Raw genomic sequence first — 72089 nt, 5'->3', positions numbered from 1 at the left:
CTCTCTCCCCCTCCCTCTCCCTCCCCCTCCCTCCCTCACGCACATATAAATTAGGAACCAATTCACATGCAGGTGCAGCCTGTCCTCATAAACAAAAGACAGTTTGTCTATAATCCAGCCGGCAAACACCGTCCAATAATGAAAAACACTTCACACACACGACTCTCAACTGATGACGTCCGAACAAGAGACGGCGATTGTGTTCTTCCAAGCCAGGAACCACAAACATTCCTGGTAACTGCCGAATGATTAACCCTGCGAGTAGCGCGGAACCATTCAGCCAATCACAATCACGCCTATATAACTACCGTATTGGAGGTAAACAAAGTCATGTGTAATAACGCAAGCATCCTTAGACCTGTTCTTCAAACAGAACAACGGTTATGGAGATAACGGGTTTGGACGCCGTTGGTGTAAGCAGCCGGCTTGAGGGTGCTTCCCAGGCAGGGGATTGATTGATTGATAAAGATTAAGCCACTCAAGAGGTGGCACGGGCATGAATAGCCCGTAACAGGCAAGGGGAACCCTTGTAGTTGTTTTATATACAACTCGGAGTGTTTGGTCAGGCGCATTGAGCTTCTCTTTTGTCTTTGTACTCGTATTTGGAGGCTAAGTCTGTTGTTTTTCCTTGCGTGACGTTGGCCATTCGTATATTACTGTACGATATCGTATATGCGTTAAGTTGTCCATTCGTATATTTACGATATCGTATATATTCAGATGATGGAATGTTCTGGCGTTGAAGAGCTTGTACATTTTTCATTTAAAATCCTTTAAAATCCTTTAAAAAAGAAAGAACCTTTGTTTTAAAAGCTTAAGTCACCTCGGGAACGAGCCTTGATGCAAATCTTTGGACCTATTCTAGTTTAGTTTAGCGTATCTTTAAGTTGGGGTTCCATGCCGGAGCAGCGTACACAAGCGAGTCTTTCACAGGTGGTCCACAGCGCTCGGAAGGATCTTCTGTCCACGTTCTTGAAGGCTATCCGGATGTTGGCTGTATTTGGCATATGCTGGGGGCGTTTTTCTAGTGTTGTGCTTGTACGCATACGCACACGTGCGCATGTACTTACCTTATTGTGTTGCATAAGATCAAGCTTCAGCTCCTGGGTTAATTTTTTTTTGTTTGGTACGTCTAATGCAATAGCTAGCTGACGCCTTCAAATTTTCCTAGAAATGCTACTTTTCAGTCTTTTTACAATAGGTCTCCAGCGTGGACGTACGTGTGTGTGTGTATACACACGTGTGTGTGTGTGTGTGTACTTACCTAATTGTGCTTGCGGGGGTTGAGCTCTGGCTCTTTGGTCCCGCCTGTGTGTGTGTGTGTGTGTGTGTGTGTGTGTGTGTGTGTGTGTGTGTGTGTGTGTGTGTGTGTGTGTGTGTGTGTGTGTGTGTGTGTGTGTACCAGGTCCCCAGCGTGGACATGTCCACTAGTACAGAGGGAGTGCTGTAAACTCTTAGTGTACCATGATACACTTGAGCAGGGCGAGAGAGAGAGAGAGAGAGGAAGGAACGCGTCCGTGGATATCTGCCAAACCAGTTTGCGTTCCTACGACAACCCGCTGGGAACCTGGTTATAGTCGGGGAAACTAGCTTAACCCAATTTGAAACAACACTCGCTGAATGTCTCTTCGGCGGGTATCGAACCCAGCACCGTTGGATTGGCAGGCCAGAACGGTAACCATTCCCTATTGGTATTTGTCCATCACGTTGTGTTTTCTGTGCGTTTGAAAGAAGGGTTTCCATAGATGCATTAGAGTAGTTATCTTATTGAACTCTTAATATACGTGTTATCACTGGCCCTATATGGGTCTTATATGTTGGCTTATATCCCGCCTCGCTCTCTCGCTCTCTGGCTCTCTGGTGAGATTCATCTCTCTTAATGTCTACTCAAATATTTCAAGCCTCTCGGTTCTGGAACTAGCTCAATGGCATGTCTTCGTCCGTCTACATTTTTGCAACGATTGACATGGCTTTGTGGCCATTATGTAGTTTTATCCACACGAGTATGTGGTCCTTGATAAACAAATTAACCTTTTAAGTAGGAAGGAACTGATAATTAGGGAGAAGGGGTGTATATTCCAAGCTTCAGAGGAATGTGTGTCATTCCACAACTGGATAACTCTAGTTTAGGGAAACACGGTAAATACCTGTTTGGTTGTTGACCAACCAATTACCGGGTAACACAATACACGGGGGATAACTGGAGGGTTTTAAGGATAGGTTAGGCATGTGTGTGAATGACTTTAGGCGCATAGAAAATGGGAGCCGTCTCGTATATAGACCACTGGAGCTGGACGGTAGAGCAACGGTCTCGCTTCATGCAGGTCGACGTTCAATTCCTGACCGTCTACAAGTGGTTGGGGCACCATTCCTTTCCCCCCGTCCTATCCCAAATCCTTATCCTGACCCATTCCCAGTGCTATATAGTCGTAATGGCTTGGCGCTTTCTCCTGATAGTAGCATTCCATTCGTATAGACTAATTGACCTTCCGGAACTACATCTATTGTCCCTATAGTCCTGTATTTTTTATGATACTTTGAAATTAATGTTCTATCCCTTTTTTGTCACACTTTCAAATGTATCACATGTTTCCTATCGTAAGTTGCAAAGCTTAATCTTACTCGCTGTTGTACATGAAGCTGAAATCTGCGACTTGGAAAGAGAGAAAAAAAAGCACATTGAACGAGATGACTCTGAGAGATTTACGTAAATTGGAGACCAACTGTGAGACCAGGGGAAAGGGGGGGGGGCCGCCGGCTGGTAAATTTGGAGGAGCTTGGAAAAAGTGTGTTTGGTGGTGTTTGTGCGTGTTAGGGAGGTCTTATACATGGTGGCTGTAAACACGGTGGTGATCCCCCTCTGCTGGTGGTCTGTGTGAGAGGCAGGGAGAGAGAGAGAGAGAGAGGCAGGGAGAGAGAGAGAGAGGCAGGGAGAGAGGGAGAGAGAGAGAGAGAGAGGCAGGGAGAGAGAGAGAGAGGCAGGGAGGCAGGCAGGCAGGGAGAGAGAGAGGCAGGGAGAGAGGGAGGCAGGGAGAGAGGGAGGCAGGGAGGGAGAGAGAGAGAGAGGGAGGCAGGGAGGGAGAGAGAGGGAGGCAGGGAGGGAGAGAGGCAGGCAGGCAGGGAGGCAGGCAGGGAGGGAGGCAGGCAGGGAGGGAGGCAGGCAGGGAGGGAGGCAGGCAGGGAGGGAGAGAGGGAGGGAGAGAGTGAGTGAGTGAGTCTAACTTTCTACGAAGTGAACTGGATGTGGTACAGGGAGCCGCTTCTGTTATTCTCCTCCTCAGTTTGCGGTTGAGAGAGAGAGAGTGATCTAGCGGAGAGGGGAGGGGGAAGAAACTGGGGAGTAGAGAAGTCGTGGGATGAGGTGTGAGTGAGAGGGAAGGGTAGAAGTATGGGGGAGGAGGAGGATGGTAGGAGCAAGATGGAGGAGGAGAAGAAAATGATGGAGGAGGGAAGGAAGGCCTGGGGAGGGAGGAGTTGTCAATGATGAAGTGGGATACTCATCAATTATCTAAACCAAACACTCGCTGCTTCTCCTCTTCCCTCTTCCCTCCCTCTCCCTTGGTGAGAGAGACAGAGAGAGGGGGGGTGTAGAATCCCCCTTCCCCCCTGTTGAGTGTGCAGGAGGTGGGGGGGGAGGGAGAGGGGTGTGTCACCAGATGTAATGGCTTCACACCAGTGGGAAAAAAAGGTCTGCCTTACGTGGCTCTTGGCCAAGCTTTCGTCTTCTTCTCCTGACTTAGTCTCCCCCCCCCCACACTCTATACATGGTCTTCTTCCACCTCTTCCTTCTCCCTTTATTCTCTCTCTCCTCCTCCTCCTCCTTGCAGCATCTCCTGCCTGGGGTTATCACCACTCATCTTAACGTCATCTTCCGGAGATGGGCGTCAGGTGGCGCCCACCTGGGGGACACGCCCACAGCCAGTGCTGCCGGAAGGGCTCTCCGCCACTCACCCTTAAACATGTGTGGGGGCGTGGTGACTTGGGCGCGTAGGCGGGGTATACCTTGGGTTGGGTTCCAGTGTGGATGAGGTTGGATATGAGGAGGTTTGGGGGGGGGGAGGGCTGGTTTGATTTTGGAATGGTGTGGGAGAGATTGGGTATGGTCTCTTGATTGGGGTGGGGTGATGGGACGGGGGGGGGTGCAGGTGTGGATTGGTTGACCATGGGTGTGGTTAGAAGAGGTAGGTGTGTGTAGGGATGGTCATAACCATGGGTGTTGCAGAGTACGGAAATAGGTCAGGATGACTTGTGGAAAGGGCAAGAGGGGGGGGGTAAACATGTCCCCCTCCCCCCCCCCCCCACCCCCAGCCAGCTGGCATGGCTGTCAAACGACAGGAATAGCCGACAGGAGCCATCTTGTCATGGCACCCGTGATGCCACCATCCCGGTGACCTAGGTTGGTTAGGCTCTTTATTGGGAAGGTTGCTTATTGTGGAGGTGCTCTATCAGAGGGGGGTTTGTATTGGAGGTGACATATTGGAGGTGACATATTGGAGATATTGGCTTGTGAGGTGATGGCGTCGCCTCCCGGGCTTACAGCTGTCTGGAGCCTGTGAACGCCATACACGCTGTCATCCTTATTAACAAGTCTACCTCAGTCAACAGCAAATTGTATATATTGTGTACACACACACACACACACACACACGCACACGCACACACGCGCGAGGAGAGACTACGGGAACTAAACCTCTCGTCGCTTGAAAACAGAATAGTTAAGGGAGACATGATCACCACATAAGATTCTCAGAGGAATTGATAGGCTAGATAGACAGTTTATGTAACCCGAGGGGTATGCGCACAAGGGTACACAGGTGGAAATTGAGTGCCCAAATGAGCCATACACATTACAAAAATTAGTTTTTAATTCAGGCCACTCTCCAGCCTCAGATAAACAAGGATATCACACTTGATATCACACATCAATGAGAAACCCCATTGCCTGTACCAGATGACATGTTGGTTATGTGTAATACCAGCACTGGCTTCAGTAGGGACCTCCAGATATGATGTGGTTTCAGTGGCATCTAGTATCGTATAACTTACACGTCACCACATGATAAAAGATGCGCGGCTTGGGAGTAGACCCAGTATGAAGGTTCGAATCCTTTCAATTGCTCCAAATGATTTTTCCTCACTGATGTCTATCACGTATTAGTGGTTTTAGGTACATAACTTGGGTACATAATCTTGGGTACATAGCAGTGAGCTGCTACACCATTCTGTATAATGGATTACATAGTATAGATGAAGAGCTAGATGTAAGTTCATGGAATATCCTCGTCTCGCAGCGTGACAAGTCATGGATGGTATGGCGGGAAAAAACACACGAGTCTTAGTGTCTCCTGCGCTAGTAAACTTTGGCTTGAACACTTGAATATATGCAAGTTGCGAAGCTCAGTCGTGTCATTTGGTTTAAAACATGGATAAAAGGACATCCGCCAGTATGGCGATGGTGTCTCCCCCATAGCCCTTGTTCCCGTAGCTTGTTCCCATAGCCCTTGTTCCCGTAGCTGGCGTGTTGACTGTTGGCGGAATTTGACCCTGGGGCCGGGCTCAGGGGCAGTAGAAGCACTCTCGAAACCCTCTGCAGGTATGTTCCAGGAGTCATTACCTGCAGCCACCTGCTGTAATTAACGATATCCCGGCCTAATTCTGGCACTTGAGTCTAGTGGCTATCTTGTGCTGTCCGTACTTGTAATTGTCGGTTCTGATGCATATAATACCTCTTTCAACTAGTGTTTTCTGCCAATCTGAGTGTCAAGTGATTTGATCTTCCGTCAGCTCCAGTTGCCTGAAAGTGTGACTTTGACAAGAGATTGGAATACCTATGGTTGTAGCTCGATTGGAATACCTATGGTTGTAGCTCGATTGGAATACCTATAGGAGATTGGAGGCGCCGCGTGGTGACCTCTCCTGGCACACGAGAGGCGCCGCTGGTGACCCACAAGAGGAACGTGACACTATTCCCTCGTGTCAAGAGTGTTGTGGTGGAATAAATGCCATTCGATAACAAATTTGCCTTCCGGCAAAATAGATGCGCAACCCAACGAAATTGAATCGTAGCATCCGGCAGGCTAAGATATCCGGCAGGCTAAGATATCCGGCAGGCTAAGATATACGGCAGGCTAAGATATCCGGCAGGCTAACCAGGCCGTCATGCAGGCCTGGGCGGGGAGTGGGGGGGAGGAGGTGGCCTCCCTGTCTGTCTGTCTCCTTGTCCCCCCTCCTTCTCTCCCCCCCCCCCACCCCCCCTCCCCCTCCGCTAACAGCGACCGATGCATTAAAAGCCATTAGTGTAATTGTGTATTTTGGGCATCATCTGTGTGTGTGTGTACTCGACTAGTTGTGCTTGCGGGGGTTAAGCTTCGGCTCTTTGGTCCCGCCTCTCAACTGTCACACTACTGGTGTGCAGGCTTCTGAGCTTATTGGGCTCTGTGATATCCACACTTCACACTGTGTATGGGGTCAGCCTCCATCACATTGTTTCCTAATGGATTCCATTTATTAACTACTCTTGACACTGAAACTGTTCTTTCCTATGTCTCTGTGGTTCATTTGGGTACTCAGGCTTCCACCTGTGTCCCCTTGTGCGTGTATCATCCGTGTTAGTCAATCCTTGTATACCCTGTCAATTCCCCTGAGAGCTTTGTATGTGGTGATCATGTCCCCGGAGCTCTTAGTCTTCAGCGAAATGGGGTGCAATTCACGAAGCCTTTCCTCGTAACTCATGCCAAAGAGTTCTGGGACTAGTCTAGTGGCATACCTCTGAACTTCCTCAAGCTCCGTCATGTGCTTGACAAGGTACGGGCTCCATGCTGGGGCCGCATACTCCAGGATTGGTCTTACATATGTGGTATGCAAGATTTTAAATGATTCCTTACACTGGTTTCAAAAGGCAGTTCTCACGTTATACGCCGCTGATGATATTCTATTGATGTGGGCTTCAGGAGACAGGTTCGGCGTGATATCAACTCCTAGATCTTTCTCTTTGTCCGTTTCGTGGAGGACTTCCTGCCACATTCTTTATCCTGTTTCTGGCCTCCTGTTCCCTCCACCTAGTTTCATAGTGTGTGTGTAAGCATGGTAATATATTGTGTAAAACATATTTTTTTTTTTTTTTTGAGATATATACAAGAGTTGTTACATTCTTGTACAGCCACTAGTACGCGTAGCGTTTCGGGCAAGTCCTTAATCCTATGGTCCCTGGAATACGATCCCCTGCCGCGAAGAATCGTTTTTTCATCCAAGTACACATTTTACTGTTGCGTTAAACAGAGGCTACAGTTAAGGAATTGCGCCCAGTAAATCCTCCCCGGCCAGGATACGAACCCATGACATAGCGCTCGCGGAACGCCAGGCGAGTGTCTTACCACTACACCACGGAGACTGCTCAATTAGAATCTATTTGATGGTTGTATAATATACCACGGTAATGGAATTATCTACTCGTTAACACCATATCGATAAAAATATGAACTAAAAATGACTGTTATTACCAAGGAAACATCTCGGCGCATCTGCCTTAAAGGTCTATAGAGAGATAAAAGATATCTCGGTAGATATAGTAAATTAGTTAGTTTCACAGGATGACTGTCAAATGGCGGAGAACTGGGCAAACCGGAGCGCCTTTCCCTTTCTAGGATGATCAACGTGCACATCTAAGGTAAGACACTGTTGCAAGCCACTCGTGTAGCTCGTCATCCTAAGGTTTCTAAACGTCAAGAAAACGATTAGTTTATAATAGTCTCTCCTAACTTACCTGACTAAACCAGAGGACCCAAAACAGAAAACGGGACAGTAAATGACTTTCGCCAGCTGCTTTCATTTTGTAGTATGACGATTTTTGGCGTTATGTAACGCATACGAGGGAATAGCGTTCTTTGTAGGACTACAGGTTGATACGTGAAGGTACCAACCCGTTCTCGCACTTTCGTATAGTCAATATTGACTTATTAAATACGTGCATATGTGACATACTAATTTATTGTGAATATTTTAGTTTACCTTGAAAAGCTTTATAGAAAACACCGACCTTTGCCTAACCTTCTTAGTATGTTAAGATAAGCATCTTATTGCTTCGTAATTACAATTATTACTTAACTTAATTATAGGTATAGGTTAAGTAATAATTGTAATTACGAAGCAATAAGATGCTTATCTTAACATACTAAGAAGGTTAGGGAAGGTCGGTGTTTTCTATGAAGCTTTTCAAGGTAAACTAAAATATTCACAATCAATTAGTATGTCACATATGCACTTATTAAATAAGTCAATATTGACTGTAAGAAAGTGCGAGAACGGGTTGGAAGGTACACAACGTGTAGGCTCACGAGAAGAGTCAAACAGGTTGGGCTAGGAGAGATTGCTTCACAACTTTGTGACGAAGTTGATCACTCGAGCCTCTTAGGTCAGGTCAATTGATCAGGTGAACTAGTTGTTTTTCTTCAGTTGCTCGGAGCTTTTTGATAGACATGTTTTTGTTAACTTCAGGTGTCGCAGCGACAAGAATTACCAGTTGCTTAAGGGCGCTAACAGTGAATGTTTTAATGAAATTGAAATTGAAATAAGTTTGAGGTAAAATACACACAAAGGGATGAGGTAGCTCAAGCTATTCTCACCCCATTAATGTTTTAGTTGATGAACAAATCCACAAGGGGCCGTGACGAGGGTTCGAACCTACGTCAGAGAGGTATTTTACGGGGAATGAGGTTGAATATGTTTGTGAGGGGATGAGGTGGGTGGAGAAGTTGATTTGGGGTGTTTATGGGTTGTTACAGGAGGGAGGGGGGGGGGGATTGAGGTGGTGGGGTGTTAGCCGAGGTGTAAATGAGGGGGTGTAGTATTGTGTAAATCATTACCGCCCACCTGTCATGGGCGGTGGTGTGGGCGGGGCCAGGTGTGGCAAATGTCAACAAACCGTTGTCCACCACCTGGACACCTGACTAGTCCAGCGGTGGTTCTTGTCTCGAAGTCGAAGCCAGTTTGACCAGGATTACCATGATTGTACTCATTATGTTAGTATTATTGCGTTGATTTACTCACTCACTCACACTCACTCACACTCACTCACTCACTCACTCACACTCACTCACTCACTCACACTCACTCACTCACACTCACTCACTCTCACTCACTCACTCACACTCACTCACACTCACTCACTCACACTCACTCACACTCACTCACTCACACTCACTCACACTCACTCACACTCACTCACTCACACTCTCTCACTCACTCTCTCACTCTCTCACTCTCTCACTCTCTCACTCTCTCACTCTCTCACTCTCACTCTCTCTCTCTCTCACTCTCTCTCTCTCACTCTGGAAACTGAGTACCCACACGAGCCACAGAGCCGTTAGAAGGAACTTTTTCAGTGTCAGAGTAGTTAACAGGTGGAATGCATTAGGCAGTGATGTGGTGGAGGCTGACTCCATACACAGTTTCAAATGTAGATATGATAGAGCCCAGTAGGCTCAGGAACCTGTACACCAGTTGACTGACAGTTGAGAGGCGGGACCAAAGAGCCAAAGCTCAACCCCCGCAAGCACAAATAGGTTCACACACACACACACACACACACACACACACACACACACACACACACACACACACACACACACACACACACACACATACACACACACACACACCACACACACACACACACCACACACACACACACACCACACACACACCACACACACACACACCACACACACACACACACACACACACACCACACACACACCACACACACACACACACATACACACACATACACACATACACACACACACACCACACACACCACACACACCACACACACCACACACACCACACACACACACACACATACACACACACACACACACACACACACACACACACACACACACACCACACACACACACACACCACACACACACATACACACACACACACACCACACACACCACACACACCACACACACACCACACACACACACACACACACACACACACACACACACACACACACACACACACACACACACACACACACACACCACACACACACGCATACACACACACACACACACACACACACACACACACAGTGTAGGCTGCAGGAATAATAACCACAAGACAAGGAACAATGAACAACGGAACTCCGAGGTCGTCTCTTACGTATTAGAACTCCTTAAAAAATGTGTACACGTACATGTGCGTGCGTGTGTGCGTGCACGCGGGTGCACATTCGTCAGGTGTCCCCGCCATGTTTACCAACAGATAGTCAGGAAATAGAATTGATCGGTTGTCATTCTATAAAAACAAACTTGTCAACATTTAATCCGGTGTCTACTTCAAGTATGTTTAGTTCTGACTACAAAGAATCACAATCAGTCGCCACCACCTTCACTATCATTTTGTTCCTCTATTATCACCATCACCTCTATCACCACCATCATGACTAATTATGTCTGTCATTTAGCATTTATCCTACCTACAAAAAGAACCCCCATGGGCCCATAAGAGTCGGGTCCTGTTTCCACTCGTTACTGTTCAAACTATTAATAAATCTTTGCAAGTAGACACTGCTTCTCAAAGTCTATCGCGCACTCTTCGTCTGGCAAATCTATTTTTACCACTTTTGGTAAAGTGCTAAGAGTTGTATTTTGTATTTTAAACGTCGGGATCATGTCCACGTTGTTGCAACCAATCCTCTTAAAATTATAGTAAATATAACAACTATTTGAAAGAACCTACGAAAAATACTGTTATAGCCCACAGTAGTCACATGTTGTTAATTTAGTAAAGAGACCGGGGAAAAAAATCGTGTATTAGGCCTAAGATAGCGTTTATTAGGCCTAAGATAGCGTTTATTAGGCCTAAGATAGCGTGTATTAGGCTTAAGATAGCGTGTATTAGGCTTAAGACAGCGTGTATTAGGCTTAAGACAGCGTGTATTAGGCTTAAGACAGCGTGTATTAGGCTTCTATTCATTCTATTATTCTATTGTCGTTGTATCTGTCTATTGTTTATTTCCCGCTCCCTACTGTACCCATTTCCATTCATATGCCATTGATATTCTCTTATCCAGACAGACGGAACCGGGCGGTGCCCAGGGTCTCTCTTCTTCCCATCCTCCCATTCTCTCTGCCAGTGACCAAAGCAGCTTCGAGTAACCTTGAATCACCTTTATAAATAGGTGTCGATAACGGCTGAAAAAGTCTTGTAGTGCTCTATGAATTATCAAATATTGATTTCAAACTTCATAGGAGTCGTAGGTTGGCGCAATAGGAGCCAACCCTACTTGAGGGGGGCCAGGGAGTCAAGCCCAAACACCCTACGACACTCCCCATACAACGACCAATCACCCTGCAAAGTTGAGACCTTCCCCTAGCGTCTGACCTTCAACCTCGAACAGACGTAAGTTTATCTTTATAGATATAAAAATTATATACTATATATTTAAGCTGACGGCAGATATTATTGACCCCAAATTCGTACCGCCAGACAGTTACGGGTGACGGAGTTTCCGTAGCAAGGACATAACTTTGTTGTGTTTGCTAGGAGGGAATGGCCTTACGATCTGTGCCATTTATGGTCGCGGTATTTCTCCGGTGCTGTGGAGTAAGCACAGAGATGGTAAGAGGAGACCGCGCAGGAATATATCTTCGCCTTGATTACCTGCGCCAGTTTTCCTGAGGTGGTGACACTACAGGAAATGTCATCCTAAAATTAGTCTCCGTCGTCTCCTGTTGCTGTGGATTCCAACACGGCCAGTCATCCTCACCTTGTGTGTCTCAGCACGCTGCCTCGCCCACCCTCTCACGCTGCCTCGCCACACCCCCCCCTCACGCTGCCTCGCCACACACCCCCCCTCATGCTGCCTCGCCACACCCCCCCCTCACGCTGCCTCGCCACACCTTCCCCCCTCATGCTGCCTCGCCACACACCCCCCTCATGCTGCCTCGCCACACACCCCCCCCCTCACGCTGCCTCGCCACACACCCCCCCCCCCCCTCACGCTGCCTCGCCACACACCCCCCCTCACGCTGCCTCGCCCACCACCCCCCTCACGCTGCCTCGCCCCCCCCCCCCCCTCACGCTGCCTCCCTGATCATCTAAGCTTGATGCTTCTCTCTCTCTCTCGTTCCCTCTGCTTGCTGCCTCACATATATCTCTACTGACAATTCATCTTCGTATCCCGAGTGCTTGATTATTCCTCTGGTTTCTAGGTGTGCGTGTGCTTGCGTGCGTGCATGCTTGCGTGCGTGCATGCTTGCGTGCGCTTGCGTGACAATCATAATATATCAAACTTGATAAATATCTTGATAAACTATATAATCTTGCTCGTGAACCTTAAATGACATATTGAACAAGCAGGAGAAATACTTTTGAAATATATAATTGAAATAAAGGTCTTTTTTAAAGCCGATGCTGATTTTTTTTTTTTAATGAGTTAACGACCTGTTGCTTGTTAGTCGTCGTTAGTGCCTCGTTAGGTAGTTGGGCAATTAAATGCTCTCATTTGGGATTGTCGTGGAGAGAGAGGTTTAGCTCTGGGGATATTTAGGGGCCCCCAGGTGATTACAGGGTGTTTTTAAGGCTGTTTATAATTGTTAAGGGGGTTGGAAAAATTTCCCATCATTACCCCTCACCCCCAATCCACCACCCACCCAATCCACCCCTACCCCCCAATCCACCTCCACCACCCAATCCACCCCTACCCCCCAATCCACCACCCACCAACCCCCCAATCCACCCCCAGCCCCCAATCCACCCCCATCCGTTTTCTTCATCCACACACTAGAAGACCCACCCTCCCTCACCCCCCACAACCCCCTCACCTCACTATACCCCTCCCTCTCCACCCATCCCCCATCCCTCTCCCATCCTTACTCTCCATCTCCTCTGATAAATTGAGAGGGTAAACAGAGCCGCTGATAGATGCCCTTTGTTTATTATCCACGTGTTGGGGGGGGGGGGGAAGATGAGGATGGAGGAGGAGGGGGAAGAGGAGGAGACGGAAGAGGAAGTACAATAAAACGAAGGAGGATAGAGACAGCAGTGTACTGTGTTGTGTTTAAAGTGTACAAGTACATAGCGTACCTTAGCTACCCCCTTAGAGCGAGATGCTGCAAGTTAGAACGGATCAAGCAGACTGTGAAGGGTATTCTTGGATGTGTGTGGGTGACCTCTGGATGGGTGACCCTGGATGGGTGACCCGGGGTGGGTGTGTGGGTGGGTGGTGGATGATCTAGGCTCTCACACACACTCAAACACAAAAGCTATGCTTGTACTCTCCTAATTGTTGGGTTGAGCTTCGGTTCTTTGGCCCCGCCTCTTGTTGAAAGCTCTTGTGTATCAAAGACACACCGTGTCTTTGGGGGGCCGTGACGAGGATTCGAACCTGCGTCCGGTTCGAATCCTCGTCACGGCCCATATGGATTTGTTCATTTGATGCATCACGTTAGTGTGATCTGTGTGTGTGAACAATATAGATTTGTCAAAGCTCAGAATACGGGTAGACAGGATTGGCATGGCCGAAGGAGAACCCCAGAATTGGCTGGGATCGACAACACAAGTTTAAGATGCCGAGGATAAGCTGGCGAGTAGAAAGTTGTGGGAAAGTTTTGTGAAAGTTTGAAGAAAGTCGTCCTGGTGGTGACGGAGAGAGGGAGGAACGCCCGTGATGCTAGCATTACTCTCCCATGGGACGGGATGGGATAGGATGGGACGGGGTGGGATATGAGTAGAGAAAGGAACGAACACTCACACACATGTGTAGTAATACACCTTTCAAGTGTAGATATGATAGAGCCCAATAGGCTCAAGAATCTGTACACCTGTTGAGAGGCGGGACCAAAGAGCCAGAGCTCAACCCCCGCAAACACAACTAGGCGAGTACAACTAGGTGAGTACCTGGGAAGGAGGGACTTCCTGACTCGACACCAACATTGGAATTGAAATAAGTTTATTGAGGTAAAATACACACAAAGGGATGAGGTAGCTCAAGCTATTCTCACCCCGTTCAGTACATCGTGTTAATACATACATATAAACACATCACAAACAATAAACATATTACCAAACATTCTGAGAGATAAACATCTACATTTCCTCCAACATGGCTTCAGGGAGGGCAAATCTTGCTTCATCGGTCTCGTAGAATTTTACGACCAGGTGGCAAAGATTGAGCAAAAGAAGGGTGGGCAGACTGTGTTTTCCTAGACTGTCGGAAAGCCTTTTGACACAGCAACCCGTAAGAGGCTGGTATATGAGTTGGAGAAACGGGTATGAGTAACTGGTAGTATTCAAGTGGATAAGGGAGTACCTAAGCAATAGGAAGCAGAGAGTTGATGCGAGGGGTGAGGTCTCAGAATGGCGTGATGTCACTACAGGCGTCCCACAGGGCTCTGTACTCGGACCTATCCTGTTTCTGCTACACGTAAATGATCTCCCAGAGGGCATAGACTCGTTCCTATGTTTGCTGATGATGCTAAAATTAGGAGAAGTATTAAGACAGAGGAGGACAGATTGAGGCTTCAAGAAGACCTGGACAAGCTGCAGGAATGGTCGAATAAATGGTTGTTAGTTTAACCCAAGCAAATGTAAGGAAAATAGGTGTCGGGAGCAGGAGACCAAATACAAGGTACCATTTGGGAGATGAAATTCTTCAAGAGTCAGAGAGAAAGACTTTGGGGTTGATATCACGCCAGACTTGTCCCCTGAAGCCCATATCAAGAGGATATCATCAGCGGCATATGTCAGGTTGGACTAACATAAGAACGGCCTTTAGAAACTTGTGTAAAATTTAGGACCTTACATAACACCTATGTCAGACCAATCCTGTAGTATGCAGCTCCAGTATGGAGTCAAACTCAAAACTAAATTGGAGAAGGTTCAAAGGTTTGCCACCAGACTAGTACCCAAGCTGAGGGGTATGAGCTACGAGGAAAGACTACGAGAACTGAACCTCCTGTCGCTAGAAGAAAGAAGTTAAAGGAGACATGATCACCACATGAAAGACTCTCAAAGGAATTGAAAGAGTAGATAAATACAGTTTAACATGGGTGGTACACACACACACACACACACACACACACACACACACACACACACACACACACACACACACACACACACACACACACACACACACACACACACACACGGGGACACAGGTGGAGACTTAGTACCCAGAGGAGTCAGAGACGTTAGAAAGAATTTGTTCGGTGTCAGAGTAGTTAACAAATGGAATGCATTAGGCAGTAATGTGGTGGAGGCTGACTCCATACACAGTTTCAAATGTAGATATGATAGAGCCCAATAGGCTCAGGAACCTGTACCCCAGTTGATTGACAGTTGAGAGGCGGGACCAAAGAGCTAGAGCTCAATCTCAGCAAGTACAACTAGACGAGTACGCGCACACGCACGCGCGTCTGTCTATATATAGGTTTAAAAGCCACCACAAAGGCTGAAAGTATGCGAGTTTCCAGCTTAACTCTTGTTAGTCTTCAAATTGAGTAATTGAGTGGATTTTATATATATATATATATATATATATATATATATATATATATATATATATATATATATATATATATATATATATATATAAATAATAAACAATTGTTTACAAAAGATGATAATTTCATGTATAATACTCTTCCCTCTTTCATCATAGCCAGGATCCTGGTGACAGACAAGGGGAGATGAAATACGGAGAGGGGAGCTAAATTAACCTCCTCCCTCCTTGTCTCTCTCCATTACTCATTCTCACTGCACTCCCCTCATTCTCCTCTTATATTTCTCTATTTTTTTTTAGACCTTTCATTACCTCCTGTCTCTTATTCCCCACTTCTGCTTCACCTTTGTACTCAAGCTGTAGCGCATTTGCTCTTATTTCCCTTCTATTTCCGTCTTCTTTGATCTTTATCTTCCCTCTTCTGTCTAAAGTTGCCTATTCTCCCTCAACTGTCCATTTTATCATTTTATCTCTGCTCCGTTTCCCGCCTTCCCTGTCCGTGTCATGTGTGCGGGGTCGCCTCGCGCCGGACTGATGAGACCCATAAGAGTGTCGTTGGGCGGGAAGTGGGGTAGCGCCCCCTGCTGGTTTAATACCCACCATCACCACCAGGGCCACACTGATTACCCCACCCTCCGCCATGTTGGGTCGGTCTTGGGGGTGGGCGGGTACACACCTCACACACCTGCTACCACCGGTGTTACACGTGTGTGTGTTCTGAGGGCAAGACAGAGGGGACGGCTGATGTTTGATTAGTTCATTTATGTATATTCTGTTTTGTGTGTGTGTGTGTGTGTGTGTGTGTGTGTGTGTGTGTGTGTGTGTGTGTGTGTGTGTGTGTGTGTGTGTGTGTGTGTGTGTGTGTGTGTGTGTGTTTGCGTCTAGCTGTGCTTGCGGGGGTTGAGGTTCGGCTGTTTGGTCCCGGCTCTCAAATGTCAGTCAACTGGTGTACAGGTTCCTGAGCCTATTGGGCTCTATCATATCTACATTTGAAACTGTGTATGGAGTCAGCCTCCACCACATCACTGCCTAGTGCATTCCACCTGTTAACTACTCTGACAATGAAAGCATTATTTCTAACGTCCCAGTAGCACATTTGGTACAAGTTTATAGGTAGTAATCATGTCTCCCCTAACTCTTCTGTCTTCCAGTGTCGTGAGGTGAGGTTTAATTCCAGTAGTCTTTCCTCGTAACTCATGCCTCTTAGTTCTGGGACTAGCCTAGTGGCATACCTCTGAACATTTTCCATCTTCGTTTTGTGCTTGACAAGATAAAGACTCCATGCTAGAGCCGCATACTCCAGTATTGGTCTGACATATGTGGTATAAAAGGTTCTGAATGATTCCTTACACACGTTATAAAGGCAGTTCTTGTTTGCCTACCTTGCATATGCCGCTGATGATATCCTTTTGGTGTGGGCTTCAGGGGACAGGTCTGGCGTGATATCAACCTCCAGTACATTCTCTTGTACCGATTCTTTCTCTTCCTGATTCTTGAAGAATTTCACCTCCCAGCTGGTACCTAGTGTTTGGCCTCCTGCTCCCTACGCCTATCGTCATCAATTGACACTTGCTAGAGTTAAACTTTAGTAGCCGTTTGTTTGACCATTTCTTCAGTCTGTCCAGGTCATCCTGTAGCCTCTTGCTGTCTTCCTCTGTCTTAATCCTTCTCAAAACTTTAGCATCAGCAAACATTGAGAGGAATGAGTCTGTACTGCGTGTGTGTGTGTGTGTGTGTGTGTGTGTGTGTGTGTGTGTGTGAGACACACACACACACACACACACACACACACACACACACACACACACACACACACACACAGACGAGAGGAAAGTGCTATATATCTTGGAGGATGGAAGAAGTTGCCATATCGTCAATGGTGAAGGAAGTTGTCATGTGGCAACGCTTGTCGAGAGACATGTCGCTCAGAACTGCGGCTTCCGGCGGAGACGGAAAAGAAGCTTGGAAAAAACAAGAGAGCAGAAGCTTACTGTGTGCGCGCGAACTTGGCCTCCTGTCCTTAGGCTACTAGTAATGTTTACCTTCTGTCAGCTGATATCGCACGACAGTTCCTTTAGTTCTGTCAGCTGATATCGCACGACAGTTCCTTTAGTTCTGTCAGCTGATATCGCACGACAGTTCCTTTAGTTCTGTCAGCTGATATCGCACGACAGTTCCTTTAGTTCTGTCAGCTGATATCGCACGACAGTTCCTTTAGTTCTGTCAGCTGATATCGCACGACAGTTCCTTTAGTTCTGTCAGCTGATATCGCACGACAGTTCCTTTAGTTCTGTCAGCTGATATCGCACGACAGTTCCTTTAGTTCTGTCAGCTGATATCGCACGACAGTTCCTTTAGTTCTGTCAGCTGATATCGCACGACAGTTCCTTTAGTTCTGTCAGCTGATATCGCACGACAGTTCCTTTAGTTCTGTCAGCTGATATCGCACGACAGTTCCTTTAGTTCTGTCAGCTGATATCGCACGACAGTTCCTTTAGTTCTGTCAGCTGATATCGCACGACAGTTCCTTTAGTTCTCGACTCATCATCGGCGACTTCGGGTTCGATTCCCGGGCGGGACAGAAATGTTTGGGCATATCTCCCTTTTTCCTAATGGGGGGAATGTTCACCTAGCAGTATATAGGTACCGTGACGTTGGTCAGTTATTGTGGGGTTGGAGCCTATGGAGTGTCAGTAGTTCAACTTAGAGGAACGAATAACATCAAATTATTATTGTTTACATTGGATCAGCTGACTACCAGCAACAAGGCAGCGGCGACCCCGTATACAGTTCGATGAATTGGCGGGCTAGTGATGGAGAGAAGGGAGAGGCATATACTGCCCTTCAGTGAGAAGGAAAGGGGGAGGAGGTGGATTGAGAGGGAAGAAAGGGGGAAGAGGAAGGAAATCAGATGGTGGAGGGGGGGGAGGGGGACAGTTAGCCTAGGCACTAGTACACCAATTCCTTACCTGTCAGCCCCAGGCGCCTTGTGTACTCACCTAGTTGTACTCGCCTAGTTGTGTTTGCGGGGGTTGAGCTCTGGCTCTTTGGTCCCGCCTCTCAACCGTCAATCAACAGGTGTACAGATTCCTGAGAATTCCTGTGTGTGACGCAGTTCGTGCTATATTTTTTATATCCACTATAATCTGACTTTTGCCATAAAACAGTATTGCTTTTGTGCTTATTAGGGTCTCTCAGTGACGCCCCTTTTGTTTTTTTTAAATTGCTTTTCGATAATTCTCTATGTTGGCCCTGTATCTGGAGATGGGCCTAAGCGTTTCGGCTTGAAGCTCCCGGGATTGGATTTACATTAGTCCAAACAACGTTGTTGTTTTTGGGTTGTGTAGGCCCCCTGGTGGCAGGTTTTGGAACTGTTTTGTTAACACGTCCTCAAGGAGAAGGGCAGAGGAAGAGATCTTTTATTTAATAATCAGAAATGTTCCAAAGGTTTTATTTTAATATACCTGAGGATACAGGAAGACTCTTTACTTCTGTTAGGAAGGCTGAGAGGTATCCCTTCCCATCGATCATGGTAAACTGTACCCACTGGTTTTCCTGGAAACTAGTGGGTATATTAGGGTTTACTCGCTAATGGGTTAACACCCCAGTTACTGCTGGGTGAACAGAAAGAGGACAGATAAGGATTAACTGTTGCAGTCCTCCCTGGCTAGGACTCGAACCCAGACCAGATAGTTATAGTGAGACGAGGGGCTAATGTGTCTCCAGGGACTCTAAACTGTCTACGACGGTACTTTGGTGTCAGGAGATCCTCTAGTTATCATGAAAGTTTGACAGATATGTATATATACATTTTACAATATACAAGTGTTAGAAGCAGCGAACCTGTCAGCTTCAGGATAAATATTCTTTGGCAACAACTTTATCTCGGCAAAAATACCGCACGACAATGGTGGTTGTAAAATTAAAAAAAAACATAATGGTATAAAAACCTTGTTGCGAAAGAATCTCTGTGTGTGTCTGTCTGTCTAGTAACGAGAGAGAGAGAAAGAAGAGAAAGAAGAGAGAGAAGAGAGAGAAGAGAGAGAAGAGAGAGAAGAGAGAGAAGAGAGAGAGAGAGAGAGAGAGAGAGAGAGAGAGAGAGAGAGAGAGAGAGAGAGAGAGAATATTACAAAGATCAAGAAAATCCAGACAAATAAGACATATCTCTACAGCAGGAGAAGATGGTGAAAGGGACCCTTCGGTCCTTCTTAATAAGCACAGGAGATGTAATTAACACATGGGGGGGTAGGGGGGCTTGTGGGTAATGAAGAGAGGCTAGTGGTGGTAGGGGAGGATGGTTGAGGAAGGGACGGCTATCCTCACCAGTCCCACTTACTCCTTCCCTATTGATCCACTATGGGGACGTGAGGCCCACCCTTTTTTTTTCCATGTGTGTGGTCATAATCTTGAGATATATGGAGATATGGATATAATTATATATAATTATGTGTACTCGCCTAGTTGTGCTTGCGGGGGTTGAGCTCTGGCTCTTTGGTCCCGCCTCTCAACCGTGTGTGTGTGTGTGTGTGTGTGTGTGTGTGTGTGTGTGTGTGTGTGTGTGTGTGTGTGTGTGTACAGATCCTAATTGTGTATTTTGCCGTTCTTGGGAGGAGGGTTTGGGGGGAGGGGGAAGGGTTCGGCTATTCTTTTTTTTTCTAGGGTCAAATTGGCTTTTAGATGTAACTGCAGGTTTTGGCTTGTTTAATGTTGTTACAACTGTGAATGCTCTCTTGGCATGTAATGTAATTATATCCTTATAGTGAGTGTTGACTGTGAGTGTGGTGGGTGACTGTAGGTCATAGCTCCTGGTTTCCGCCTCTTCCGACCTAGTCTATTCTTATTATGTTCCCTACACGTTCATTCGTGTTCCTTAACACTCCCTCCCTCCCTCCGCGCCCCCCCCGGGCCCTCTCCTGCATGTGACATAGGCACTCACCACGCGGCACTCTTCCTGTGTGTAGTGCCAAGAAAATGCCAGTGCCAAGGACGATGTAAACACGTGGTGCCAAGAGAGTTGCTAGGTGAGGGGGGGGGGAGGGGTGAGGGAAGGGGGGAGAATTTCCTGTGCTGGCGACAATGCATTTTTTATCAGAGTAAAAATCTCGGTTTCATCTTGGATTAAATTGGTCACGCGTCTTTCCCTGAAATATATTGATGAGTTTCCTTCCTGAGTCACTGCTGGAGAGGTAATTGGCCTGTGAGTGCGTGCGGGCGCGTGTACGTGAGTGCGCGCGTGTACGTACGTGAGTGCGTGCGGGCGCGTGTACGTTTATACGTGTGTACTCGGCATCTGGTAAATACTGATATGTAGCCATTTACCTCCAGTCATTCACATACTTGAAGAAGAGCGGTGGTGCCAGGACCTGAGCCCCTGCGGGACACCACTCCTCCCCCCCCTCTCGCCTCCACTGTTTCCTGCCCATTAGGTACAATTGTATTAGTCAAGTACCCGTCTCAGTCGTCACTACTCGCTTCTGTATCCTTGTGTGATAATCTGGCACTGTATCAAAGGCTCTATGGTAGTCTAAGAAATGGCAGCGATTGTCTCTGGGCTGCCTTTTTTACCTCTTGTTTGGCTCTCGGTGTGTCCCGTCGACCCTCTTAGTTCCAGAATGTTGTGAAGGTATTAAATAATAGTGTTTATTATTTATTATTATTATTATTATTATTATTATTATTTTGGGGACAAATGGTGTCAGTTGTCGTGAACTAAGGAAACAGTAGAGCAACGTTAACAAGAAGCGTCGCCAGCTCTGTCGGTCGGGTTGAAAGGTGAGTCGTGACAGGAAATGAGCGTGCACTGTGTGCGTGTGTGTGTGTGTGTGTGTGTGTGTGTGTGTGTGTGCGTGTTGTGTTTGTGTGTTTGTGTTTGTGTGTGTGTGTGTGTGTTTGTGTGTGTGTTTGTGTTTGTGTTTGTGTTTGTGTGTGTTTGTGTTTGTGTTTGTGTGTGTGTTTGTGTGTGTGTGCGCGTGTGTGTGCGCGCGCGCGCACTGCGCTACGATGGGGAGTAAGAATAGGGTAATGGGAGGAGGGGGGGCGGGGATGACTGACATGTAGTGAACCAGCAGGTGAGTCACTTCCGGTGTCTCATACATACGGGTACTTAGGCTATCCCCCCCCCTCTCACTCACTCACTCACTCACTCGCTCGCTCGCTCGCACGCGAACAGCGGGTGGATACTTAGTGAGTGGCCCAGAGAGACGGAAGGATTGGGTTGTGTCGAATAGATGGAATGCGAAGTGGCGAAGGTAGATTCCTAACACTGCTTCAGATGTAACCAATAGCCTCCAGAACCTGTTGAGAAGCGGCACCCAAGTTTAAATTGTACCCCTCCCCCCCCCCCCCCCCGGCAAGCACAATAGAACACATGCACACACGCATGCGCGCGCGGTACGCGAACAAGGGGACACAGGTGGAAACTAAGTTCCCACACGAGCCACAGGGACGTTAGAAAGAGTTTTCAGTGTCAGAGTAGTTAACAGGTGAAATGCATTAGGCAGTGATGTGGTGGAGGCTGACTCCATACACAGTTTCAAATGTAGATATGATAGAGCCCAGTAGGCTCAGGAATCTGTACACCAGTTGATTGACGGTTGAGGCGGGACCAAAGAGCCAGAGCTCAACCCCCGCCAGCAAGCTACTTCAGAAAAAAAATTAAACTATAGAACTGCCTATATACAAGGCAGCAGCTATACTATGTATTAACGGTTAACTATCGTAACTATAACAACGCTGTTGATATCATCCACCACCTTTAGAGGTTATCTTGAGATGATTTCGGGGCTTTTTAGTGTCCCCGCGGCCCGGTCCTCGACCAGGCCTCCACCCCCAGGAAGCAGCCCGTGACAGCTGACTAACACCCAGGTACCTATTTTACTGCTAGGTAAAGAAAGAAAGAAGGCATAAGGTGAAAGAAACTCTGCCCATTGTTTCTCGCCGGCACCTGGGATCGAACCCAGGACCACTGGATCACAAGTCTAGCGTGCTGTCCGCTCGGCTCGACCTTGGGGTAGGGATGTGCAGCCGCCCTTACCAGTGTGTGGATCAATCAGCCTCTCATCGCCCGCGTTATAGGGACGAGGAAATTGGCTAGAAAACCCATCTTCAAATAATTTCTAACCACTCAAGGGAATGATAATCAGTTTTTTCCCGTTTTCCTTCCTTCAAATTCATCACCTTAAAGAAAATGGGACACGGAGTTGCATCCCCCACCTGATGGTAATAGTGATGAATCAATAATACAAATGATGAATAATTGACATTGATATGAATAATACAGAATATTCCCGGATGTGGTGGTGTTATAGATTCAGCTACTCGGAACAAGTTCAAAGTAGCACTGGCTAGGGTGAGCCCGTAAATATTCCCGGAAACGCATAGCGTATAAGTGACTTTATGTAATATACATTGTATACCTACGACTACACTGCATCACCTTTCATGTGTATTTTATGTAAAAGAAAATCATTGTAATTATTGCAATTTGATGCATTAATGTGTAATCTTGTGGCCAGTGAGGCGTCTCAGTCCATCACACACCATCCATCCATCAACCATCACACACTGCAGGATATCCAAGTACATCAACGTTATCATCACTACCAACCATCACCTTGCAACATCAGTTACAGGAAAACATCATCAATGGCAGCAAAAGTCATCATGATGACCAGAGAGACCACTGGAAGGCGGACATAACATCACGCGCTCTCAGGGGCGTTTTATATATCGGAAATGTAAAAGATTAAGGAAACTGTTTCACGATCGATACCGAGAGGGAGAGGGCGTGGTGGAGCTACAGGGAGGGAGGGAGGGAGAGTGTGGTGGAGCTACAGGGAGGGAGGGTGTGGTGGAGCTACAGGGAGGGAGGGAGGGCGTGGTGGAGCTACAGGGAGGGAGGGAGGGAGGGAGAGTGTGGTGGAGCTACAGGGAGGGAGGGAGGGTGTGGTGGAGCTACAGGGAGGGAGGGAGGGCGTGGTGGAGCTACAGGGAGGGAGGGAGGGAGAGTGTGGTGGAGCTACAGGGAGGGAGGGAGAGTGTGGTGGAGCTACAGGGAGGGAGGGAGAGTGTGGTGGAGCTACAGGGAGGGAGGGAGAGTGTGGTGGAGCTACAGGGAGGGAGGGAGTGTGTGGTGGAGCTACAGGGAGGGAGGGAGAGAGGTGGTGGAGCTACAGGGAGGGAGGGAGGGAGAGTGTGATGGAGCTACAGGGAGGGAGGGAGAGGGCGTGGTGGAGCTACAGAGGAGGGAGGAGAGGGAGGGTGTGATGGAGCTACAGGGAGGGAGGGAGAGTGTGATGGAGCTACAGGGAGGGAGGGAGAGTGTGGTGGAGCTACAGAGGACGGAGGAGAGGGAGGGTGTGATGGAGCTACAGAGGAGGGAGGGAGAGTGTGATGGAGCTACAGAGGAGGGAGGGAGAGTGTGGTGGAGCTACAGGGAGGGAGGGAGAGTGTGGTGGAGCTACAGGGAGGGAGGGAGAGTGTGGTGGAGCTACAGGGAGGGAGGGAGAGTGTGGTGGAGCTACAGGGAGGGAGGGAGAGGGCGTGGTGGAGCTACAGAGGAGGGAGGAGAGGGAGAGTGTGGTGGAGCTACAGGGAGGGAGGGAGGGAGAGTGTGGTGGAGCTACAGGGAGGGAGGGAGAGGGCGTGGTGGAGCTACAGAGGACGGAGGAGAGGGAGGGTGTGATGGAGCTACAGGGAGGGAGGGAGAGGGCGTGGTGGAGCTACAGAGGAGGGAGGAGAGGGAGGGTGTGATGGAGCTACAGGGAGGGAGGGAGAGTGTGGTGGAGCTACAGGGAGGGAGGGAGAGTGTGGTGGAGCTACAGGGAGGGAGGGAGGGAGAGTGTGGTGGAGCTACAGGGAGGGAGGGAGAGGGCGTGGTGGAGCTACAGAGGAGGGAGGAGAGGGAGGGTGTGATGGAGCTACAGGGAGGGAGGGAGAGTGTGGTGGAGCTACAGGGAGGGAGGGAGAGTGTGGTGGAGCTACAGGGAGGGAGGGAGGGTGTGATGGAGCTACAGGGAGGGAGGGAGAGGGCGTGGTGGAGCTACAGAGGAGGGAGGAGAGGGAGGGTGTGATGGAGCTACAGGGAGGGAGGGAGAGTGTGGTGGAGCTACAGGGAGGGAGGGAGAGTGTGGTGGAGCTACAGGGAGGGAGGGAGAGTGTGGTGGAGCTACAGGGAGGGAGGAGAGGGTGGGTGTGATGGAGCTACAGGGAGGGAGGGAGAGTGTGGTGGAGCTACAGGGAGGGAGGGAGGGAGAGTGTGATGGAGCTACAGGGAGGGAGGGAGAGGGCGTGGTGGAGCTACAGAGGAGGGAGGAGAGGGAGGGTGTGATGGAGCTACAGGGAGGGAGGGAGAGTGTGGTGGAGCTACAGGGAGGGAGGGAGAGTGTGGTGGAGCTACAGGGAGGGAGGGAGGGTGTGATGGAGCTACAGGGAGGGAGGGAGAGTGTGATGGAGCTACAGGGAGGGAGGGAGAGTGTGATGGAGACCAACTCGGAGGAACCATAACCCAGCTACCGGAAATTGCACAATTTTTGGTATATTCATTCCTAACCAAAATTATTAGAGGGTGAAAAAGTAAATCAGGAATGAGCAAGTTCAGTCTTTACTACGATCTCACTCTCAGACACTCTCACACTCACACACTCACTCACACCCCAAAGTGTGAGCATGTTGTTGGCAACGAGGCACAAAAGCTAATCTGCCGTGCACTCAAATTAAGTTGTCACATCTGCAGGGCGCCAACCACTTCATTACTGACAATTGGTCTTGTTGAGGAATAGGAATGATGAGTGCCGTTTATCTTATCAATAATATTCATGTTTATATTCATCTCGTGTATTCGTTCCGTCAGTGCTTCACATTTTAATTTATCGATGAAAATAAAATTATCAATGCTATTGTTCTCTCTTGTATTGGCTAGTTCTGCTTTGTTCAGATGGTTTCACTCTAGACGGGTTTGTTCAGGTCTGTGAATAAAGCTTCAATTTGTGCTCACATATTCAATCGTTCAAACCTGAACATTTCTTCTTTGTTTACTTTGTCTGTTACCCAGAGAATCTTGTACGTCGTGATCATTGTCACCTTCATATTCCTTTTCTTATCTCAAGTGTTGTGATTTACATGGCACTTGACACTTCGAGGCCGAGAGCTACGCTTGTGGTGGCCCGTCTTAACTAATAATCTTTCTCATGTGTGTGTTTACCTGAGTTTACCCGAGAGCCACTAACACTTGCGTCCTCGAGGAGGACGGGAAGATGGCGGCTTGTTGAAGGTCCCCCCCATTTGTCTTGATTTTTTTTCAGCTGTACTTTAAAACTCAACGGCGTTTTGGCATTAGCGGCTTCGGCGGGTAGGCGGTTCCATGGGTTTACAAACCTGTGGGTGAAATAGCATCTCCTGTTCTCAGTCCTACACTGTGGCTTGTTGAGCTTGAAACTGTTGTTCCTTGTTTGTGTTACATCTGATCTTTTGAAGAAATTGTCCGGATCAACATCCAGTTTGTTCATTATTTTAAACGTTTCAATAAGATACGCCCTGTCATGCCTGGTTGGTAGTGTTGTTAGCCCTGTGGCCCTCAACCGTTACTGATAAGAGAGTTGACGTAGCTCTAGAATGATTTTTGTTGCTCGGTGTTGCACGTTCTCCAGAGCAGTTATATCCTTCTGAAGATGAGGTCTCTGTGTTAGCCTACAGTAATCCAAATGGGGAGCACCAGAGATTTACACAATTGAATCATTATCTTCTGTTACTTGAAATAAAAGCTTCGCCTGATTATTCCAAGGGTTTGGATAGCTTTTGTACCTGCTGTTCCTACCCGCTGTGCAACTATTTTGAGTGGTGGGTATTTTGACTCCAAGGTCCTTTTCCTCATCAATTTGCTGTAATGTTATTGATTTGGTAGGGTGTGTGTTTGTTTGTTTGTTTGCGGGGTTTGAGGTCTGCTCATTCGGCCCGCCTCTAAACTGTCAATCAACTGTTACTAACTACTATTTTTTTTCTCTCCACACATACACACTTTTCCCCAGGAAGCGGCCCCTAACAGCTATCTAACTCCCAGGTACTTAATCTAGTTGTTATTGCTAGGTAACAGGGGCATCAGGGTGAAAGAAACTCTGCCCATCTGTTTCCCCCGGTGCCGGGATCGAACCCGGACCATAGGATTAAGAGTCCTAAGCGCTGTACACTCAGCCACAGGCCCCCCACAGGATGTTTGGGGGTGGGGGGGGGGTGGGGCTTGAAAGATATACGTTCGCAAAAATCCACGCAAACAAAAACTGGCGACCATATTATAAAAACAAAAAATAGATTAATTTTCTGTTGTAACCGTGATTTATATGCTGGTTAGCGAGGGAGAGTAATGAGACATAATATACGTCAGGATTTATGGTAAAGGCTCAACCCATCACACTTCCCCAACACAAGATTGTCACAGGATAAACAACCCAGCGGGTTTTCTTCCTATTGGGGAGTGTTGTACATGCTGCTATGGCGATATGTCCACTCGCATGATGAGTGGAGCTGCCCAATACTGTCACTATGGCGGTGTGTCCACTCGCAGGATGAGTGGAGCTGCCGAATAAACTCGCCCCTCGGGACAAGATTTTAAATTGATTTAAATTTCAAGCTTGGAAAAAGATCTTGCTGGAATCGGTATGTTGTATTTTGTCTCTTATTCTTTTAAAAGATATTCTGGTAAGTGTAATTTCTTAATATGGTCTTACGAGGCTTTGGTGTATGTGAGAGGTATTGGGACCTTTGACACGCCGCCGGCTAACTGTCTTCATCGAAGACACTAGAATGTTTACCCCTCAGGTAAATTCAGGTAAATATTAACTATCTTAACGTATTACCTCACTTGTCTGGTAATCAGTTTCGCGGGCATTTTTCGGGCGGAGTGTTGCCAACTCGCTAAAAATAACGACTTAGAGCAACGATTAATTTCCTTCAGTATTTAGTAAATCGAGAGCTGGAACAGCGAATACCTGCCGGTACAACAGTGAACGCGAGGCGCACGGTGTAGTTGAGAAATATTGAATTCAATTATCAGAAATCGGTAACTGTGAGGGTGGGGGGGTGGAGCCTGTAGATCCGCCGCAATATTACACTTGAATGGCCGCCATATTTTTCCCGCCCTTTCTACCTGACTACATGTAGAACAACTTTTGGGGTGGGGGCGCGGGAAACTTTTGCGAACAATTTCAGCTTTGGTTAAGGCCTACTTTAGCACGAAATTGTTTTAATATTTGAGCGGAAATTGTACAAGTTTCTCAATTTACCTCAAATATAATTTCAAGTTTGGAACAAGAGGTGCATATTCGCCATGTCCGTTCCAATATTCTGCCACTTTTGACGTCGGGATTTGGCGCCGAAATTTTATGACGTTGATGTATTAGAGCTCCGTAAATGTATTAGGCGTCTCCTAGGGCAAGCCTCTCCTAGGGCAAGCCTCTCCTTGGGCAAGCCTCTCCTTGGGCAAGCCTCTCCTAGGGCAAGCCTCTCCTAGGGCAAGCCTCTTCCGTCTCAAACTAGCTGCGTAGAAGACCAATTTGTTTAGCATAATTGCATTCATGTTAAATTTGGGAATAATTGACTTTCAAAGGCAGCGTTGAATTGTGAAGGAAAAAATATATTAAAGTGAGAGCTTTAATGAAGGAATGGTAAATGATATATAAAGTTAGTTTTACGTGTTTTTTCTGCTTGTAATATGAAGTCGAGGGGAGCGAAATATCTTGGAAGTGTTTTATAGGAAGACATTAAATGATATAAAGCTTTTATTGGATGTTATAGACTAGTAACATTGGCCTGCTCCCCTCCCCTTGCTCGCGCTCTCTCCCGCGCTCTCTTGCTCCCTTTCTCGTGCTCTCTTGCTCCCTTTCTCGCTCCCTCTCTCCTATTTATTCACTCTGCCTTTTTTGACGTCGGGATTAATGAAGTCAAATCGACGTCGAATAAACACACAGATTAGCACTTAAGGGGCCTGGTGGCTGAGTGGACACTAGTCACTAGGTCTACTCTGCATTCGTAGACCTAGTGACCGGGGATCGATCCCCGGCGATGGCGGCAACAAATGGGAGAGTTTCTTTCACCCTGATGCCCCTGTTCAACTAGCAGTTAATAGACACCTGGAAGTTAGACATCTGCTACGGCCTGCTTCTTGTGTGTGTGTGTGGGGGGGGGGGGGGGGAGAGAGAAAAAAACAGTTGAGATGCGGATCGAAAAGGCCAGAGCTCGACCCCCGCAAGCACAACTAAGTGAATACACACAAAGATTTGCAGTCCACGGACCCGGGATCGATTCCCAGCCGAGATTGATACAATCAGGAAGTTTCTTCCACCTGATGCCTCTGTTCACCTAGCAGTAATTAGGTACCTGGGAACTAGTCAACTGTTACCGGCTGCATCATATAGGGAGGGGGAGTGGCGCGCTTACACACGTTTACATAAATAATTGGTTATACAATCTTCAAATTACAGAAAAAAAAAGTCCAAATTCGTACGAAATTTCAATTTTAAATGCGGCGGTATAGGGGAAGGGGGGGGGGGTCGACGTCTGAGGCCCCGACCAATGGCGAGTGTCGTAAAAGAACTTCCGCAATGCGTAAATCGTTAGCTACCTGCCCATGTGCACAGGAATCCTCCCCCAACATTTTGTCTTGAATCAAGTCAGCTGAAGGTGGCAGGGGCGACGGAGGTGTGGCCATCCGGGGCGGCGGGGGTTTGGTTCAATCTTTCACGGTTAGGTTCGACAAAGCTCGTTTTCTCTTGTTAAAACCGTATGTTTATTGTTAGGTTAGGATGTGTTACTTTAGTTTAGACTGTATTGGGCTCGGTTAGTTAGGTTTTAAAATAAGTTGGCAAATGGTCTTGTGTATGACGAGAGTTGCATCATGCCATATACTCATTCGGGCGGGAGTCTGGCAGGTGTGGGCTTCGGGCGGGAGTCTGGCAGGTGTGGGCTTCGGGCGGGAGTCTGGCAGGTGTGGGCTTCGGGCGGGAGTCTGGCAGGTGTGGGCTTCGGGCGGGAGTCTGGCAGGTGTGGGCTTCGGGCGGGAGTGTGGCAGGTAGAAGTGATTCCATGTTCTGTGGTTGACGCGCCACGCCAGGTTTCACCTTCCCGACGCCCACATTGAGGCAGCAGAAGGCAGCAGCCACTCCTCCCAAGTGTATTGGAAAGCCAACGAGATGTCTAAGAGATATAAATGGAGTCATTCTATCTCAGCCGTTGTAATGCGGAACGCAGGACCATTTGTGGAACCAAGAACTTGTCAAGTCTTCAGTAAGACTATGGACGATGAGACAGTTATACGTATATTCAGCATGTCCTCCTGTTTTGGGAGTATTTATAGTAACGATGAGCACTATAGTATATATATATATATATATATACTGACGTATACAACGAAATTAGAAAGTAGAAATCGGCACTATTGAGTTGGACAAACTGGGAATAACTATTTCTTTTGTTGCAAAGAGAAAATAAACTAACCTTCCTAGACTTAATATAAAATATCCGAGGCCTAATATAGTACATGTGTGTGCTATAGTAGGCCTAGGAATATTTAAATTGTTTAGCTTCATTTTTTCCGATTCTATAGAGTGATTAATACGAAGTGCCTTCGTAATCTAATTGCTCAGAACGGCAATCTTTGTACTATGGAGCACATAGTTACAAAAACTACTTTCTAACCAGGGAAATGAGTTGGTATATTTCAAGGATTTGAAACTCATTCTTGAACAAAGCCTATATCAGTAAGATAAGGAGGGTCCCTTAGTAGTCAGGCGCGTTCTTGACTCTCAATAGAGAATTCAGACTTCGAATTCCGGACGGCACAGAAATGGTTGGGTGCGTTTCCTATCACCTCATGCCCCTGTCCACCCAGCAGTAAATAGATACCCATGAGTCAGCTTGTTGCGGGGTTGCATCCTGGGGGGGGTTGGGTGGGGGAGTTCAGACGCAGTCCCATCACTTAATTAACACGTCAGCCCCACACGTCACTACCGACAAGGTCTCCCACTATTGATATCCCTAATTATGCATTTCAATTTATTGGATGGACAGTTTGTAAGTAGCAACGTCAACCAATACACGCTTCATGAGTAATGCTGAAATGCTAGGCAAGAAGGCTTCGTATCAAGCACGTTATCCATTCTCGACTTTTATCAGTCTTGTTCATACTATGGCGAGTTTCGCTTCCTGGTCCTATCAATTAACTGGTAACTTTCATGGCAATCCGTCCACCGGGTGCTTACCCTCACCCGCCAGTCTATTCCCTCCATGAAGATCAGAAAGACTGAGAACTGTCGCACTGATTATTTTCAAATTAAAATTTTTATTTTGAATATATATTTATAATTGTTTGCACAGAATTACAAAATCTTACTGAAGCGACCATACGAGTCTTAAATACTCGTACTCCGCCTAAGTAAAACAGGAACAAGTAACACTTAGTGGGCCAGCCAGAGGCTTAGGGCCCCCGCGGGAATATCCCTGCAAACAAAAAAAAAATAAGTTCCTACAACACAGGGATACGGGTTCATATGGGAAGGAAACGTTACTATAAACAATCATTGTTATTTTATTGATACTTAAACCTGCAACAAGGCACTAGGATACTCTTACCCTCGGAATTATGGCCACTTTCGCCATAAGATCATGATAGAAATATTAGCACGACTTTATATATAAAAGTTACTATTCTCTCTTGTTTAGTGTTATTCCCTAATAGATTTCACTCTTAACTTATTACGCGTCTAGAGGATGCTGTATTTTCTGATACTGGACGATGTATTAAAATACCAACTAGGTTGCAACATGCAGTTGTTTATGAGCTATTCATACCCGTGCCACCTCTTGGGTGGGTTAATCCATCAATCAATCAATGCAGTAGGTCTAGCTAGCATCATGGCGACAGTAAGACACTGGCCTCTCCAGAAACGTGTTATCAGCAGAGTTTTACTAGCTGGCTCCTTCTAGACTGTCCCATTTACTCACTCGCTGTCTGCCGATTCATCCATGTTCAAGGAATATGTCCCAGTTGCTGGCGTTTCCAAGGATGCTGCCATGAATGGCCTCACACGACGAAGCCTGGCCTGTGCACGTCTCTCCCTCGTACACCACCTGAAACACCTCGTCCGGGGACCACACGGTAATAATTTGGTGGTTCCTGCTACTGACTGAAGGTTTTCCAGCAGCAACACAATCACAATAGGGTGATGCATGAAATGAATAAATACACAAGGGCCGTGATGAGGGGTTCGATCCTACGTCCGCGAGGATCCCAGACGCGCCTTAATAGACTGCCATGACATGGTCAAAATTGACAGGCCCGGGTGGGTGCATGGGGGGAATTGTGTAAAATCCTGGTTTGTGTCTCGGAGAGACTGCAGGATCCGCGTGAGGGCAGTTGCATTCCCGATTTCAAATCTTTTGACCACGTCGTGGCACAGTCGAATAAGGCGCGTCTGGGATCCTCTCTGACGTAGGTTCGAGACCTTCATCACGGCCCTTGTGATTTTGTTAATTTTCCAGTAGAACGTTCTGGCAGGTTTTGCATGATAACTCAAAACCTCCAAACGCCTCATACGCCGGGTGGAACACCTGTTATAGATGCGTGTAGCGTCTCTCGGTGTGGAAATAACTTCTACCAGCCTGGGGGGGGGGGGGGTAGCACCTCTCAGCCTGAATGGCGAGAGCATTCTCTCCCGATAACGAAAATCGCTACGCTATAAATCGCGGCGCCTCGTGTGTGAGCGCAGTGAAGAATGGTCTATCGGACAGTCACAAGATGGATTGGCAGCCATTGTTGTGTACAGTGCAGGGTGGGGTCACGCCCGCCTGCACACTCCACCCACCCGCCCACGCCTACCACCGCCCCACGTCATTCCCGCACGCTCTGGGTTTACGGGCTATTCATGCCCGTGCCACCTCTTGGATGGCTTAATCTTTTATCAATCGCCGCACGCTCCCCCACACTCCACGGGAGACATCTCCCGTCACGCAGGGTGCAGTCACACCTCCACAGATCTCCAGTATCATCTATTGATACTGGTAATGGCTCCAAAGGGCCACCACTTATGGGCTATTCATGACCGTGCCACCTTTTGGGTGGCTTAATAATCACTCAATCAATCAATCCCACACTCTCATATGGCCTCCCGCGCACGTAAATATATCTGCGTGTCCTCGTTCGTTCATAGGGGTCCCGTCTGCACCCTTTCTTGCAGCCTGATGGACCCGTAACCCACACCTCACCTTCTCACAGGCTGATGCTGTTGTTATCCTCATGCTGGGCCAGTTAGGTCAGTTACAGCACCGCTCCTGTGCCAGGTAAGTTCACTACGGGCTCACCATAGCCCGTGCTACTTGGAACTTTTGGTTCTCAGTAACTGAATCTATAACAGCCAGTTAAGTCAGGCAGGAGAGGTCGGGAACTCAAGGTGTTGTAATAAAGTTTCTCGAACCATCTTTTATATCTTGCCTTTGTTTATTTACAGTTTAAAGTTATAAATACTCATCGGATATTATATTACTTTCACGATAAACACAGCATCAAAATGCCAATAAATCCGCCCTCCACTATGACGAATATTTTAACGTGTCCTTAAATAGTGCCTAAAGAATGACCAGCGGATGAGAAACGCAATTAAAGTAATTAGTTTAAGTATTAATTAGTTTTAGTCATTAACCCAAGTAATTGGTTAATTCATGTAATTATATCAGCACATGAGGGTGGTGTTCCAGTGAGGGGAGAGGTCGGCCGCCGCCACCACCACCCTCACCAGACTTATGTAAATATTGAAAAAAAAAATTGTATTTTAGTTTAACCGTTACATTTAACAATATAGTTGCAATCTCTATCAATCAAGATGCTAACGATATAATTCGATATAATATATAACGATTCTGCCCGAAACGCTGCGCGTACTAGTGGCTTTACAAGATTGTAAATACTGTACTATGCAATGTATTCTCACAAACCCAATGTACCTTCTTGTATATAAGTAAATAAATAATGAAAACAAAGATTGGAATTGTCTATGCACTAGACCGCTTCAATATTTGTCACGGTTAGAATGTACAGTGCTGCAGTATATATATATATATATATATATATATATATATATATATATATATATATATATATATATATATATATATATATATATATATATATATATATATATATATATATATATAAAGCATTTGTGCGTAGCCTAGCAATTGGGTCCCTTGAGCCAAGTTGAGGCTTTGAGAAAATCTATACGATATATTGCCTAGTATTGCGTTGAATACGGCCAGGGGGTGTGATTGGTTGTTGCTAGGCTTTGATTGGTTGGTTCCAGAGGCTGATTGGTCGCTACCAGGGTTTTCTGCTGCTAATCAGAACTTTATACAAAAATCAATGTTCTGGGAAATTACCGTCTACTGTGTTGTATTCTTGCAAGTTGTGCAAGACGTTTAATTATAAATGCTTCAAAAATTATTTTAATAGATATAATTATAAATCCCTTAGAAAGTATATTAATCGACACTAATTATACATCTATCACAAATAAATGTAATTAACTATGCCATTAAACGACACCATTCAAGTTCCTCCAAGAGTGAATCAACTGTTTGGTGTATTAAATATCTAGTCATTGTTATATTGTCATTGTTCTAATTGTTATTTTGTTCAACAGAACTTCACAGTGGTGCCTTACCCTAAGGAGAAGTATGGCCAGTTCTACCAGGGTGACTCCTACATCGTCCTCTATGTGAGTATACTCACCAACGTCTTGGTTGTGTGTATCTCTTCTTTCCCTTCATTATATCTCCAGTGCTTTGCTGGTCTACCCCCCATACAACTGTTTCCATCCCTGCCACTACCACACCTACACTACATCTACCCCCCTCCCCTACACCTGCCTCTATAACAGTTGCTACCCCCCTACACCAGGCCCCCCTGCCCCCTCACTCGTATGAGCAACACAGCTCTGGAGTTACATAGGTCTACTCCAATCTATGAACTCGGTAACTTTTATCATCTCGCGAACGCGGGAAACCATCCATCGCCATTCATCTTCTCTGATGCTGTGTTTGATCTTCGTTCCATTCACTACTGTTGAGACTGCTCAAGCTTCATCGCCCTCCTTGCCCTTGAGATGCGACTTGTGTAACTGTTTAAGCTTCTGTGTTACTAGGGAGTCGTCCTAGACCCCCGCACCACTGGGGGAGGGAGTCGTCCTAGACCCCCGCACCACTGGGGGAGGGAGTCGTCCTAGACCCCCTCCACCACTGGGGGAGGGAGTCGTCCTAGACCCCCGCACCACTGGGGGAGGGAGTCGTCCTAGACCCGCACCACTGGGGGAGGGAGCAGTCCTAGACCCCCACCACTGGGGGAGGGAGCAGTCCTAGACCCCCACCACTGGGGGGAGGGAGCAGTCCAAGACCCCCCACCACTGGGGGGGGAGCAGTCCAAGACCCCCCACCACTGGGGGGGGGGGGAGCAGTCCTAGACCCCCCACCACTGGGGGAGGAGCAGTCCTAGACCCCCCCACCACTGGGGGAGGGAGTCGTCCTAGACCCCCCACCACTGGGGGGGGAGCAGTCCTAGACACCCCCCCCCCCACCACTAAGGGGGGGGAGTAGTCCTAGACACCCCCCCGCCACCACCACTAAGGGGGGGAGCAGTCCTAGAGGTGGGGGAAGGAGCAGACTTAGACCCAAAAACTAGAAAGATAAGGAAAGCAATCCTGGACCCCCCACTATATCTAGGGTTATACAGGAGCCTGGACCCCCTCTCTCTTTTTTTAAATTCCTATATAAAAAGTGTGTGCACACATTCTGTTCCAGACAAAATGAAGTACATTACAGAAAATAAGCTTTTATATTCTCCTATAATTACTTTTGATTACCAAAATTTACTTTCTTCAGACAAATGATATCAACGGGAACCTGAGCTGGGACCTGCACTTCTGGCTGGGCTCGGAGTCATCACAGGTAAGTTGTCAAGTGACTGTTGTGCGCACCTTTATCATATGTACTCCTTACCACAGGCATATAAACCAAATTGGTTGTTTTTAAGCTTAGTACAGTATATATATATATGAATTATATTCTTTTAATCCAAACCTGAAAGATATTGGTGTACTATATTGGTACAGTAGTACTTTAATTTACAACTGGGATCTATCAGTTGTGATGGGTGATATTTTTAGTTGATCTTCCCATCTCACCTTAAGTACAGCAGTGGGTCAATAACTTAAATTTTGCAGTACAGTACAGTACAAGCATTATTTCAAATTTGTGCATAATACAATTTTTGGTCTTGGAATGCATCTTCTGTACCCATTTCATCCTTGACCCCAATGTTAATGGATGCATCCACTAGAACTAAACATTGACAGTAATTAATCTTGATACAGTATTCTGCAAGCACAGCAGATAATAGCATTAATATTTCTTCATAAATATTCCACAACACCCATTTGCTTGTTTTAATTTAATGAGCTACATTACAGTAATGTGAGCAATATGGTCAAACCATCTTTTATAATGTGATGAAAATACTGCTATTAATGATATGCTATTAATAATAATGACGGTATCTGTTCACCGTTTGCCCACACCTTAAAAGTACAAATAATAGATTCATAATCTCACCCTGTAAGTTTTATGTATAATATGCCTCTCTTCACATAGCAGTAAATAAGGACTTGAGAGTTAAATGTGTGTTGTGGGTTGCATTCGGCCGAAGGTCATTCATTAGTCTAGGGGGGAACCTGCAATAAACCTGTTGGCTTCCTGTCCCCATCAATGTGAAGCCAGCATATAGTACCCATAATATATATGAAGAGGAAAAAATCATCTAGATATATATGCCTCTTGGCATATATTTGATTTTGATGTGTAAATATAATCTCAGGATGAAGCAGGTGCGGCAGCCATCAAGACAGTGGAGCTGGATGAACAGCTGGGTGGCGTACCTGTTCAACACAGAGAGGTGGAGGGCCACGAGTCCTCCCTCTTCCTATCCAGGTTAGTGGTTTTGACATGTTCAGTACTAGACTTGGATTTATTTCAAGAGGGACTTCAGTAAATTTTTGCTTGGCATTTTATTACATCATTGTTGTGCTAGCTGCATATTTAGTTTGATAAAAATATATATATATATATATACAGTACTGTAGTGGAGTTTACTCTACTTATTGTACCTTGACATGGTCTAATGCATATAGCCACAGGTCAAAAATTCTCACATAGAACATTGAATTTGTTTTAAATGTTTTTAATTTTTCAAATTCTTAAGTATCTTGTTATACTAATACCACATTAGCTCCATTTTCCTCATTAAACATCTTAAGCTGATAAGAGCAATGGGCCATAAGAAATTACAGTACAAAAAGCTACCTTTTTACAGAGGATTTCTTTGGTTCTAGACCATTACAGTAATACTGATTTTCCTTGTAAAGGTTCAAGAAAGGTGTGAGATACCTGAAGGGAGGTGTTGCCTCTGGATTTCATCATGTGGATCCTGATGAACCTTACCCTGCTCGCCTCTTCCACGTCAAGGGACGCAGGAATGTCCGCATCAAACAGGTTGTTATTAATACGTTTGATTTAAATGCATTATGGTAATTAAGTATACCAAATGTCTTGAAAAAGTGTTCATAAGGCTTAGCATAAAAAAAATGGTTCAAGTTTTGTTGTCATATACTTTGGTCACTCTCATAAAATAATCCTTTTGTAGAGTTCATACAAGCAAGAAATTTATATACATTTTTAAAGAATTTGAAGGCAGCATTTCACTGTTGTATTATCAACCAATAGGCTTAACACAGAAATGTGAGATACAGTAATGTACACTGGTTGTATTTACCCTGAAATGTGGCCTGTAAGACCAAGTTATTACAGCTGAAACAGTTAGGTCATTGCTGCTGTGGTATTCACTTCTGGTAAAAAAATACAAAATAAAGCTAAACATAATTTGTTACTAAGATTGTACTTTCATTGTTCAATATCGCCTTCAGGTATTTGAAATTTTAGAATATAAAATTACTAACAATTGTGCTCAACTGCAAAAGTAAATAAGCCATGAATCTGAATTGTTATGTTGAAGTAACTCGGATGAAATTCATAGAGATGATTTGTATTATTATTTCAGTGGTGTACATACCATGCTGCCCCAGTATTCAGGCATTGTGGATTTTATTGTAGGTTGAAGCAAATGTAGCATCCATGAACAAAGGCGATTGCTTCATCCTGGACTGTCGTACGACTGTGTATGCGTACATGGGGCCCAGCAGCAGGAGAATGGAGCGACTTAAGGCCATCCAGGCTGCAAATGCTGTGCGGGATGATGATCATGCTGGCAAATCTAAAGTTATTGTTATTGGTGAGTAAGCGAAGTATGTTACATTTGATTTGTTAAAGAGTTTGGGCTTTGGTATTTCTTGTGCTGCAGAAGGCATTCAGTTACTTAGCATTCGGTAATGTTTTGCATTATAAATTTACTGAACTATTCTGTTTACAATAGCAGTGTTTACTGCTTGATGAATGGATGTTGTGCACGAAGTCACTGTATACAGTACACTAATACACTAATACAGTTTAGTGTTGATCTTTTATATAAACATTTACTGTGTAATGTATGAATCATGATTTATTAGTACTGTATATTTCTGATTTTTTAAAACTATATATTATTTCTTTACTATTCTAAATAAAACATAGTAAATTTTGTTCATAACTTCTCCTAAATGAAAGGTTTAAATTCCTTTTTTCTCTTCTAAATTTAATCTTTCTTGTAGAGTTTGTCAATATATGGGTGCCGCCTTTAAACATTATTTTAATCACAAAAATGTTTCCTGTACTTGTCAAATAACCACACACATAACCAAATAACTTGATCAGGCATAGTGTAGCTTATTGCATGGGAATCCTTGAGTCACGTGTAAGACCCCTTGAGAGAGAAATTTCTTGAAGCCCAAGTGCTTCAAGAAATATCAGCATCTATAGCCCCCTGTGAGAGACAGAGATGGGGAGGGGGGGGGGATGTTCAAGTATAGGGAAAAAGAGGGGCAAGATAGGGGAGAGGAGAGGGAGATAGAGGGGAAGATTCAGAAGAGCAGAGAGGGGAACTGAAGGGAAAAAAGAGGTGGGGAGGTGGAGGGAGACCTAGGTACCCCATCTAGTACAGTATAAGTATACTGTATATAATTTATGATTTTGCTTTGCATGTCCATAGATGAAACAGCATCAGGTCGTGAGATTGAAGAGTTCTTTGCTGGTCTGGGTGGAGGCTCTCCTGATGATGTTGCTGATGAAGACACTGGTGTTGATGATGCTGAATTTGAACGTTCTGAAGTGGTAAGTGTTCGCTTAAATTATGCTGCCACGTGTTTTATAAATTAAAAACTTTGTTTTTTAATTGATTATTAAAAATCATGGGTAAAAACATAAAAGAAACAAGTACTACAGTGAATAAATAAAGAAAAGAGAAGGAGGAACTATTAGAGCTGCACTTGAAGGGTTTGGAAGGAAATACTGACAAAGAAAGAAGATTCGGTAATTATATTTACAGAATTTACATGAGGGCCACAAGCTCTAGTGAGCTCGACAGAGAAAGAAAGCCACTGGCTTGTTAAAAGTAAACCCCATAATATTTCATGTGGATTTTTTCAGTTTAATATTGAACTGGAGTACCGTCCTAGCTTTGGTGTGCAGACGATTCATTACCCTATAGGTGACACACTCCCATGTTATGTCCCTTGTGAGTTGCAAGTGAAAGACCTTTTTTAAAGTTGGGCTGGATTAATATCTTTCAGTTTCTTAATTTTTTTTTTTTTTTTTTTTGGTGGGGGGGGGGGTGGCTTTCAATGAGCCCGTTGTGTCTAGTTTGTTATGCAAGTCCTGGAGCCTTCAACTGTTCGTGGTACTGTATGAGTCATCCTAGTCCTTGGATAATTTTTGTCACTATACAATACAACCTCGAGTCAAGAAACTATACAGGCCCAACTCCAATTCGTTACAATATTCATGGACACTTGTATTCGTGGATTATGAATTTGTATTATCCTTTACATGATAAAGATAACTGATGATGATAAACTTGTTAAATTACCATTACTGTTTGTAAATTATCCTTTTCAGATAAAACCTTAAGAAAATTCAATGATATTTCTGAAAATGACATGCAGTAAAAATGATCAAGCTCTTCATTTTAGTGCTAATAATAATTAGATAACTAAATGCTTTGAATAAGACATTTATGAGCAGAAACTGATAAAGCTTCATGTAGTGTAACATCAAATATCGCAATGCTAATTGTGACTATCAGATGTGCATGTATAGAGCTGTGTCTTTCTTCACAGTTGGTGGCAGAGTTTGGTAATAGTTTTCTTGTCGTTTTTATTCGGCATAAATGACAAATTTAAATTGGCATTTTGAGCGCCGCTGTAGATTTGGGAGATATATCTTTCTAATGCTTAAGTGAAGATACTTTATGCTCTTCATGCATTCAGGCTTCAACAAACACTTAATGCATGATTTGGTTAGCAGAATGTGGTGTCACTGCATTACACACTTAAAGATCTTGTATGTATTTGTGGAAGCCATCTTATACATATGTATACGAGGGCATTCTTGGCTAATTATTTTTTATGATGGAAATTTTGAATTAGATGAAGTGTTGATTAACACCCAATTTTGCCCACAGAGTGTAGTGACACTGCACCACATATTTGAAGATGGTGATGGTGTGATCCAGACACGTATGATTGGTGAGAAACCACTTGAACAGTCCATGCTGAACTCTGGTGTAAGTTGAATTAATTTATCCTTGAACAATATAATCTTATAATACCACAAAAATCATGATAATTATAAGACTTTTTAGGTTATTTTTCATTTATGATAGTTAAAATGAAGATATATTTTCTGTGGAATAAAAAGGATGTAGTATGCGTCCTGCCAGTGTTCAGTGGTTGACGTTAAGCATGTGTGAACATCCTGGCAAACAGTAGAATGATGATGATAACGATTCTTTAGGGGTGTAAGCCATACTAAGTAGAGATTAAGCTTTGCTTTCATATATTATTAGTTTTTGCTTTCATTTCATTTTGGTTTATGAAATATATTTTAAGAGTAAATGATGACATTTGCTTCCTCGCTACAATCAAAAGGTTACCACAACGGTTTAAAGTTCTGTAATGAAAATTTATGAAATCGGTCACACTTTTTTTTTTCAGATAAATGGTAATATAAAAGAAAAGTCACTAGAATCTTAAAAAAAATAAACACTTGTACAAGAGATGATAAACATAATTAGTTATGGCTTGACTTAGAATATTTTTTATAACTGAAGTGTGTACAGTGATATTACTTTCCAGCACTCGGTCCTCTGCTTTTACTCCAATGTTCTCAGGGCAGTTTTAACATGTTTTCCCACCCGACACCACAATCACATTTTCTCTGCTAGATAAAGCTTATGTGCCTCACCTCAGGACTGGTTAATATACCATCTTTAAGGAAAGACGTGAAGACATTTACTGAAACTTTTAAAACTAGATATAATAATGGATTCTGCGAGTACAGTACAGTACCTATATTTAAAGTGTGTTTATTATTTATGTTTATATAAGTCAGGTTGGTCACCTTACTATTCATCTTAAGAACTGAGTTAAGAGGTGCCATGAACACATCGCAAAACAGGCTTGTTAAGACAGTAATGTGACTTAAGCTTCTGTTAACTTCTCTCTTGGAAATACCATTCCTCACACTGCTGCCACCCTCCCTCATACCACCTTTTATATAATAATTTGTATTCAAAAGAACGTAAGAGTAATGTATAATTGTAGGGACAGTAGTTACACACACTATTGAAGCCACTATTATGTAAACTGTTTATAATGGTCCTCCCCCCATGCCGCCCTCCCCCCATTCTGCCCCCCCCCCCCCTATGCCGCCTTTCCCCACACATCCATCCCTCACACTACTTTGCTTCAGCTGATTTTTGCTGGATTACTTATTTCTGAATTGTATTGGCAGTAATAATTTAAAAAAAATAGGCCAAATTTGTAGTGGCTGTTAAGTGCAGAGCAAAGATTTGGTACTAAATTTTGAGAAAATTTTAAATTATAATTAAAGACTATACATGAAAGTACAACGTTTTAATCCAGTGGAACTCTGATACTATCACAGTATTGGGACCGGACCCCTTCCGACGTATCGAGGTTTTCAGACGATCAAATTTGGTGCAGTTTGTCAACATATTTTGGATGGCTTTAATTCCCATTATCAAGTGTAGAAGGATTGTACTTAGGATTATCATGGTCCCCAAAAGTTTTACTAAAAATTTTAAAACTCGTGTTCACACTCGTATAATATCTTGACAATGCTGTCAAAACATTCTGTACATTTTGCAGAGTCTGTCATGATAATCTTGTTTCTGGATTAATGTATCAAGGTTTTCTGATGGGATGTTCTTTCCAGCCTGTCAGTTCTACTTGTAGCATAGCCCTCTCTTGCTTTCATAACAAAACCTCAATAACTCTTTTAGGTCAATAATAGAATCTGTTTAAAGTAAAAATAGGCAAAAAGAAAATATCATTCATTTTGAAATACAGAAGTTTAGGTTATATTCTGCATGTACAGGTATTTGAAATAAATGATAATGTCATCGGGTTTGGCAAATTGGCCAAAACATTAATAGGAACAATTTAGTTATGTATTAATCATCATCATTCATTACAGTCTCTGGAGGTGACATAAGTTTATTTTTGAGACATTATCAAATGTGCCAAGCATACTTTACATAGTTAATGAATCAAGATTACTGAAATATGTAAGCAGTGTATATAATACATATTACATATATAGTGTAATATGCACACACGCTGGATCAAGGTGAAAATGTAAACCTATCCGCCTCTTCTCCAGTATCCCTATATCAATTCTAACATAGTAATATATATTGTTTAAAATTTTTGATGACTTCAGTTTTATGTATGGTATTTGTTTAATGTGTGTGCATGATTACATCTGCTAGACAGTGTGAATTAATTTATTTAAGGTATTTAAAAGACAATACAAACGTTTTTCATAGCATATCTTTGACTCCTTCTCTCAAAGCCCACCCTTTTTCCCATCAACACAACCCACCTCTGGATTATCCCCTCCCTTATTTGGGATACTTTCACTCTTCCTGCTTAACACAAATGTCTAATTTGTAGTGCTGGAGAACCTGGCTCACCCAAGCCACAGGCATGTATGCATATCCTACAGCATTGTTAAGCTCTAGCATCTTGCCCTCATTCCACCTTCACCCCTCGTCTCAGCCTCTCTTCTTTCTCCTCCTCATTCAGAAACTTGCACTTCTATTCCCAATTCACCCCTCTGCCTATTGTTGGATCTTCCTATATAATTGTCATTATTCTCTCTTGAGACACCCTCTTCTTTTCCTCTCCTTCAGGAGACATCTACCTTCCTCTCCATCAAGACTGCCCCCATCTTTCTTAAGATCTTTCCCCACCGCCTCTGCCTCATTTAGCATGCTGACCATATAGCTCTTGCTATGCTGAGCTTTCCGTGTAGTATTCCACTTGACTTCTTTTGACACAGCTGTTGTCATCCAGGTGGCATTTTTGGATAAGAGTTTTTCTTAATGTTTTCTTTAGTCGCAATGAATTTTGTTTATGAAACGCTAGCAAATGTGTTATATTTACTGAATTTATATATTTTATTTATTCCTTTGTAACACACATCCTGGCCTTAACCGATGTTTCTTTGCTATTTCACGAAACACGGAATTGTTATCCAGGAGAATAATATTCCTCCCAAAATTTACTCACGCCTGTTTGTTTTTTTTTTTTTACGGTTGTCAACATATTTTCCCTAATGATATTAAGGACGAAATAGAAAATAAATATTTTGTTTAATTATTGTAATACAGTAATTACAAATAAAGAGCCTATCCTAATCTGTCCCTGCTTGATGAAGACTGGCCCTATAATTGTGTCTATGAACCTCCCAACTCAGTACAATTGCAATTACTACATTACTTTTTCATTGTTGTTTATTTTATGATTGTTAATTACAATTTGTTTTATTCCCTCATCCATTTAATGCACCTATTGATTGTGGCTTTATACCTCTGCAAACAACAGGATGAAGGACAGGTAAATATAGTCCTACTGAACCTGTACAGTAGGTTGCATATTGCTTCTTGTACATAGCCCCCACTTCTAAAAGTTTGTTTGTTCATATAATACACAGCATCCATGTTAATTTATGTGTGCTTCTGCAAGTACAAATTTCTAAATAGTACGTAGTTTTGTATATATAATACAGAGTACTCATGTGTTGCATTCTAAACATTAAAAAGAGGAAATATTTTACTACTTGCTTACATATGTGGTGGGTGGGGGGGGGGGGTAGCTGGGGTAACGCTCGACTCCAACACATACTAGACAGAATGAGAACTCGCTTACAACTGGGGACTCTTGAGCTTTGCAACAGAAAAATACATGAAGTTTAATAATGCCTTTGATAACATTTTCAAAGAAAAGTCATTGCCTAAGCAATTTGAAGACATAATTGTTTTTCAGCTATTGAAATGACTTGTTTCAAATTACTGTACATTAAATGTCGTTAATATTCAGTAAGGAAAATGGAAGTACCTGCAAGGTGCAGATTCAGTGTTTGATACTCTGTGCTAATTTTTTTATTTTTTTTTTTTGTGATCAAGTAGTCCAGTGGGGTAAATCTGAGCAAACGTAAAATTGATTCGATGTTGATAACGTTGATTTAAACATCACTTGAGCATATTATGCCTCTTGGGAAGCAGACATGTCTTTGAAAACACAATATTATAATATGAGAGCACTAAGAATAATGGCAACGCAGCAAATAAATGAGCCTTCACTTGCACCGTTCCTCACTTCCTAGTTGTGTGCTTGCAAATTATACACTTATACCTGCTGCTTTATTTTAGTGCAAGCCCATCCAAGGACATGGGCAAAGTAGCAGTGAATACATGTTTTGATAAAGAGCCCACACAATTTCACGTGTAAAACTCCAGTGTGATGTGTTTTGTCTTTTGTTATCATTTGCTTCAACTGCTTAGCAACCTTGTTCCCTTGGCAGCCAGACAGTGAGGTGCTTCAGTGTTAAGTATGTGATTGGTCACACTTGCAGGGAGCTGGAAATGTTCAAAATATAACAACTTTAAAGAATGAAACCTCGACTCAACACACGCATAATGCATCAGTTAAGAATACATCAAATTTTAGGAAACCTAGGTACTGTATCTTCAGAGTAATTAGAATTTCAGTAAACACAGACAGTAGAGAAATTTCAGACTTTTGTTTTAGTGAAAGATGTACACTACTAAATTTGACTTCATATCTCCATTATAAATGCAGTTTTATAGCTACAAACTTAACTGCACAAAGTTGCAATAATTCCAAGCAGTTATTGAATTTCTCTTAACCAGGAAATTCAGTTGCTGCTCATGAAATGTGTGAAATTTAGTGAGTGTAGTTCACTCGACTTCGTCTTTGGAGTTTGTATGTGCATTATTGTAACAAATATTAGGCTAAATTGGCACATTTGAGTCTTAAATTTTGTTTTTTCTCATAAATAGCATCAAAACTAATCTCATCACGTTGCTTTGCATTTCATCATGTACATCATTATTCCGTGGCTTTGTTGTTTGTTTGATAAAGGAAGTGAAGGTATCATGGCACTTTTGAGCTAACATGTCACTACTGTACTTGGGGCTGGTTGCCTTGCATTTTCTATTACTTAATGTGTCATTATTATACACCCAGGATACAAACAGGGGAACTGTATTATTTAGGACATCAATGTGACTTAATTTAAACATGAAATGCAGTGGATATTATCCTTAAATGATCAGCATTGATTCACAAGATGTTGCAATGTCGCAGAAATTAAAAGTTCATATCACATCTATAAAATGCAGGAAGTCCTGAATAATGGAGGTGTCCTGTTTGTTTACCTTCATTTTACAAGTCTTGACACACTTGTAATATAAGATGTTGACAGAAGGTAGCTCCTGGCTCTGATTATAAGGTAAATAAATGGGTAAATTTAATGGGTAAATACCTGGCCGGTAAATTACAAGGTAAGTATTTCAACGGCTTGGTACTCGTTGGGATATGCACATGTTATATGGGAATTACTAACCAATATATGATAAGCTGCTTATTAACACATGATCATTGCACACGGTAATTATTGTTTCGTAAGATATGCCACATTATATGTTGGACTTTGTGAAATCTGGTCCTCTTCTACTGTACTTGCAGAGTAATATTTGTCAAGTAGGGTAACCTCATCAGTACATTGTCAAATGCACTATACATCAAGTATGACTATTTAATATCACTGGTGCTATTAGATTAAATTACTGTGTTAAGGTTTAGCCATCTTCTTTATACTCTTTCTGTATATGTTGGTGTATCTGTAAAAGACTATTTTTGTTGTATGGTAGTCGGTGGTAGCCTGCTTAAGTGGTTAGTTTTATTGTTCAATTATTAAATCTTTATTGTTTTGAATCTCCAAGTTTAAAATGACTATAATAATGAAATATGCATAGTTTACCTTTTAGGTAATAACTAAATATGCTGCCAGATTAAATTACTTTGAAAAACATAATTGTATTGATGGCATTTTAAATTTTAAATAATGAACAAGAAAAAATGAGTGATCATAAGTGGCCACCAGCTACACACACCTTTTATGGTAATTAGTAATTAATCTTAAAGACGTACAACAATGTTTAATTACTTTTGACCTCTTTTTCACAAGCGAGAAAAAATCTTGGATTGGTAATGATGCGTCTTTTCTTTAGGACTGCTTCCTTCTCGACACTGGCTCTGGGGTGTACGTGTGGATTGGCAGTGGCTCCAGCAAGAAGGAGAAAGTCAAGAGCATGGAGATGGCAGGTAAGGAAAGTTATTACTGTATTATGAGAAAGTGCCAAGAAGCAAGGCAGGTTAAAGCATAATGTTAATTAACATCAAAGTGCTAAGTCTAGAGATTTTTAAAATAAATATGTGTATGGTAAATCTTGCAATTGTAGTATGTACAGTATTTACAATTGCAGATAATATCCTAATATAAAAGCAGTTCTGATTGAAGGCCATACTATAAAGCATTATAATACAGTAATACAAGGCTTGGAACCTTTTTTTAATAAACTTATCCTCAAATGCACAAATGCTGAGGTTTATTCTATTGCATTACCTTGTATACATGTGAAACTTCAGGACAATGAACAAGAAACTTGATAAGTATTTATGAGTAGTAACAGGTACTTCAGCATTTCAAAATACTGTACTGTACATCCAATTTTTAGCCAACTACATGGAGAAGAAAGGATATCCCAAATGGAGGAGCGTACAACGCGTGGTTGAGAAAGCGGAACCGGCTGTATTTAAAGCATACTTCAAGACGTGGAAGGAGCCCCAAGAACAACTTGGTCTTGGCCGTGTCTTTACTCAGAGACAAATGTCAGCAGGCAAGTCCTAACTTAATGTTGAATACAGTGTGTGAATTTTTTAAACTAATGATTTTATTGGTTATCCAAAGAATATTTATTTGAAAAATTACTGCCTTGGGAAAGGGCATTGAAATTGTTTTTAATATACTGTACTGTAACAACTTGTTCAATATTTGACATTAAGACAATGCATCCAATTTTATTTTGATAGCAATGCACTGATTTTCTCTATATAGTATTTTTGGGCCTTTCAGATGAGACCACCATATGGGTTAAATATTTATTAAAATGTAATAAATGTAAATTTAAACCAATATATAAATGCAATTACCAACAGTGTTTGTCAAAGGTGCATGTGATGTGTATTGTGTTTGAGCCACCTTAAGAATGGAGTGTGTATGAAGCTGTCACTGTGTTGAGAGCTAGACTGAAGAAATATTTTCTCTGTATCACAGTTCTCGGATTTTCCGATACTTTACAGGGTTCCATATGTTTGATGAGGATCTAGCTTCTCTTGATTGATACATCATCTTATGAGGCTTGACCTCAGTCCTGGAATTTTTTTTGTTTGGTAGGTGGGTGTTCTTCTACCAGTATTTTATGTTTTAAGGTGGTCAGGCTCTTTCTCTACCTGCCTTGAAGCACATTGGTTCCCATCCTCCCACATTGGATTATGAGACTTAAAAAATTTGGATTATCCCTCACAATGTCAAGATAGTTGTAATTAATAATTCATTGTGTCGGGGACAGGCAGCCAGTGTATTTATTCACGTTAGGCTTATATCGAGGTCCCCCCCCCCCCCCCAAGGTTGAATTACTTGCCCCCTCTCATCCAGGATGCAATTCCACAATAAGCTGTCTAACTCCTGAGTACCTATTTGCTGCTAGGTGAACAGAACCATTAGGTTATAGGAAATCCTCCCAACCATTTCTGTCCCACTCGGGCTCAAACCCGGAATTCTCGATTGGGAGCCGAGAGCGAACTCGACTGTACTACTGGGACCCTCAAGAAGAGGATTGTTGTGTAGAGGATGGGGGTTCTGTGCTGCCCTTGTCACAAAAGGGCAGGGAGGCCTGATGGCTGAGTGGACAGCACTCGGAATTCGTAGTCCTAAGGTCCCGGATTCGATCCCCGGCAGAGGCGGAAACAAATGGGCAGAGTTTCTTTCACCCTGATGTACTTGTTCATTTATCACTAAATAGGTACCTGGGAGTTATAGCTGCTACAGGTTGCTTCCTGGGGGTGTGTAACAAAAAGGAGGCGTGGTAGAGGATCAGGCCACAGGGACGCTAAGCCCCAAAATCATATCAACATAATCTCAATATAACCTCAAGATAACCTCAAGAAGGGCATGCTGAGTCTGAGTCAGTGGGGTACATCTTAGGTTCAGTCTTTTCACAGGTGGCAGGATACTTATCTACCACAGTATAGGATGGTTCTCTGGATAAAAACTTTTGTTCTGTCTGGAGAAAGGATGGCTTATGGTTTCCAGCTTAGCCCATCTTCATTTGTGGCTGAGGATTAAGCATTGTCAGAAGTGATATTAGAGGAACCAGTCTGGCTTTATTTTGATCTTCCTTGGATGTAGATCTCCTGGCCAGAGAGCATGTACCTGCATATAGGGAAAAAAGTTATATCCCCCCACAAAGAATGTTATAAATGAATTTATTTTTTTCCTTGAGTTTGATTTGGGAATTATCCATATACAGAGGATGATAAACTGGCCTTTCAGAAACATTTGACATCTTGTCTCCTTGCTCCTCAGATCAGGCAGGACCTGAAACATTTCTCCTTGCAAAACATGGACCAAGCTTATGAGGCAGATCCAATTCTCATGAAGTTTGGCTCGCTTCTGATTTCTGGTTTTAGTGCCAAAACCCTGCTATCTTCTGGATGGCTGGCAATGCCTTTTTTTTATTAGAAAGTGGCAGCTATTTTGCCATTCATATATGCGAGACTTATGAGATATTGTGTTTAATGTGACGTGGTAGGCGAGCATCTGGACAGCACTTAACACGACTGTCAATTCTCCTTTTTGTTCCTTATAAAGAAAGCTGCCAGCTGCTGGATATACAGATTACCACACTTGTCACATCATCTTGTTGCAGTGGACTTGAAAGCTCTCTTGCTTGGTAGAGCAATTAAACAAATATTTTTTAATAGTGTCCATCTTCCTAATCAAGGTTGGGAGGCTTTGCCCAAGATATTTGCCCTGTTGGTGCCTGCCACTGTGTGCTGAACTTTTGTCTGGTGCTTTACTTGCAGATGTGCAGTTTTGAGTCTGTTCAAATCCCCTATTTTGGTTTTGCATTCTACTTTTTTTCTTGACACAGGCAAATGTCACTAATGAATCATGTAGAGGGGACATGATTAACAAATGATAAATCTCCCAAATCATGTTTTCATTATACCTGAAATGCTCTGCATATTAGTGGCTTTATGTAAAGTGCATGTCTTGCCTATGAATTTTCCAATTTCATGAATGAAATGTGTATACTGTACTTTCATATAAATGAAATATTATGTAGTGACAGAAATGTCTACTTGTTATTTGCACTTTTTGCTCTTTCTTCAGGCTCTTTCTAATTTCAAACGAGAAATAAGATAATTTACAGAAGACTTTATATACCAATATGTGGTTACAAAACTATGAGATATGAAATGTATTGCTCCTCCAACAGAATACTGTATTGCAGGTATTTAACAATGCAAGTGAAACTAATGCAATTGTCCTCTTCAGTTACAGCTACAGAGACGGACTTTAATGTTAGCTCCCTGCATGCTGAGAAGCGCCGCCTCTTGCAAAAGAATGCAGGTCCTGCCTTTGGTTTCATGCCTGATGATGGCTCTGGCAAGGTTTGTAATAAAAAAAAAAGAGCCTGTTTATAAAAAATTAACTTTTGGTTATATGCTCATTAGTCTGTTCTTTGGCACTCTAACTTTTCCTCAAGTGTCACATTACCTTACTTTATTTTTTTCGAGATTTCATATTTTCATTGTCTCCGAGTGTGGTTATTTTCACATTATATATTGTGCTTTTAAAAGTTCATAAATTCACTGTTAATAAATTTTTGTACTTTGGTGTCCATCTTTGCAGATTGAAATTTGGCGCATTGAGAACTTTGAACTTGAGCCTGTCGATGAAAGTGCTTATGGGTTCTTCTTTGGTGGGGATTCCTACGTCATGAAGTACACATACGAGATCAGTGGCAACCAGCGTTACATCCTTTACTTCTGGCAGGTAAGTTCAGTGCTGTTGGAAAAGCTTACTTTCAAATTATACAATCATAATCAGAATTAGACATTCTTGGTAGAGGATATCTAATTCATATCCTTGTACACTTTGGATATCTTAGTTTCCTCAAGTTTATTTTGAGCTTGTGCTGTGTGATACTCAATGTGTTTAAAATTACAAGGTGCTATTATTTAACGAATTTTGTTTAAATAGTACATTCTCACAAAGCCACTGACACCATTTCAGGCAAGTTTTAAAGCTATCAAATTAGTTGCCATTAATTATACATCGGGAGTTTGCAAGTTACTGTAAAAGATGAACAGCCAATCATAAATTCTTGACCCTGATGACACGATACATCAAGAATTTTCAGTTAATGAAAGAACAGTACAATCTACTTTTAAAGAAAATAATTAAAATGAGTTATAGTTAATATGCTGGCCCTTTCTGTTTGTTTAGATAATGTTTACTGTATATAATATTAGTACTAGGGGAAAAATGATAATGATAAAATTGTTTTTCAACCGTTTGTGATACTAGAATCAATGCACCGGGAAGCTACTGAAACCTCCCAGAAAAGAGCATTTCCTTATATTTAATGCTTATATATTGCACTAACAATATTGAAATGTTATGGCAGAAAGTATTTTGTTATTTAGAAATGTATAAATGCAAATCCACGATAAATTGTGATGCACCGATTGTTTTAATTTCCTTGTTTTTAGGGAAGTGCCAGTAGTCAGGACGAGAGGGCTGCATCCGCTATTCACACCGTTCGCCTCGACAATGAGCTGTGTGGCAAGGCTGTACAAGTGCGTCTTGTCCAAGGATATGAGCCAGCACATTTCCTAAGAATTTTTAAGGGTAAGTTAATAATTTTTCATTGATAATAAAAACAATAGAGTATGTGGTCTGAACTTTAAAATAAAATTTATTCTGTAGTTAAAATTTGAGATGGGAAAATGTCAGTTTACTTTTATTATTTTGTAACATGCTTAGTATTACTTCACTATTATTGCATAACAAATAAATCTGATGACCTACTTTGTGGCTTGAAGTGTAAAACGCTCTCCTTTTGTGTAGAGCAGAATTAATACAAAATGGTAAAAATGTTTTAAGGTCGTATGGTGGTATTCCTTGGTGGTAAGGCTTCTGGCTTCAAGAATGTACATGACCACGACACGTACGATGTTGATGGTACAAGACTCTTCCGGGTAAGTACAGTATTTTATTATTTCTCTGTAGGAGTTGAACTTTTGATTTGCAGCAGATTTCTGTTTAGGCATATGAAAGATATCCCTTACAGCTTGATAGAGCACTTATTATTAAACTAATGAAAAAAAAGGTATATAATATTATACCAGTCAGCCAAAAATAGTTAATTTGAGAAATATACCAAATGCTGAAGCAAGATGTTTGGTTCAGCTTTTCAAGAGCATCGGTATCTTTCCTATTATAAGCTATATCTACTTCCTTTAAATTACATGACCTTGTTATGGGAAATGGCATGAATATATTTTTTAAATACTGTACTAGTATTTAATGTGCTTAGTATGACATTTGTGTGATCATTGCTGCAGGTGCGTGGCACGTGTGACTTTGACACCCGCGCCGTCCAGGTGCCTGAGGTGGCCGGCTCACTCAATGCTGATGATGCGTTCGTTTTGGAAACACCAGGAAAAACTTACCTCTGGATTGGCAAGGTCTGATTTACTAGTTCCAAATATTTTTTCTTGTTAATATTAAAAAAACAAAAAAAAAACAGTATAAAAACTGAACACATTAACGTAGCTAGATTTCTTGACAGCATGATTTAGTTCTCACTAAGTTAATTGCCTTTGTAAAATTGCTGAACTCTATTTGTGGACTCATAGCTGTAATAGAATATACAGGTATTGCAGCAAAAGTTGACAAGGAAAAAAATTTATATAACTACAGTATTTGAGAGAAACAGATTTGTAGAGCAATGCTTAGTGGATATTTTCATGATTCGCTGTATTTAAAAAATCTCCTACCTTGACTATCCAGGGAGCAAGTGAAGAGGAAAAGGCTATGGGCGAGAAGGTTGCAGAGCTGGTATCTCCTGATCGTGACCTGCAGGTGGGTATACGTGCACACTTGGATAAGTTACTTTTACAAGATATTCCTTTGAAAAATAAAAATTCTGATGTACAGTACAGTATTGAGAAATGCTTATGTCAGTATCACCATCTGCTACAGTTCAGCAATGCTTGGAAACTTGTGATTTTGATATTTTCTCTCTAAATATTACATTTAGAGTATACAAAGATTTCTTGATAACTCAAGCATGTAGGTCAAACTATTAACTTTAGCGAAGACTGGTCATTTACAAAGTCATTGTGCCAAACATTTGCTCCATCAACTAAACACCTGGGACACTACAATTGAAAGAAGGGTTAACTTTTGTTCCCCAGGAATGAGAGAACTCTTGCACATGATTAGTCCCATGGCAGTCATAACATGAGAGGAGAGAATTCCCAGGACCCAATATTTTTAGGTGGAATGAAATATAAAAAAAAAAAATGCTATTATTGAGGGAACGGTTCATTGGCATTCGAGACAATGATATCCTCTAAAGAGGTTTACCTTCCTTGCAGTACATACTCCTACCCTGAAGACACCAACAATATTGTTATTTGTCAAGTTATATGAATAAAAATTATTAAAACACCATACCTTAGAGATATGATACTATGGAGTAATCATAGGTACACAATGTATATTATATAATGACTCCAGTATACAGAACTTCTGGGGCCTAATATAATTAGGTCATTTGTAAGTTTAATGGGATAATAACTTAGGTTGCATTGCTTCTCATTTGGTATTGAGCTGATGAAGAGCTTCAGCAAATGACCTATAAGTCCTAATTGATATTTAACTTTTTAGGAAGTCTTGTAACAAGATATTCTTGAATGTCTTAGGACAAATGATGGTAAATTGGTGAAAGCCAAACAAGATGCCATCATTTACTGGTACCATCAGGTTACCAGTCCCACCTGCATCAAGACGATTGATACCTCATTTATGACTTGCATATATGATGTTATTTGAAGTGCATGTGATTGCTTATATAGCTAGTGAACTATAGGGTCTCTGGACAAATCTAGTACATTATACCAACATGGGAAGAATTTAAAGACTATTCATTCCGTATACAGTACAATATCTCTCGGTAAATCTTCAAAATATAGTAGAATAACCGGTAGTACTGTAGTCTTGTTTCACTTGATAGAAAAATATATTTTACAGCAGAGAATCTCAAATTTAAGGTCTGAAGCATTATAGTATTTGTTCAGAGTCTTCTCAAAAGGACTCTGATAAAAAAATGTATTTGCCTCTCAAAAAGAATCATAAATGTTTGTTTAAAGCACCATTAGAGAATAAAAAGTTATAGTTTGAGGTTTATTAACGTTCATTCATGTACAAGGTTGTGGCTGAAGGGGAGGAAAGCGATGACTTCTGGGCTGGTCTCGGTGGTAAAGGTGAATACCAAAATGTTCGCGAGCTAGACAGACCTCTGCTGTATCCCAGACTCTTCCACTGCACCATTTCTCCTGCTGGCTGCCTCAGAGTTAATGAGGTGTCTAACTTCTCCCAGGAAGTAAGTGGACTGCATTTGATGTGGTGTTTATTGCATTGATGATTCCACTAAAGAATCTAAACTAATTAGCTACTGAGACTAGTCTGCAAGATAGTAATGAAATACAGTACTGCATTATACATTCATTTACTAAGTTAATTTATCCCAACAGGACCTGAATGAGGATGATGTTATGGTTCTGGACTCTGGCGATGAAATCTATGTTTGGGTTGGACAAGGTTCCGATGACCAGGAGAAAGAGAAAGCCTTTGCTATGGCAGAGGTAAGATAAGGAGCTCTTTTGATTTGTAAGATTTGAGCTCAAATTGGAGCTCAAAATTATGGAAAATATAAAGCCATTCATCTCTCAAAAGGGTATTACCGTTATTGTAGTGATTTATAGAGATGTTGTTACGAACATTTTCAGATTCTTATAGCTGTGATGATTTTTAATCGCTTATAAATGTAGCTTTTAAATCTAAATCTTTACTATACAGTACAGTACAGCATATAATTATAGATATTACACGCTATGTTGTTACAACTTTCCTAGGTAACTAATTTACTATAAATCTGTGTACACTAACTCAGTTATGTACAAATATTTATGAATGAAAGATTTGAATTTGGTGGATAATTATAAGTGCAATATTACTTTTAATATATTGGAAAGAGATCCATATGAAAGTAACTTGGTGAACTCCAAGCTTCATCTTCCCATTGAGGTCACAAGAGATGGTGCCCGCTGGTAAATTCAGTTAAATTTCCCAAGTAATATATTTAGGCATTTAGTTTATTCAATAGTTTACAATGCTTGCCCAGCAAATGCACTGCTTTCAATACATCACACATTTTTTTTTATAAGATAAGTAAAAAAATATAAGTTTATGCTAATAAACTCCAGCTGTAGCAACTATCTTTGTGAGTAGTAGGGAAACTTTACACTAATTAAATAGTAACCAGAATATATATTCTAAAAATTATTGTAGAACTGTAAATAAAATGCAAGCATGAGTTTAATTTGTGCTTAACATTTTAAAGCTAATTTATATATACAGTACCATAGAATGCATGGTGTAAAACACTTATTCGTTACAGAACTACGTCAAGACTGATCCGACAGAACGTACCCTGGACTCGACTGTGATCCTACGTGTGACGCAGGGAGAGGAACCGGCTGCCTTCACTGCCATCTTTCCTGCATGGAACCCCGACATGTGGCAGGTACGTGAAGAAATGTTGAAATACTCGGTCTAGTACAGGAGATTGGTTGGGATATATAAAACAGTATATAGTAAATTCATTAGAATATTTATATACCAGAAGTAAAAGTTCTTGTGAACAAAACAGTGGCTAGTGATATGATTATGTAGTACAGTACAGTAATAGGTTGAGTAAAATAATTTATTATGGGGAAGATATGGTACAAGTGTTAATATGCAGCTCATCCTCCTGTGTAAGTAGTACTTACAGTAACGCTGAGGATCATTGTACATAGATTGACGTAAAAGGCAAGTAGAAAGTAGGACCCGATACTGAATTTGGACAAACCGGAAGCATTTTTGTAATGGTGCTGTAAAGAAAACTTAATTCAACTAACCTCCCTAGACCTAATACATGCTATCTGAGGCATAATACAGTACACACATTATTTACCAATATTCAGGTAAATTGGGTAAAATGTATGTGCTATCCTAGCCTAGGAATATTTAAGTTTGGTTTATAGTTTAATTTTTTTGAACTCAATAAAGTGAATAGTAACAATTTCTACTATCTACTTGTCCGTTACGTCTATGTAAGTTCGATGGGCCACATAGTTGTAAAAAGTGCCATCTAAACAGGAGGATGGCTTGTAATATGATAGTAATACTTTGTAAACTAAAATTTATGTTTTGTGCTCAAAATTAGTGGTGATGGATTGCAGTAAATAGTAATAAAATGCTAAAAAAAGTACAGTACAGTATACACAAAAGTGGCAAATACGTTGTGAATATATTGTTTGTAGGTTGTCGTGAAGAGAACATGATGTATGTGCATTAATTTAAATTAATAGTGCTCATTTTAAGTATTTCTTTTTTATAAAGTGATAACAGTACACGCGCAACTATAATAAAATTGCATTAAATATGTAAGTGTTTCAAATGAAGTGGCTATCTTCTTAAGAGAGTGCACATAATGCTTCATGGCTAATGTGTACATTTATCAAGTTTTATAGCCCTTTGAAAACTCGCCATTATTCAGTGTTTCAGAATGGAAATAAGGGTATGTGAAGAATGTCAAATTACAATAGTAATAAGAGGTTAACGTTAATATTTGAACTTAAAGGTTCTTTACTTCTGAAGTACAGTACTAACATACAGTTCTTTACAATCAAAATATTAATTAACATTAATTCTAAACTATATACAAATTGTAAAGATTCTAACTTATAACGAGCATTAATTATAATACTCATGGCATGCAAAGCATCATGGTTAGTTCTAAAATGCTAATTAAAAACAAATATACCATTTGTCTAATAATATAAGCATAGGGCGAAGAAATATATGTATATACAATATAAGTTATATTTAGCTACATGATAAAATTAATAACAAAATTTGGCTTTGAATGAATACGAAAAGCTTCATTCTGAGCATGACACTCCCATGCTCCTTAAGACAAGATATCCTGGTTCCAAAGCTTCTTAAGGCAAGATATATTCCAGAGTATTAGATCATGACAGTCAGGTCAAGGGTGACAATCTGCATTGGCACAACAGGGATGGAGGGGGGGGGGGGGGGAGGCTGTTGGTAGAGGACAAAGAAAAGGAAAACACTAGAGTTAACTGAACTTTGATGCAGGCGTGAGATCATGATCGTGTAGGCCATGACCCAGATATGCTTCCACAGGGCATCCACATTTCCACCAGAAGAAATGACAATCATCTGATAGCTCTCGGTCAATAATGGTGCATCTGTATAGAGCTTTTATAACCTATATCATCATTTTTTATAAAGACTTGGCAATAATAATGAAAATTGTCATATTACAATAACTGCAGTGGTTCAGAAGATCAACAAACAATGACTGCACTTTTGAAGGTTAAAATAATAATCCACTTTCTACTAGAGACTGAAAGTTAAAATTTGGTCATGCATTATGATTTAGCAATAACCCTCTTGGTAGTGTGGTTTTGAGACATTATGCCCATTATTATTAGATAAAATCTGGTGGAAGTACTAGGCTGGTAGAAAGGAGCGAGGGATTTTGATAGATTTAATGTGTATGACCAAAGTACTGTAATCATGTGATAAGTGTCATGAATGGCGAGCTAATGGTAGCAAGCATAACATGCATCCCTATACACCAAAACAATTCTCATAATTTACTTTGAAGAGAATTTTAAAATCATTATTGTATGCTAGTTTGTGTTTATGGTCATTTATATTAGTAAATGATCATTATTGAGTATACATTACTGCTGTGAACATTTCAATTTTCTTGTGTAGCTTTTCTGTTAAGTATCTAGGCCATTTTAGATTAACTTTTCTTTAAACACTCCACATAACTTTTAATGAGCATGGATCTTCAGTTCACTTGCACACATATATGGGAATGAAGCTTGTTCTCCTCTTGCTCAAAATTGATATGAAACCATGTATACACTTTATAAAAGCTATAGAAGCAATTCTATTTGCCACTTAATTTTCAGTAATTGCATTATGTAGGTATAGCATGCTGCCTCTCTCATCACTTTCAACCAAATTATGCTTCACTTTCTATATATTCATTATTAACTTAAAATACTCTTCTGCTTTGTATAATTTTACTGTTGACCAAATTTAAAATATTTCCTATTCCAGCACTTATAAATAAGTATTTTTAAAATATACTTCAACAAAGCAGATGGCAGTTATAAACAAGACTAAATGTTTCTGCTTATTTCCGTTGCAGAAGGTGGATTAGACGGCTTGCCGTACTGTGATGTGCGTTGTGTTTTGATAGGTGGTATTGCTTGTAGCTTCATCTACACACTGCTCTGCCTGTAGTGCATGCTGCCCTAAGGCATTATTCTCCTGCAGTTAGGCTGGGCAGACCTAGGTGTGGTGTGTTGCAAGATGCTCTTGTACAAGATTTGGTCCTCTGTTCCATGTTGGAAGAGGCTTTGGGGCAACAAAAAGACATGCATAAATATCATCTCAATTTTACCAGCGTTAAATATTAAGGATTTACCGTCTAGAACAGTGGTTCTCAAAAGGGGAAGGCACTTGACTTTCCGAGTGAGGTACAGTACCTGTATTTAAAATCTAATTGGATGGATATGTACCAGGGAAGGAATGCCAGTGAGGGAAGGAACTCCAAAATACAAAAGAATATACTTTGAGGAAACTTGATCACAATGGAAGGTTTGTGTCCTGGCACTCTGAGAACCACTGCTCTAGAACATACCTAGAAATGTGTGATGAGTGCTTGTAGCAGTATGCGTAGTGATGCATGTGTATCTTAGTCTGCCTGAAGCTGCTGGCGAGACCCATCAGTACCTTCATATGCAGCAAATGACGACAGTTTTGAGAGGGAGGGGCTGCACAAAAGACTTGTGATGCCCTTGGTGAAAAATTTATCTCGACACTACATCTGATCATCTGTCTGGGATAGAAGATGCAGTCAAGTTAAATTAGAGTCCTGGACACTAATGTAGCTGTAGGAAGATCAGAACTCATAATGAACCATTCCTAATCAGTGTATTTGACATTAAATTTGCTAGATTGTGATGACTAACATAGTGGTTGTTGCAGCAGCTTCCCAGACGAGCCGAGAAGTCTCAAAACATAGAAAAAGTTGTCAAAGATCAACCTGAAAAGAAAAAGACTTCTAACTGTTGCTGTTGCCAATGAGCGTGAAGTAAGACCGATCAGCTGAGGAACTTCAAACATACTAACTCTTTTGATGTATCCAAGGCTTCCCTCCTAATAATGTTGCAAACACTCGGGTCATGTTTTGGAAGCCGTTTCACCAAAGAATATTTAAAACATGTACAGTAGTATGCCATTTGCCACCTAATGCGAAGCCAAGGTAGTATGCAGAATAAATATGAATTCAGTATCTTTACAATTATTCATTTGAAATTTAAAATCATATTGATTACCTAGTTCATACAGTTGGGGTCATGGGATTCTGAGTGTGTACATTTTTAATTTTCATCCAGTATTTGAAAAGCTGGTACATATACTTATTTATTAATATATTTATTTATTTAAAAAAAATCAATAAATTAATTGCTAAGTAAAGTCATATTGGCAATTTTTCTTTAAGGCCGACCCAAAAAAAGTTTAACTGTTGTGATAGTGAAGATTAAAGTTCAGGTCTACCAAATGACACCACTATGATGACCAAACCACACATCAAAAGATGGAGAAAGGACAACATTTCGGTCCGTCCATGACTGTTATCAAGTCAAGAAATTATCGAGTTCACGACTTTATAAAGGTCCAGAGTGGACCTAAACATAGTTGATTCCGCATCTTCTGATATGTACTTTGGTTATCATATAACCACATTGTGACTCATCTGCCATTACTATGCTACCACCTTTAACAAACATATGCACAAAGATATAATCTAAAAAATTTATAAGAAATTTACAATAAACACTGAAGGCATTGCGGAGACTGATATTTTATTTATAGTCGGTTTTGCTTCAGCTAGGTTTATGGTGTTCAGACAAGTACCCAAATTTTAAGTGCAAATTTTCACAGGAGCAGTTGGGTCTCGCTACAAAAAGTTGAGCCTTTTATACATGCTAGAGCTGCTAAAGCTCATATCAAGATAATGCTTAAAAAATACAATACATAAACTAGGCCAAGAACTCTCTGCATGTATTTTTTTTTTTAAATACAGTATGGGTAGAGTTAAAATGAGAAAATCTAACCAAGCTGCCAGTCACTTGCTACAGTCTCTCGTTGCATACATCTGGATGTGTGATTTCCTATTTGTGGTTTACAGAATAGAACATGTTTTGTGTGTGTGTGTGTGTGTGTGTGTATATTCACAGTATACTGTGCTTGTGTGCTCATTTTTGTTTGGCCTCATTAACAAAAAAACAATATGAACTGCAATAACAGTTAAAAATACTAGTATCACCATTCTTATTTTATAATAATTGGCATTTATAAAGTTAATCCTTAAAAAGAAAATTAACCCAATTTCCTCAAATGCCATTTTCTTCTAATAAATATACACATGTAAAAATAAATATATTTTATCACTGTTCTGTACAGTACTTGGGAATAAATCCTTCTTATCGGTAATGTATTATAACGGCCTAAATAAAACACAAATTATTGTTAATGCCTCTTAAATCTAAATGTAATTAGTACAATAGGAAATTTTTGTATAGCTTTTTATAGAGCACTAAAAAATTCAAGCAAAGCCTTGGTCATTTCTCTAGAATCACCACCCACACATAGCATTATAAACTTACAAATTAATCAATATACAGTATAATCATAAACCATCTCTATAGTTCATGGCAACATCACATTTAATGGCAAATGGTATATTCAATTTGTGGTAGTATGGATATCTTCATAAACATGACTGATGCAATCACATTCAATTTGCACCTTAGCCTGACTAACGCTGGCTCAGGTTGATCTGCGGTTTAGAATGAGTAACTTTTGCTAGATCTTGCTCATTAGCAACTAATTCCTACTAATTTCACATAGTACTGGCTACTCTTAAATTAGATAAAACAGAGGTATTTTATAACAAATTTGTTTTGATACGAGATAATGGTATCGGTTTGTTACTGGAATGTGTTATTAGTTTTAAATCTACAATTAAACAGAAAATATGCTGTTCATTTTCTAACATTTTTGTTTTGTAGTCTGATAGTAGTAAATAGTGCATGGTTTCTTGGGCAGCTGGCACTCTTCTCCAGGGTGGCTTCTCTACCTTCACTCGCCATTTTACTTTTGCAAGGGTAAACAACATTGTGATGTTTTAATCGTACACTGTGTATATTTCTGGGTTAGCAATACAGATCAGATGAGGTGCATTGTTTATCTACAACCAATGCAAGTTTAACCTGCACATTGAGCAATTCGGTGAAGAATTAAACTTGCAAATACAGGTTTATTTAAGTACATACAGTACTCACCATTACCGAGAAAGTACTGCTTAAGGATTCTCACGACAGGGGCACACTGAATAAGTGGACCATTGTCCAGCCACTTGGACTGGTCGGTACAGTGACAGTTCTAGCAACTCGGCACATGATCCCCGATGGTCCAAGTGGTTGGGCACTGTCCCTCCCCCCACTTCCCTGCTATCCCAACTTCTCTTAAGTCCTCATATTCCTTCTATGTATTCTATAGTTGTACTAGTTTAGTGCTTTCTCCCCATAATTTCGTTTCCTCCCCATAGTTCTGAGATGAATTCATCCTGTAAGAAACAAATTATTAATGAAATATAATGGTTAGTAGTATAAATTTAAATTTAGTACAGTATATTATTAACTGGGTTATTATAAAGTCCTAAACAAAAGGTTAACACAATAGTTTTTTCAGTAAATATTCTGAGGTAATTAGCAGCACACACTTAGTTGGAGATAATAGCACAAGACTTGGCTAAAAATATGTACCGAGTACAGTATGTATATTATACAAGGCCAAGATAAATATTCCTATCTACAAATAGTGAAGTTTCTCCTTTTAAATAACTTTAATAACATGAATTGAATGTTGTTGTTGAGGGGCGATGACACCCATGGGTCAGATACACGCCATTTCCCATCTGAATGTTTCCTGCTGTGCCTGCATGCAATCTCCTCCTGCTCATGTCAATTTTTCCCCTTCCTGTTTTTTTTCTATAATGTTGGATATTTTTTGGGTTTTAATCACTTTTTTCTAAGATATTTACACTACTGTTATTTTCATGTATAACAGTATTGGATTTACTAATTGTTAGCATTGAAGCAAAACACGCTTATCAAACCCTTCTAGAAGTAGAAAATTTTCAAGATATTTTTATTAAGTACACTTCAGGAACTCGCTTTATATCATCCAACTCAATAGTAGAGCTCTAGCCAAATATATTTGTACCGGTATAATTTTACATAAATAGGTCATTGCAATCTCATTACATTATGCAAACTATTTTACATTATCATTTGCTTTTCTCTGAGGGTGCTAGGCCTGCAACATGCTGATTAGTACTCGTGAACACAAGTTGATTTTAGATATTCATTACCATATAAACTGATTATGTAGAAAGTTCAATTTGTTGAAATCATTACTTTTTAACTTTCTGTGGAGAGCCCCTTCGGCTCCCCGGAACTATACCGGGCATGATGTGTACATATTAGACCGTGGCAAGTCAATCGATGGAGTTCTAAGCCTACCGGGGACCAGCACCAGAACCTGGACCTCTTTGGGGGTCCAGTCTATATCTGCCATCTACCAGGTTAGCAATTTTTCATCGGCTGTAATTTGTTTTGGGATTCCTACCTTTGAGTGCCTGATCTGGTAGATGGCAGATATAGACTGCTTCCAACTACATTGGGGGGGGGGGTGTCTATGGGCCATTGTTCCTCGTGCCTCTGAAGGGACCAGGTTCTGGCGCTTATCCCCAGTAGGCTTACAATTCCATCGATTGACTGTTGCCACGGTCTAATATATACGCATCAGCCCAGTACAGCTATGGGAAGCCTCCGGGTCTCGCCCAGAAAATGGCATTTCGTTACATTCAACGCTGTTTTGTTTTTTCTAGTAAAAAAGTAAGCTAGTTTTTTCTCCAGGATTGTTTTTCTAAATAATAGTAGACAATGCTGATGTTTGAATATCCACTCTAGAGGAATGTTGGCTAGCACTTGACCTCTTCCACACATCAGTTATGCAGCCCTTCACAATCAATAGCAACTTCAGGGTTTGTATTGATACAGTTCCACTGGCCTGTGGGCTGTCTACCCATTCAATTCTTATTGCCCAGAATGAAAACATGACTATTTGATCAAAAGGGTAAATTTTCCTTCATTGCCAAACACTGCAGGTATCTAAAAAAAATAAATTTGTTTACATGTAAAATTGAAAATGGAGGGTTTACTTCAAATTTAGCATTTTGTAATTAACTTACTTTCAAACACTAATAGTTGAACGTAATTGATTCAAAATATTTGAAGTACAGTACTTTGCTATTGTGCTAGTGGGAATGATTATTTTGAAATGAGTAGATTTAAAAGATATCTGTATTTGACAGATTTTTCTATATCTTAATAATAATAATAATGAATGAATGAATGCAAGCTATAGGTCTTGCTAAATGTTAATATCCTTGGGAATTATGCACAATCTAGTACATAAAATTAGTTTAGTAAAGATGAAAATTACCAAATCTTTGGATTACATTAAAGCTACATGAGCTGAAACTTAAAAAAAAAAAAAAAAAGAGCACCAGTCAAGCTCTTAAACCAGAGAAACGTCTCGAAGCAATAACGAGGCAGAGTAATAGGATGTAATCAATAGGTGTATGAATTATAATGAACTTTGACTGAAGGAAGATGACTTTGGCAAGAATGCATACCCATTTATAAAAATAACCATTGTAGTTGACAAAAATCAACATGACTACAGTAATGTTTTACCTGTATACTGTATAATTTTTATTTTAATGAATGGTATATTATATTTTGTATCCCATAATTACTTGTGTTTTTAAAGTTTAGGAAAAATAATAGAAATTTATCTCCTAATGTAAGATGGTTTAACATTTGTAGAGCAAATAATTATTTCACATTAGATTGATTCATGGTATATCCATCTAAAATGTTGGTGGTTTACTGTACCAAGTTTGCCTTATGGTCATTATATGCAGCGGCCATAGTGGGAATAGGAAGCCACAGGCATATAAAGTGTTCCACAGTTCTTCCTGGCAAATTGGAAAGTTACACTGCAATAAATAAAAATACAGTATATATAAAATGTGTATATATATATATTATATATACACTGTATACATCAATGGATTAATTAGATCTATCTTTAATTTGCTTGGTAATAAATACTTTATTAATATTTATAATGATAATTTGATACAATGAGGCTTATGAATGGGCAATCGACTTGAGAATGGTCCAGGACGTACCGAAATGTTCTTGTCCCTTCACTTTATAGTGTGTGGTCTGGTCAACACACTTCAGCCACGTTATTGTGACTCCTCGCCTGCACAGGCTTACGAACATTTTGGTGTGTTCTGTACGTGCAATGCATTTATATTAGTACTGTACAGCACAGTGGATAATTACAATTTCATTAATTTGGATAAAGTAATGCGTTAAGATATATTCTTGCAAAGCCACTAAGGTGTAGCGTGTCGGGCAGTGCTAAAGCTATCAATGATTCGGGTGTACATTTAAAATTCTCAGCGATTTGAAAGATAACTCGTCAGATTAAAATAATAAATATACAGTGGATATATTCTAGCCAACAAATTGACCAATATTAATCATGTAACCTTTAAGTTTTGTTAAAAGCTACACGTGTCACACCCGAAAAAGGTGGTGATAATGAAGGAAATAGTAGTTTGGTTTTTGTAAATACTGTACAGTATTTTTAAGTGAATTAGTAGCATAAGGTTCTAAAGTAAATCATATTTAATATAGTATCTTGCATATCAAGGAAAACCAAAATAGTACTATGAGGAAGTTAAATGCATTTACTGTTAATTTTCAATAAAGAAAAAATTGCACAATGTATGTATATATATATCATTACAGAGTTCCATATTTACAATACTGTATATATATACATTACCATATATATATATATTACCACACTTGCACATTTATTTGGGTATTCAGTAACTACTGTAATGGGGAAATGATATGATTCTGATAATACAGTACTAGTACAGTACTGTAATACAGGTGTTAATAATAGCAATAACTGCAAATATAAATGTAGACAGTTTTCATCATAGTACAAGAACTCTTAGTGTGATGAATCAGTGATTAAAAGGTGGTGCTACAATTCGATGAGATTTCTTGCCTTTGCTTCTACATCCGCTTTATTCACTTCATTCTGTTGTAATTTGATATAGATTTAAGAATGCTTGTTGTGTAGTTTGGATAGTTATTAATCTGGACTGCCAGTGCTTTTGTCTCCTGCTTATGCCAGCATATTTAGTGTATTGTAGGTTTAAGTATTCTTTGTTTGTAAGTAGACTCTTAATTGTAAATCAAGTAGATTCAGTGTTTGTAATCTGAGTGCAGTTAAATTGTTTGCTAATTTTCATGAGACAATTTGATATACAGTGTGTCTAATATTGTATACATTTTTTTTTAAATATTCTGAATATCTACAGTATTTTTATGAGCTGGTTTTTATTAATAAATAAAATAAATTGATCATATCAGTAGCTTCTAAACTATATTTAGTAATAAATGTAGAAGAAATTAGCTTTTGCAGTAACATTAATTTACAACAATAGATTTGGTTGGAAACGAATAAGATTTCAATAAGAGTTCACAATGTTTTGATACAACAAATCAAATTGCAAATGAGTTGTGAAAGGATTTGTACTCCAGACCTGTAGGCCGACTCCTGCCCGTGGGTTTGGATTTCCAATCCTTGCTGCTCAACTCTTGTATTTTGACTTGTAATGTGGATAAAGAATGCAATTCTCCAGGACACAGACTAGCTGTTGATAATATAAGACCATCCAGCTTTCATCAAAATGATGTAATGTGCCACTCGCCTGACGTCTTAACATTGCAAGTCATCTGTCAATGAGTAAACACCTTTAACACAATTTTTCTAAGTAACGTGTTATCGGTAATTAAATAGTTATCTTTTACCCCAAATTAATTAATGTTTCCCTCTACTGCAGGAGTTGCTGAGCTACGACGATGTAAAAGCACAGGTGGCCGAGGGTAATGCTAGTGTTGAGTGAGGTCATATTGACCTACAATGTTCCATTTACCTATAATGTTAATGATCACTGGAACACATTTACCTACAATGTATTCCAGTGATCATTATACTTCAATGGAAGTTCTGTTCATTTTTTTATGACAGTTCTGATTATTTTGATTTGGGAAACAGTGCTCTTCCTAACATACAATATATATATGGAGGTTTAAAGACTTGTACTGTATAATCAGAACTCGATAACCTTACTGTGGTAATTATGCTTCATTGCATAAATTTTACTATTTTACAATTACATTATTGTATCTAAAACATGTTACGTATGAGTTTCTCTCCAGAAAAGAAATCTTTAAACTTTTTTCCCCTACAAACAGTGCCTGTTTTTATAGCTTTTTTGCCTTTAACGTAAATACAAATTATACAAAACGGTGTGGTGCTTTATGCTTACTGCTGGTCTGGGTCGGAGGGACCTGCTGTAGAACTCCAAGTATTAGTGCCTTATATGTCCAGGTAGACAATATTTAACATATTTTATTACTGTAATACAAGCCTTCCAAACTTGCCAGCAAAGTATTACATTAGGTCTCGTTAGATATAATTTATAAGCGATATTGATGGCACAACCCATTCTTAGGAGTGACTGATATGCACAAAATACAGTACAGTATAGGCAAAAGGTATAAGCTTTTGAATCAATTTGTCTTAATTATCTTTTAAAATTATTTTATACTTTTTCTTTAGGGGGGGGGGGGGGGAGTGAAATAAAGTACTGCATAAATGTGATTCCAATTTATGCATCTATAGCATAGGCTATTATTATTATTATCTGTTGCATTGTGAAACCTAATTTTGAATGCCAATAAATATTATGCTAAGAATTCAGTCTTGTGTTCGTTAAAGTCATTGTAATTGTACATCATATTTGAATGCAGATGTGTTTTCATTTTGATTAGTAATGTTCAAAACACTGAAAACAATTTAGTCTTCAATTTGTCAAACGTGTTTTATGTACAGTAGCTACATTCAGGATTACTTCAAATTTCCAATTTATATTTCTTTAAAATTGTATATGCTAAAATAAGGTTTGACAATGCTGGATTATTTGTGATTCCTTAAATTTAGGCTTCCATTTGATTATGACTTAGAATTCAAACTTAGTGTCATACAATAGCCGATTCTAAGAATTCTCTCATAAGAGGGTTTTAGTTAATAAATTTGTATATTCTGGTATTTGACCAACATTATTCTGGATTATATGAAAGTTTCGCACATACTTATTCCTTTGGTACTTAATCTGTCTAGTCATTTGAGTATTGTCTCTGACTATATTGTCTTTCCTTATGATTTGCACAAAATAAAAAATAATAAAATTGAAGTTTTAACCCCTTTATCAAATGGTTTGTATATTCACTAATAAAATTTTAGTTTACCTGATAGTCACCATCTTTAGTGGCTGTGCAAGCAATTTGTATTCCCCTGCTGTATATTAAACTTCAGAAGTCTCAGTTTTTACAGCTTAACACTTGTGCGGCAAGATGCAGCATATTCCATCGTAAAACCAAAATACGGAGTATTTTGGTTTCATGATGGAATATGCTGTAAATATGATGACACAAATGGTGTACCCCCCCAAAAAAAAAAAAAATCCATAGATTGTCTGCATACTATGGGACTTGTTTTAAAATGCTTGCCGACATCTTCCCGTGCTCGATATATTCCAAGTGGCATCCCCACCCCGTGACATGCGCAGCCACCTACACGTTAGAGGCTCATTGTTTTCTTGACCCCACTTGCGATCGCTGCGGCTTCCCCCTCGTGACGAAAAGTTTCCCTTTTCGGTTCTTTTTATCTCGGCAATGTAGATCAAATGGTATTCCGACGTAAGGACAGTATTTTTATAATTTTGTGGAAAGATAAGAGTTGTTTCACTCATCACATCTTGCCATAATGCAGATAAACAAGTGGAAGAAGGAAGAGAATACGCTACCGTGATGAAACATCTTCAGTGCAACAGGTCACCGTGGACAAACCAAATGCAATCTGAGACTACAATACCAACATGAAAGGTGTTGATCACTTCAACCAAATGATAAAACATTATCAGTTTACTCAGAAATGTCACAAGTGGACGAAAAAAACTTTCTTCTTTCCGCAAATGGATGACCGTAATGCTTTTATGTTATACAAATACTACACAAAAGATACCAAGAAACTCTTATTCCTCCAGTTCGACAAAGTAATCATGACATCACTAGTGAAGTTTAGCTATAAGGAGTGGCTTCTCGGCTTCTCAACAATGACCACATCATAACCGCATATTAACCTAACCCGCATATTACAAATGCAAATAATCGCTAACAGAACTTAAACACCTAACCTAACCAAACCAGTGCCTAAATATCTACAATATGGTAATATAAAATAATAATAAATTATATTTGAGAAAATTATTTTATTGAACAGTAAGTTAAAACTGATGAATGCGTCTTTGGGGTCAACCGCTGGATGGAATGAACTTGGTCTGAGGACGGGTTGGTCTGCTACAAGTCTGATAAAAGGATGGACACCAGGTATAAGTGCCAGTCGTGTGGTGTGGCACTGTGTGCTTCACCATGCTAAAGCTTGTACCATTGGAAGGGGACATTCGTGATGGCTAAGTGGTAGTGCTTACCCACCATTTCCTCCACCTATAAAACATTGGTTGACCAACTTCAGGAAGCCTTTTTCTGGAGCAGGTGGAGTGGTTCTATCTAATGTTCAACTCATGCTCTACATACATCATAGGGTGGTAAGTACAGATATTTTTATTAATTTTGTTATACATATATTTTTTCTGTGGGGGATCCCCTACGGCTCCCTGGAGCTTATCGGGCTAAAGTATGTTATATTAGACTGGGACGTTAGCTATGGAGTTCAGACCTACCAGGGACCAGCGCCAGAACCTGGCCCCTTCAGAGAGGTCGCAGGGAACAATGGCCCTAGTAAACCCCCCCCTGTGATTGGGGTTTTTCCTTATCTGCTGTAACGTACAATTGTTACGTTGTTGGGTATGTTAGATACAGTGTTTAGTGAGTTTCATATTTATTTAGTAGTACTGAATACAGCAGTGTCGTAGATGTTGAGACGGAGCTTGGAACAGAGCGCCGAGTGTGGCCGGAGTCGCCGGGCTCTGTGGGAGAGCATTGTAGCTCGATGCGATCCTAGTCTGCTGTCTGTTCTGTGTCGAAGCTGTAGCATCTTGGAGACGATTAGAACTGCCTACACAGAGTGCTACATTCTTGACTGGAAATTGTACGGTCGACTATTCACAAGTCGCTTGGTTATATTCGGTGACTACATTTCAGCTTCCTTCACTAGGAGAGGTGGATGGAAGAACTGATACCTGTAAATAGGGATAGGATTGTAGCTTGTGTATTTAGTGTTTAGTTTTGCCATTAAGATAACGAGATAATGGAGTGAGTTTAAGGTTTACTCGCTACACTGCCATCAACTGGGGTTAGGCACTTAGAAAGGTAGGCATAACAAATTCAAATTCAAAATTCAAAAACACACACAAAACGAACAAACCCCAAAAAGACAAAAAACAAACCCCACATGGTAAGAAACTAACAACAAAAACCCAACAGAGGTAGAACTCACTACAATCCCAAGGAAACAAGCTAGCAAGCAAACGTAACACTACAGCCGCTCCACTCGTCAGTGCAGCCCTCCCCCATCCTGTAGGGGGTTCTACCTCTGTTCAGTTTTTGTTAGTTTCTTGCCATGTGGGGTTTTTGTTATGCCTACCTTTCTAGGTGCCTAACCCCGGTTGATGGCAGATAAGGAAAAACCCCCAACCACAGGAGGGTTTTCCAGGGCCATTGTTCCCTGCAACCTCTCTGAAGGGGCCAAAATATCCTAGGTCCAAAAGGGGGAACAGAAAAATGAGAAGAAAGCAATGGCTCCACCAGCACAGCATATGAGGCGAGTACAGTACTTAGTACAAGACACTGGACAAGAAAAAAAATTAACAAGGAAAAGAAAGTGGTGAAAGAAGTGCCACAAAACCTCATCCTACCACTGAGAAAAGGAATGTACTAGGATACCACGAAAGAAGTTACCTGCCTGCCGTGAAGATGAAAAGGATGCTTAGAAACCTCAAAACACGAAGAGCCAAGGAGAAGGTTGAACCAGCAAAATACATAGTCTCCACCTTACAATAAAGGTGGAGTCTCGGAAACTCAACTGGGATTGAACACCAAGCCGCACCTGAAAGGAACCGGGTCAGACTATCCACAAGAATGTTAAACACTTCCTGAACATAAACCGTGCAGAGAACCACACCCAGAGAAGCCAGCAGAAGAGCTACTTGCAGCATCCAACTCCAAAGAGCGGTGAAGTTGGTCAGTTTCTTCCTCTCAGAGGCTTGGGCCTTTCCAGACAGGCTTTCACCCCTCACCTTCATCAGGTTCTTTTGGGATGGGTGACTTTGAGCATGGTCTAGGTGACTTCATCCCTACTGAGGGTTCCCATGTCTTAACAGTCCTCAAACAGGACTCTGGACCTCTGGTTCATCCTCAACCCTTTATGGTTGAGCAGGTTCATACTTTGCCCCTCATATCTCCTGATAGTTCCCTACCCTCCAGCCCTATCGACAGAGAGGGGTGATAGTTACCAGATATACCAGAGTTAAATTATTGGGACAGCCTACTGAAGGGGCCCAACAAAGTGTTGTTTGTAAAGTATCTGGGCGATATTCATATGTATGTACAGTATATTTATGTGATATGACCAGGTGAACTGCCTCATCACGGAGTGTTATTGGTGGACATCACCTGAGAGAACTTAATGAAGAAAGTGTTATATCACTTGAGCTGAACGGTAGAGCGATAGTCTCGCTTCATGCAGGTCGGCGTTCAATCCCGGACTGTCCAAGTAGTTGGGCACCATTCCTTTCCTACCCCCTCCCCCCTCCTGTCCCATCCGAAAATGTTTGACCCATTTCCAGTGCTATATACTCAAATTGGCTTAGTACTTTCTCCTGACAGTTCCCTTCCCTTATTTTATTGATATGCAGTACAGTATTTTTAAACTGTTGAATGATATACCCAAGCTAATGAGCCTTTCTTTGGATATACAGTATATATATACACACATTTAATTAAGGGTTTATTTCCATACCAGAAAAGATAGGTGTATTTAGTTCAAGGTACAGTATTAAATAATAAACTGATGGTCGGATATGATTAACCTGTTGAAGCCAGTTCAGGCATAATATGTAAACGTGATGCACTTTAGGCTTGGGATAAAAGTTTTGCTTGGCATGTTTGTTTAATCTTGTTTATTAATATTCTATTTTCTAACTTAGAAATTTGTCTTACCTCTGAGTCTGGAGATATATAGCGAGAGTAATAAAAAAAAACCATTATTTCTCAAAGTTGAGTACTAATTAAGAAGGGAAGAAACCAATTGTGTGTAGAGGAGAGGTCCTGTGAGCACCACATCAGAGAGGAATGCTGCATCACCAGTATTGACAGACATGGTACATGATTGCAGATGGACTGATGTGTGTACCTCTACAGATAACATGGAGCGAGGCCTAACCTGGTGACTTGCCAAGTGGTATTAGAGGAGTGCCAGTGATAGCAGTGGAGTGTGAGATACAATTTGTTTTTCCTTATTGTTAGGGGAGGAAGATCCCTTACATAGGCACTGGAACCTTTTCAGGGACCTTGGAATAGGTGAGTGCAGTTCGCAACAGTGCTAGGTGCTGTGCCTGGTTCTCTACAACACGTTTAGGCATTATATACCCTTTTGAATACTTGTATGTGCTTCCCTAACTATTCATATGGTTAGAACATCTATGAAAATGTGGACTTTGTGGACATCTTCAGGAGAAAACTTAGATAGTTTTCTTCAAGAAATGCTGGACCTACTGGGCTGTGGTGGATACATGGGTCCGTGGGCCGCTCCAAGCAACAGCCTCTTGAACCAAGCTCTCACAAGTCAAGCGTGGCCTCAGGCTGGGCTTGGGAAGTAGAACTTCCAGAACCCCATCAAGCAGGGTACATTTCTACCTACTCAGATACTTTTCTACTTATATGAAAACTAGTTGCTGTCCTCTACATACACCTCTAGCTTCTACTTATTCAAAGTAGTACTATTGTATTGAAATAGGTATATTTCTATCTATTCAAATAGGTCCTTTTCATGAGTAGGTACTTTTCTACCTGTACAGTACTTATTAAAACGAGTTACTGTCTTCTACATATTCAAATATTTATTTTTCTACCTATTCAAATAGAAACTTTTTTTTTACATTCTCAAATTCATATCA

General features: G+C 41.5%; 2 protein-coding genes across 8 annotated transcripts; both read left to right on the top strand.

Annotated features, from left to right (window-relative positions):
• Nucleotides 1–31420: 31420 nt before the first annotated feature.
• LOC138353173 (gelsolin, cytoplasmic-like) lies at nucleotides 31421–37138 on the top strand. Its single transcript, XM_069306042.1, has 5 exons — nucleotides 31421–31429; nucleotides 34201–34275; nucleotides 35435–35500; nucleotides 36426–36538; nucleotides 36973–37138. Exons 1-5 carry the CDS (start codon nucleotides 31421–31423, stop codon nucleotides 37136–37138), a joined length of 429 nt encoding a protein of 142 aa, XP_069162143.1.
• On the top strand, nucleotides 34127–67143 carry LOC123770646 (gelsolin, cytoplasmic). 7 transcript variants are annotated; one of them, XM_069305756.1, is made up of 21 exons: nucleotides 34127–34275; nucleotides 35435–35500; nucleotides 36426–36538; nucleotides 36973–37099; nucleotides 37718–37895; nucleotides 38748–38869; nucleotides 40218–40319; nucleotides 43666–43677; nucleotides 46377–46470; nucleotides 46884–47045; nucleotides 49769–49884; nucleotides 50126–50269; nucleotides 50989–51127; nucleotides 51383–51477; nucleotides 51844–51966; nucleotides 52292–52363; nucleotides 53715–53888; nucleotides 54040–54150; nucleotides 54966–55091; nucleotides 58649–58751; nucleotides 65733–67143. In XM_069305756.1, exons 5-20 carry the CDS (start codon nucleotides 37739–37741, stop codon nucleotides 58742–58744), a joined length of 1845 nt encoding a protein of 614 aa, XP_069161857.1. In that variant the 5' UTR covers nucleotides 34127–34275; nucleotides 35435–35500; nucleotides 36426–36538; nucleotides 36973–37099; nucleotides 37718–37738; the 3' UTR covers nucleotides 58745–58751; nucleotides 65733–67143. The 7 variants fall into 7 exon arrangements, with proteins under 7 accessions (XP_069161857.1, XP_069161856.1, XP_069161858.1 ...); XM_069305755.1 differs by having other exon boundaries at nucleotides 58646–58751; XM_069305760.1 differs by lacking the exon at nucleotides 58649–58751 and adding an exon at nucleotides 57804–57835 and having other exon boundaries at nucleotides 34128–34275.
• The last annotated feature ends 4946 nt before the right edge of the window (nucleotides 67144–72089 follow it).

The sequence above is a fragment of the Procambarus clarkii genome, chromosome 56, assembly GCF_040958095.1.
Source record: "Procambarus clarkii isolate CNS0578487 chromosome 56, FALCON_Pclarkii_2.0, whole genome shotgun sequence".
NCBI classification, from domain to species: Eukaryota; Metazoa; Arthropoda; class Malacostraca; order Decapoda; family Cambaridae; genus Procambarus; species Procambarus clarkii.
This window is presented reverse-complemented; position numbering and strand designations above follow the sequence as displayed.

Excerpts from the sequence above, each read along its gene's own strand:
- LOC123770646 (XM_069305755.1), top strand. The coding sequence starts at position 37,739 with ATGAACAAAGGCGATTGCTTCATCCTGGACTGTCGTACGACTGTGTAT. Across the intron at positions 51,478-51,843 it reads ATGGTACAAGACTCTTCCGG|GTGCGTGGCACGTGTGACTT; the intron begins GTAAGTACAGTA and ends TCATTGCTGCAG. Across the intron at positions 52,364-53,714 it reads CTCCTGATCGTGACCTGCAG|GTTGTGGCTGAAGGGGAGGA; the intron begins GTGGGTATACGT and ends TTCATGTACAAG.
- LOC138353173 (XM_069306042.1), top strand. Across the intron at positions 34,276-35,434 it reads ACTCCTACATCGTCCTCTAT|ACAAATGATATCAACGGGAA; the intron begins GTGAGTATACTC and ends TACTTTCTTCAG. Across the intron at positions 35,501-36,425 it reads TGGGCTCGGAGTCATCACAG|GATGAAGCAGGTGCGGCAGC; the intron begins GTAAGTTGTCAA and ends ATATAATCTCAG.